The sequence below is a fragment of the Marmota marmota genome, unplaced genomic scaffold (assembly GCF_001458135.2).
Source record: "Marmota marmota marmota unplaced genomic scaffold, marMar, whole genome shotgun sequence".
Taxonomy (NCBI): domain Eukaryota; kingdom Metazoa; phylum Chordata; class Mammalia; order Rodentia; family Sciuridae; genus Marmota; species Marmota marmota.
Genome location: NW_025999927.1, coordinates 5739364 through 5811452, shown reverse-complemented (window position 1 = coordinate 5811452; position 72089 = coordinate 5739364). Strand labels below are relative to the sequence as shown.

The window sequence follows — 72089 nt, the reverse complement described above, 5'->3', positions numbered from 1 at the left end:
GGCAACCATTCTCAAAGTTATTAGCTTAACTCTCCAAAATTAAATTTCTAATGCTTAATCAACTAAATCTGCCACCGTGAGGACTCTCACGTATTTAGTTTGTACCCAGTGCTGAGTTTCAGTGAGACAAGCACACTTTGGATTCAACTTCACTGTCCTCATTCTTCTGCATCCTGGCTTTCACTCAAACAGCAACACAGCGCAAAAGCTAAAGAAATTTGGAAGAAGAATCCTATGGAATAGGAAATTATTCTGAGGAGACATTGCAAATATTCAGTTTTGCATTTTTATTATTTTCCTATTGTTTATTACCAGAAACATTTGCTAGAATACAGAAAAGTTGGCTCAGAAAAATCATTGCTGCTTCACTAATTGCTTCTCCGCATAGTGACATCATAATTGGGAGCTTGGGGAGGATTGATAATGTCACAAATGGGAGATTACTACTTCTGAAGAGTTAAAAAATGAAAAACAGAATGAATACACTTACTAATTTGACACTCAGATATGTGAATGCGCGCGCGCACACACACACACACACACACACACACACAGGTGCACACACATGCACATTTGGGAAAGAAGAAAACCAGACGACAGAAACTCAAAATTTCAGTAAAATAATTGTTCAAAGATGTACTGTTAGTAGTACTAGAGGAGCAAAGCATTATAGAATACTGTATTCTTAAGTATAATTGAAGATATTTAAATATTTATTGATTGATCATGATGTGCTATAATAATTCACTCCAATACTGTAACACAGAAACAGATTGTTTTTAAAAGATAACTTTGATGTCTCAAAGTAAAGGCTTTAAAGGAAAGGGATAATTTTGTTGGGGAAATACACATTTTTTTACTTTAGATATATTTATTCTTATACCCTCCCCCATCCTTTTTCCAGTACTCTTCTTATTTTTTATTTTAAGAAAGGGTCTTTTCTAGGTTGTCCAAATTGGGCTCAAACTTGTGATCCTTCTGCCTCGGCCTCAAAGTTGCTGGATTTACAGAGGCAATTACAACACCTGCCTTACATACATTCTTAATTGCATGATATTTTGGAAATCTAAAGAACTTATTTCTGTCAACACCTATAAAACAGGACTTCCTTGTTAGTCTAGCATTGTGTAGAAGCCCAAATGTGATCTGTGTCACTATCTTCTCTGCTTTATTTGGGGGCTAGCCTGTAGTAAGTAATCAACCAGCATTTCATGAATGAAAAATGAATATGTTGTAAGCTCTGAGTGTATGCATGGAGTACCTTAACTCATAATTCTTCCACCAAGAGTTTAACTTTAAATTATGCATATTTCATGGTTATTACATTCCAGAAGGGAATTTTAAAATCCAGTGAGTTTTATGTCAACACTATTAATCTATGTATTTGAGAAATGAGATTTATCTACATAAATAAACTGTAGAGAAAGAAAGAAAAAACAGAAAAAGAATGGTTAAATATACACTGTTTAAAGAATTCTGGTAAGATGACTGGCATGTGTGAGGAGCAGCCTGAAAGCTCCATGTCTATCTTGCCCATTTGTCTTTTCTTTCCCACTCTCTCCACAGGGAACCAGATTCCTAGATTTTGACTTAGTTATTCCCTTTATTCTCTTTATAGCCACTTATACTATATCCTTAAAAATATATTGTTATGCATGGCATGCCTGTATTCTTTATCAAAATGGAATCATCTTGGATTTTAGTAAGTTTTAGACATAAATAACAAGATTTATATATATTTCACTCATTATCATTGCTATAATCCCCTGGTATCATTTTAATAATAGTATATGTTCTACTTCAGCAAACCTTTACTTTGTTTACAGGAATTTTTCTATTATAAATTATACTTTATTTTTGCCAGTGCATATGGTGCTAGAACACAAGAGTTCACCAATGATAAATTGTGAGGAGTGGAACTGCTGGCACAATCATATGTGGATGCGCCACTTCACTAGAATCAGAACCGTTTTCTGTGGTACTATGTTTAGTTTACATGACTCCAATGCATGAGCATACCCCCTGCTTGGCATCAGGGTCAGTACATGATATAAAGAACGTCTACTTGTTTTAAAATTGATTTGTGTAGAATAGTACCTCACTGAGGTTTTAATTTTTCTTCCAGACATGTTTTTGGCTTTTTAAAATAAATTTATTTAATTTTTTTATGTGGTACTGAGGATGGAGCCCAGAGCCTCACACATGCTAGGCAGGTGCGATACCACTGAGCCACATGCCAGCCCTGGGTTTTGATTCTTACTGGAGTTTTTGAAGTTCCTGGGCACTAAACATGGGGAGTATTATATTATACAAATATCCCAGGGAGTATTTTGTCCTGCTGAGCTTCTTACATCCTTTTAATAGGCAGAAATTCTTAATGTAATGAAATCTACTGATTTTACATTTTGGTTTTATAATTTTGTGCTTATACTTTATACATTTAAACCATAAAACAACATGGAATTGACACAGGAATGCAGTGACTTTTTTCCATGTGAATAACCAAATGTCACACCACCATTGGCGACTCCTGTGTTACCCCACATGCATTGACTCCACATCTGCAACTACTGCTTCTGGATTTGTTCTCTTGTTACATCAGTAAATTATCTCTGTAAATTTATAACCATGATACTACAGTAACATAAAGGGGATTTTAAAGAAGATGATGTTAATGTAGCAAAACTTCTATTTGTACATAGAAGAAAATTTAAAATAAATTTACTATATAATGACATTATTTTTTATTTGTAACACGTGTACATGCAGACACACGTTTTCCAAGGTGAACATCTTAATATGTTGCTATGCAATTTGCTCTTATCAATTGAAAATCCATCTTGAAGAACTTTCTGTTTTAAGACCTACAAAGCGTTTGCCTTTCTCTGATGAGCTGTTGAGTTTTTCACACTATGTACTTTTTGTAATTCATTCAACTGCACATTTGCACATGCACTTTTGTTGGGAGATCTTTTATGATTAGGACACAGTGAGCATCTTTGTATGTAGCTCTCTGTGCACAAATTAATGTTCACAAAGGATTCCTAAAATCAGAATTGGCAAATCAAAAAGCACATGCATTTTTATTCTGATAATAAGTTCTAGTTGTGTTCTAAAAATATGTTAGCAATTCATAGTCACTCACAAATCATAACTCCTGACTAAAAAAATAAGAATTTTTGTCAGATTGGATCTTCCCATCTTGAGTTGGTGTCCATATTTACCTAGATGTATTGTAGGTAATCAGTTTTCTATTATATTCTGCAAATGGGTCTTTCTAAACTGTCATTTGTCTAATCTGTTGATATTCTGTGATGTGCTGTGCTGTCTCACATTAGACATCTGTGTCACCTGGATGGGACCGCTGGTCAGAAGGGAAGGAGAGAAGCCAAATAAAGTGACAGGTGTGATGGGTTCAAGCACAGAGAAACTGATGGTTTTACCTTTTCAGAGCAGTTAAAAGTACTCCCTAAGGAGTTAAATATTGTGGTTTATTATATGTTAACTGAATATTTGAACAAAAGCATAATAGGCATGGACACATGCACACCAAAAATGGAAAATATAAAGAGATCCAAATTCTCAAGATGAGATAGAACACATGACATATGGGATACTCCAAGAACTTCTAGAGACTGGCTGCTAGAGAGACTGCAAAGAAGAAGTGGTGAGGATGTTGGCAGGTCATCCGGGGTGAGATAATCCTGTGGTGAAGAGAAGTGGAGGCACAGATCATCAGCAGGTGAAGAGTAGGGAGAGAACTTTGCATTTTCTTTCCAAAGAAAACTCAGAGCCATCAGAGTGTTACAAGAAAGTGCTAAGATGAACAGATGTGCCAAGGTTACCTTGTCAGCACAGTGACCAGCTGAATGATGAGAGGAAAACTGAATGCAGAGGTCCACTGGCAGTGACAGTAGGGACAGAGAGAAGCAGATGTATTCTGGAGCTAGTTAGGACATATAATCAATAGACGCTGATGTGGGAAGTGTGAAGGCTGAGTATTTTATGAAACTCTGATTTTACTAATAGGGAAAATTCATATCATGTATTGAAATAGAGAACAATGGAAAAGCTGCAGCTTTCAGAGAAAAGAAGGTTCTGAAGAGAATAGTGTCAACTGCTGCCAAACAGTTCAGGAAAGTTAAGGGTAGAAGGGGGTCAGTAGCTGGATTTGATCAGCATGTGCTGTGGGCATATATTGAAATAGCAAACCAAACCTCATTCATATGGACAATCAATATATGCTAATACTTTTTTTAAAATGTTAAACAGAAAAGATTCAGTAGATCATGACAATGTTTTTTTTTTCTAGCAACAGTGGTGAGAACAATTAACTAGGGTTCTTCAGTTCCTGAAACTTTGCAATTCTTGAGTTTTATCACCAAAAGCCTCAAGGTCTTCATAACTGTTAATGCAGCTCTGATTTCCAGATCCTGTCAATGTCTGATCTGCTCAATCTGAAGTCTGTAGCTTGGGCCATGCTTGTTTCAGTCCCTCCTAATTTCAAAGTTATTTTTACTTTACTCCAAAATGTATGATTTTTTTGGAAATGGTCCAAAGCAGTTATATAGTTTAAAAAAAATGTGTTCTTCTCTATAGGGAGGAACATCTGCTTTCTCCACCAGGTGACCTCTAGCACAAATCAAAGACTCAACTTGCTTCAGGCTTTTGAAGAGAGAATGCAGAAGCCTGACCCCTTTCCATAGGGCCCAGTCATCAGGGAACACTTGCAAAACTGGGTGACCTACTGGGCATGGAGCCCGGGTCACAGTTTCTGGGGGAGTAAGAGGCAATGACCACCTGGCCCTAGGAATCATTTCAATGGTATATGAATTTCAAATATGTTAAATAATAAATAATAACTGGAAAAAATATGAAAAACAAAATTAGAAACTAGATTCACCTATTTAAGAATTATAGAAGAAGGGGGTTTACTTTCTTCTTTCTGGAGAAATAGTTCAATATCTAAGATAGTTGTGTAACTTTCACTATTTTATGGATTGTTCACCCAGGGTTCCAAGAGGAGAACAAACCTGGTGTTGAAATGCAATGGTGATTTCTGATGCCAAGTCCTAGCACATATATAGATTGTATCATGGGTATATTATAGATTATGTTTACATGCAAGTTTCCAAATTGCTCAGGCAAGATGTGCCTGAGAACTAACCTCCCTGAATTACAAAGGAATCCTTCTTACAGTTGAGCTACAGGCTTGGCTTTACGTCACTTTCTTTTTTTGTCAGAGTCTATGTCTGACAAATAATGCAAAAAAACCTAGACAATGGTTTCTTCATAATTTACATAATCACATCCATTACAACAGTGTGTCAGAATAGGTCTGTGTATTAGTACAGCTAACTGGATAAATCCGCAAATTTGAACAATTAGTTAGTTGCTATTTTTAAACAAAGGCCTGCTCCCCATATTAGGATATCTAGAAATGCATCTTTCATTCATCAACTCCTCATTTCCTAGGGTTTAATCTCTACCCCCAAAGTGCCTCAAATATTTCCAAGCATTTGGGTGGGGGGGAGAAGCACCCAATGTGATAGACCATCCTACATGAATTTATGGAACCTAATTGCTTCCTTGATCCACAAATCAATCTAATTTTTTACTATTTTGATGGTATTCTTTTATGTCAAAAAAAAACTATTCTAGTGTTCAAACATTATAGCATCACTAATACCATGAAAAATGTTAATATGTGCACAAAAATCTGGGTCTGACTCCAATATTCCATGAATAGTATAGAATCTAACTTTGGCTGTGGAAGTCTTGCCTTGCCCATTTTTGTTTTTTTTTCCTGTCAATTTTGGGGAGCTGTTATTAATGGAGCTATCATTCCATACAGTGGATAAGCAGCAATAGAGTTACAGGTCATGTCTTATTCTAAACTCCCATGAGCATCCCTGTTTGCTTTCATTCAACTGGATAGTTCCACTGATGCTGTCGCCACTCTCTGCTCTTGACCTCCATGGCAGGCTCTCTCCCGGTGCTCTCCATTCTTACTCTTACTGGCCTCCTTCCTGCGTTAGTTCCCTGGTACTGATCTTGCTCACAACATCAAGTTTCCCCTGGGAGCAGTCTGCCCTCTTTGTTTCTCTGCCTTCAGTCTTTAAATGATGTCATCATCCCTGTGAACTGCAACACCATCGACTTGCTAATGATTCCCATAGTTTTATCTCTACCATAAACCACTTAAGTGAGCTCCAGGATTGTAAATCCAACCACGGCCTCTGCATCTCCAGTTGATTATGTAAAGATACTTCACCCCTATAATGTCCAAAGGGAACTTTTTGATTTTCACTCCTAAACCCACACCTCCGTCCCTATTATCTCTGCCATTGGATTCACACCCAACTATTTCGGGCTAGTATGCTTGCATTCCTCCTTTCCCTTACTCTCTGACTAAAAACATTTCGGCAAAATCCATTCCTCTGATCTTCAGTAGATATTTTCAGAACTCTCCCTTTACACCATTCCCACTGCCAGGCAGTTGATAACAGAGGCTAATTCTTTCATGCCTAGATTAATGCAGCAGACTCCTCCTCTCTCAGCTCCCAGCTATTATCTGGGACCCCTCACCCCACTGCAGAAGTGAAACCCCCTGTATCAGATTTAGTTCAGTGAAAGGGAGCTACCAAGTAAGCTGAAGTGACTTTTTTCTATTCTTAAAATTGCACAGATCTTTTTATTCCATTTTTAAGTTGACAGCAAACAGTCTTAAAACGTGGGCACACCTTTGAGATATGTTCATTGATTTACTTCCACAAATACAATGCAAAATGCACAGCTCCAAGAAAAACTCTGTTTTTTCCTATTTAATCCTCAGTGCCAAATAGTTCTTGGTACTAAAATATCTGTGAAAGGTTATGAAAAGAAAGGAGGATGGTAAAGGGAGAAAGGAAGTAGGCTGTTTGCACATACTTGATCTCAGAACAACCAACAGAACACTCATTTATGATAAGGCTTTATCACATACAAATCAATAATACAGAACATGGGATATTACTAAAGATGTTTTTCTTATTAGCATTTACATGCTAAAAAGCAAGGACTAAATCACTACTAAAAACAAGGACTAAATTGCCACTAAAAACAAGGACTAAATCACCACTAAAAGCATATTAATTAGTTTCATAAAGCAGATTAGTAAACATGAATTAAAGGCACACAGGCAAAGAACATTTAATTCAGAAATATATGCTCATGTTATAAGTTTAAGTGAAAGAGTCAAATTCAGACTAGTAGAAATGTGATTTGAAGTGTTAAATACATTTTGCCTGCATTATACAGGTTATGGAAAATTTATCTTTAAATATTTACATGTGGAAGGATATTATAAAATAGTATTGGCAAGAGTTTTTCCTTCTTATACTTTATGTTTTTCTAAATTTTAACACTGTAATATGTTCTCTGGTAAGTATTATGCTAATGTTCAATATCTCTATAAAATCCATAAATATAACTAAAGATGAAAAGCCTAGAGTTCTGGACAGGGCACCTGTGAGATGACTTTAATGTTTTGCCATCTAATATTTCATCTGCTTAGTTAGCTGTTGTAATTCATGTTTTAACAAAATAAGTTTGATTGTACAGTAAAATTAATGCACAGACATTCATTCTAACAGATGTAATCTTCAATGTAGGAAGAGTAGTTAACATACCCATTTGGAGAAAACAATAAATAATGCAGATGGAGCCAGTCTCTAGGAGAGTCCAAATCTAGCTTAGCGCTTGGCCTTAGGCTACAATAGTCTCCTATAAAATGTGAGTCTCTGTGATGGGTAAATGCAGAGGACTGATGGGACAAATGCATGGGCAGCTGTCAAGTTTGTCTCTATAAAAACACTGGAGAAGTGGCCAAGCCTCCCCCTCAAACTTCTAGACTGACAGAATTCAGTGATATGGACTGAATACCATAGGCACTTAACGAGATGACTGACCACTGTCATGCCTGGCTGGTGTAAACATAAACCAGCATGCAATTATTGGGAAATAATCTGAAAGTGTACATTAATGTCTGTAAACTACTCATCCCACCAGTTTGAAATATTCCACAGAAAAATGGAATGTGTGTTCAGAGACATTTGTGTGTATTCATTGTAGCGACCTTAGTCGTGTCGTGTTAAAAAAAAATCAAAAGAACATGTAATAGATTATTAAATAAATAAGAGCATAACCATAGTCCTTGTTGCAGAAACTGGTAGATAATAATCAACTCTGCATTATCTTTCTCTTAATCACTTGCCTATATTTCTATTTCCCTGGTAGATTAGGGTTCCATATAACTGAGTTATAGCCAGTTGAAGGGGGATTAAAGTAGGGATGTACTTGAATTTCCCATGTTTTATCCTCCCTGTGACTTGTCCATAGGTCTCATGGAAGAGACCTTGTGATCAACTCTAAGAGTGACAAAGCCACACTATGGAGAGAACTCAGGTTTGAAATCAAGTCTTGAATAGATCATTTACAAGAGATTGGATTTTCTGTGACAAGAAATAAGCTTTTATTTATTTAAGCTACTAACATTTGGGGGTTAAAGCAGTTGATACTATTTTCCTACAGATATACTTAGGAAAGATAAACTGTCATTTTGGTGAATAAGGTCAATGTACATATATTGACAACGAAATACACTTATGCTATTCTACTGTAAAATGAAAATATTAAGTCTCAGAGAAGTATGTTCACTTTGCTTCCATGAAAGTATGTAGGTGTATGTACCTATATGCTGATATTTGTAAATAACAATGCATACGTGCAGATAAAAAACAAATATACACTAGGGTGTGTCAAAAGAGATTCCCCATTAGGTAATGATTAACTTTAATTTTCCAGTTCAAAGTGGAAGTTCATAAGCACATATTTGATAAAAAAAAAAACTTGAATCAGAGTTCAAATAATTTTGAACTAAGTTATTTTTGTGTTTACTTCATACTATTTAGGCTATTTTCATTCTATTTGTGCTATATGTTTAAGGGTAAAATGATGATTCAAATGTATCTGCATACATTCTAGAGAAAAGACAAGACTGTGTTGCAAACAAATCTATGAGGTTATGAATGATTGAGAACTAGGACAAAGGATCCTAACCCAAGGTAAGATCCTACTTAAAAAAAAAAATAGAGGCAGCTCAACTTAATATTCCTCATGACCACACTGTGTGACTACCTTTCTAAACATTCAGCAAAACATATATATATATATATATATATATATATATATATATATATATATATATATATATATATTGTAAAGCACACACATGGAGTTTTGAAGATTTTTGCCTCCTGCTTTGGTCAGTGAGATATTTTAGAAGTCAGTCTCTCATACCACATAGGAATTGGGTCATGAGCAGATTGCACTGCTTTAGTGGAAGATGCATCCGTCATCACTCAGTAACTGCTTCAAGTGAATGAGTAAATTCAAAATGATGACCTAATTTGGCAAAACAAACTTGTCATCCTTTCCCTCTTAATGTACAAATAAATTATCTATTTGTGGGAAAACACTTGAATAATGCATACATATGTATCCTTCATGTCCATTCATTATTCATTCACTCTGCAGATTTTTTTTTAAGCTCTGAATGAGCCAGGCAGAGATCTGACTTCTAGGACAGGGGCAGTGGCCAAGAGAGAGGATGTCTGAAGGGTGGAAATCACACTGTGAGGGCACAGCTGGCAGAGAGCACATATTTACACTTTTACAACCAGAAAAAAAATGTATTTAAGAGTGTGTTTAGTGGTATGATGTGGTAGAACAAAATAATTTTAAAAATCAGCAAATGGAAATGCTAAGCACTTCATGGGGCTTAGTTAGTTAGTGTGTTCCCCTGCTGCTCTATACCTGAGCCCCCAGGAACAGCTGGGAGAATAAGGAAAGGTTGTATTTTTATGTAATCTGTACTAAAAGCTTATGTTTGATGTTGTAGGAGTGCAGGGAAACACCTCTTTTGCCTTGTGAAGGTTCATTGAGTACTCTGGTGATAGAGGAAGTAGGGTGAAAGAACCTCATTATATGAAGGGGTGCAGTGAGCCTGACGAGATTCGGGGATGATGCTCCTCTTCTCCACCAGGGAGTGGGAGATGCAGGATAGAGTCAGTTTCTAGGGGGATAGCAAATCAATAGTAGGGAACTTAAGGGGCTTGAGAAACACATGCTGGCCTGGGACGAAGCCCATTGGGCCTACATAGCAGACAATGATTGTGAATGATTTGGAACACTGAATGGGACCAAAATGGAAGGCAGAGGTGGTGACAGAAGTCAGTGCAGGTGTGTTGGCCGACCACAGTCTTCCTGTGACAGGAGTATAGCTCATGAAAACTCAGGGTCGGAGCTAGCAGTAATGTTTTCTTCCTTGCTGGGCCCAGACTTTAAGCAGACAAAGAGATAGCAGAAGTCCCTTCTGGCACCTGCTGCTCTTTAAATTCTTTTGATTTAAAATAAACAACACACCAGGATGCGATATTTTGAGGAGACAGTTCCTGGATTTCAACGTATAATTAAAAAAAAAAAAGGAAAAAACAAACCAGTGTCTTCTGTCCTCCTTATATTCAACTGTAATTGAACTGAGGAAAAGAGAAGGTGTGTTAATATGCACCTGTGAATTAGCCATTAATACTCTGTTGTTGGCAAGATAAAAAAGGAAAAGAATTTTAATCATGGTAAACTAACAAGGTATTAAGTTTCAATATCATTTGTACTTCCAAAGGAAATTCACTGCAATTTATTTTTAATTAATATACCATTTTTAGCAAGTATTGCCCCTAAAGAATTAAGTGCAGCATTTCTCTCTTAAATTTAATTAAATAATTCTACTATTTTTGAAAGCCCCAGTTTTATGCTAGATTCTAAGACTCAGGCACAGTCTATAATTTTCTGGCTATGAAGTTATAAATGCCATTTTCTTAACCTATTGTTTCTTTAGTGCCTATTTTAATCAGTTTTTTGTTTATTTAGATCCAATTTTAAATTGTACACTGGACAGACTTCACATACAATGTAGAATAAAATAGGTAATAGGAATTATGACCTCTGAGATAGATGAAAATGTGTATGGGCATTTAAAAACACACACATATACAACACATTTTAACTCACAACTAATCCGTGTTCTCTTTCGAGTCCAGTGTGCATTGTGTAAAATGAACACTATATTGTTAAAAAAAATTCTTTTTCTCAAATCATCTTGTTTTTCCACATACAGATAATTAGATGGTTAAAATATCCTCAAAATAAATTTATAAATAATGCAGTTTAAGCATTTGTTTTTTAAATACATTCAGGACAATAGAACATCCATTGCAAAAAAAAAAAAAGATGAATTCTGCAAGTTTTGAAAGAGAACACATGTGCTCCTGTTTTGTTTTCTCCCCATCCAGTTGCACGTGTGATTTCAGGAAGGTGGCCTGGAGATGTCTCCAAGAAAGACATGCCTCATGTCTTGCAATGACGCCCACATTCCTGAGGGTAGAATTTCTCAGTAGACTCCTTAGGAGATGCTCTATGTCTGCTTTCCACCAAACTCCCTGACTGCTGATTTGCTAACACATTCTCTCATCCCATGAAGACAGAAGTAGACCCAAACACATCTCCCTGCAGAGCTCTCAAAGTTCAGCAAAATGAAGCTCTCCTGTAGGGCTCCACCCCCGGGTTGTGAGGCAGGAGGTCCGGGTGCTTTTGCGACTGAACTTTGAGAAATTATTCTTCTAAACAGAGGGCCACAAAAGGAGCTTCCATCTTCAGAGCAAGTTTCAACTGGCAGCACAAAGCTGCTTTTCCTTGACTACTTCATTGTCTCATTTCCTATATTTGAAGTGACCCAGATAGATGAATGTACTCATAGGGAGGAAGATTTTCCTAGTTCTTCCTTGTGTCAGTGAATAGTTAATTAATCAATGTAAATTGCATCAGACAAGTTTGATTTATGAATGGACTCTGATGCCTCTAATCCAGCAGAAAGCCCAACATAATTCAAACTTCAGATTGAAGGTTAATTATCGTAATTATCTTGGCCTTTTATAACTCCTGACAGAGTCAATATTTTAATTCTCATGTCAATCAATTATATAATTTTTCTGACATGATTTACATGATCTGGAGGTTTGGTAGACCTGATCGATTATTCTTTCCTTTTTTTATTATAATATTAGCACATATCTGATAATTTTATCAAAGAGGACAAAAGAATCATATCTAAGACATAAAAAGAAAAATTGAAATTTTGCTATCACCATGAATTTCAAAAAAATTAATAATTATTTAATAAGTGGTCAAAATATTTTTCCTTAAACACACACTGTTTAATAACTATGTTTAACATGTGAGTTAAAATTAACCTTGCTGTTCAATAATGAATCTTTTTCTGTAATCTTTGAGTTACTGTGTCTACTTGACATTTATTATGGGTTCTACAGATACTTTCAAATAAAGTCTCTGGATGACACTAAGAAACTTGAAAAATTTGGCAAAGAAAGATAAAGAAACATGAAATGTTTTTAATTTGAGAAAATATAGTCAAAACCAATAACTAAACAAAATAATAATTGATGCTTCATATAATATAAACTTTTAAAAATGAAGAAGGGCACATATCTTAATGCTTTTCATGTCACTTCTATGTTTATAATCCATTTTATATTCCTGTCATACTAGCAATCAATTCAATTCCCTGTTTATTTGTGACTCGTTGTCTATAGAAGCACTTTCCAACAGTAATAAAATGCAAAATATGTACTTGATGGAATATATTCTATTAACCATACAAAGGAAAGAAAGACATGAAATTGATTTTACTAATATAGTATTAACTCAATATATTCAAAATATATAATCAATAGAAAGTGTTATTGGGGTATTTTATCATCCTTATTTCCTCTATGACTTTTAAACCCATCATCTATTTGATATTTAGCTCAAATCTCAATTTGGACTCAAGTGCTCCACAGCAACATTTGGCTGGTAGCTACCATAATAGACAAGTCAGTTAAGTCCAGGAATTCATTATAAGAATATTTCACACACTACATATTATGTATTTCTCTTTATTCTCATATTCTACATGAGCTAGAAGCTTCCAACAATAACCAGAAATTTATCCTTGTCTAGCTCCTATTTTAAAAGTCAATGGTTTACCCCTACACATTGCTTTTCTTGAAAGTATTTTTTTAAAGTGTCCTTGAAATAAAATTTGTTTATTTAGAAGTATTTATGTAACAATTCCTATAAATTATTTTGGATTTTTGAGGAGTTTAGGAACTAGTGTGTTTCCAGTGGGTGTTTGCATATAAAAAATAAAAAAAATATCTGGCAATATAATAAAATGATAGGATAGTAATGCTGTTCATAAAAACTGATGGAATAGGACTTGAGGAGACATTTCAGATGGATCTAGAAGGCACAATTAAGCATATGTACACAAAAGAGCAAAAAATACGTTGTGGGTCACGCAGAGTAATAATTCTAGCAAGATCTGGTATGCACTCACCAGAGGCCATTCTGCATGATTCTATCCCTTTTAGTTCTCAAGATAACCTTTCCCAGGGCAAGTAGGATGGTGATCTACCTGTGAAGAGAAAGGTCTTCCAGTGAAGAGCTGAGGTCATATAAGTGACAGCCCAGAGCATATAGCTAGTAACCCAGCCAGGAGGTGTCCAGCCAGAATCACTCCAGAAATTAGTCCCCACACTCCTGAGGGATCATCACCATGGCTTCCAGAACCAGAAATGGCCACTACCGACTTGCTGTGTCTACTGTCACTGCATGCCTCTCAGTGAATCTGAAGCCAGCTGTGTCCTGCAGCAGTCCTTTGAGTCAATGGCCTGCTACAAAAAGACCTATGGAGGGACAGCTGCCATGGCAATCTGGAAGAGAGATGCATTTGCTGGCAATGTGCTGTAAGTGGCACAGCCACTGAAGTGAAGGAGGCTCGTGCACATAGTAGGTGGAGAGGGAAAGAGGGAGGTAAGGAGATGAGGGACACTCAGTGGGCACAGAACCAGTGTCAGAAATGCAGAAAGATAAATGAAAATGGGCAGAATCACACAGGGCAATCATTGGCAACACTGGGGAGGGCTTGTGGAAATGCCATCATGAAAATAGGGCTTGATTCCCATGTGAAGTTCTGGGTGAGGTCATCTCCTGAGTTGATGGCCGCGGTGGCAGGGTCACATATGGAAAAACAACCCAGGGTTGAAAACTCTCTTTATGATTACAGAAAACATGCTCACTATGTGTTATGGCTTAGATCTGGAATGGCCCCCAAACCTCCTGTGTTGAAACATGGTCCCCAATGCACCAATGTCCAGAGGTTGGGTTTTTAGGAAATGATTATGAGGACTGTAAACACTCAGTGGATTAATCCATTTGATGGATTAATAACTTGAATGGAGTGCTGGGAGACGTGCCTAGTAGAAGGTAGTAGGTCACCAGGGACATGCCCTATAAGGGTTTATCTGTCCCACCCCTCTACACCCCCTCTGCCATGAGCTGAGCAGCCTTCCTTCACCGTGCTCTTCCTCAGGCCTGAGTACTGAAGCCATTGACCATGAACTGAAACCTTTCTGCCTTCTTTAAGTTGTTTGTGTCAGTTTTTTTTTTGGTCACAGCAATGAAAAGGTAACTAACACACTAAAGAAGAAAAGAGAATTGCTGTCAAAGCTCAGATACAGACTGGAGTTGTCTGATTTTCTCCTCAGGTCTCTTTTACCAGGTGCCTGTGTCATTGAAACCATGAGGCAAGGAAGTTGATCATAGTATATGAGACCAGTTGGATCATGGAACATATCACTCAGAGGAGGAAGTAAAACTGGGAAGGCTTGTTTGATGGAAAATGCACGACTGGCTGATGAGGACAAAACTCTTTCAACCCTTTCGGTGAGCAAATCACCCCTTTGACCTTCCTTTGCCAGCAAAATCTGTGGCAGAGGTCTAGGGGGAAAGAGAACAGGGAGAGAAAAACATTGCTAAGTTCCCAACATGGAAAGACTCACAGAAAAAGAAAAAAAAAAATAAAAGCTTTTTACAAGTTAATGTAGAAAGTGATCTAAAATGAACTTTTCTCAACACTATTATGATGATGTTTTCTTTCAAAAGAAAATCATCTGTGTCTGGTTAGTGGAGAATGGTTTTGAATATGGGCACCTTAGAATTCCTTGCTGGATATTAATGTCAAAGTTTGTGATTTTTTGGAAGAAGTTGTCAGATTTCCTTAGCAAACCCCAACATATGCTCAAAAGATCAATTATTTTTGTTTATCCCTATTACTAATTCCATTTGCTTAGTAAGAGAGGATGTAAAATTAATAGCTCATAACTTTCTCAAAGGCAATGTATGAAATTTATCAGCTCTTCATTTCCAGTCCTTGATGACTCTACTTTGGTTGAGCTGATATGGCTTCATAAGTTTTAATGGACTGTGGCACTTCTATTTACAGTCCTGACATTAACTGCAATGGCAATTTTGCATAAATCCGCCAAAAGTCTGAGTTTCTCAAACATGTTCAGCATTTAATTAATACTGTATGAAGTCATTTGCTCGTTTTTCCTGGGGCAAATTTACATGAAAAGTATTTAATAGGAGAGCTACTCATAGATGACCACACTCTATGTTTCTTCCCCCCTAAAAAATTTTTTTTATGACATGAAAATATGATTAGGAAGAACAGACTATGAAAACTTAAACTCTTTGAATAAATTTTGCTGTATATTTTTTTTAGCTTCCAGGCAGGAATATATGCACCCAAGTTATCCATTTCCACATGCATGCATGAAATCTAATCACATTATCTAGTAATTGAAGGATAATGCAGTCGGGGAGCATGAGAACGTTCTGAGGCACTCGGTATGTTCTAAGGACCTTGTGAACCCAAACATTGAGGAAAGCTTACTAAATATTTATGATGTGAATTTTCTCATGCAGCAGATTTGATCCACTGTGCTGATTTTGTTAATTCTTACATTCTTACTTTTGATTTTTTAAATATTTATTATTTTGAAGTTAGAAAGTTGTGTGGGGAAACAAGGACAACCAGGATCTCAATGGGAAATCATGAAGTAGATAAATTATCTACATGTGAAATAAAGCCCTGTATGTAAAATTCAGAATGTGTGCACTCTGTGATTATAGGAATAGGTTGTTCCTAAGCGTGTGATCTGGGTTAGACTCTTCCAGAAGACTCTGTAAGACAGAAATGACAAGTGGTTTGGCTGAAAGGGAAGGACTGCCACAAAAGGAGTTTTAAGGAGCCATTTGCCACTTGGAGCCACTAGAGATCAGAGGCCCTGTTTCTGGGAAACAGGTTCTAAGGTTTGAATGTGTCTCTTTCAAAATCCAAGTGCTGAAACCTAACAGCCAATGGGATGATGTAAAGCAGTATGGCCTTAATAGGTAAGCAGGCCATGAAGCCTCCCCTCTTGCAATGAGATTAAGACCCTTATTTAAAAGGCTGATGCAGCATTTGGTTCTCTTAATCTTCCATCCTCGGCCCTTTGAGGATAAGTAGACAGTGACAGTCATGAGGAACTGGCCCTCCCAGAGGCTGAAACGTTTATCTTAGACTGCTCAGCTTTCATAACTATGAGAAATGATTCTCTATTCTTTAAAATTTCCCACTCTCAGGTACTTTGTTATAGCAGCACACATAGAGTAAGACCAGCTGCTTGGGTAGATCCGTAATGAAAGATAAGGAACCCAGGGTTTCCATTCTCTAGGTCACTTTCTTGTTTTAGTTGAAGACCACTACCAGAATTAAATCTCTTGCACTTATAGTTTACCCTGTGTATAGGACCAACATGCTGCCTTCAATCAGAAAAAGAAACAAAGGAGCCTTTACTCTGAGTCACAGGTGAATACTAAGGAGCCATCTGTTCGTGGCCCATGCTGAGTCCCCTCTGCTCTAACAGTCCTCCTATACAGGCTGGCCCCAGTTCCTTTAAATAGTGCCTTGCAAAAGGAGGGCTTGTGATTTCCAGGGATGTGATTGATGGTCCAGACGTCCCTGCTTCCCAGCCATGCAGAGTTCCTTCCCCACTGCCCACACCTTTGCATCGCTGTGGCCAATATACCTGACTGGAACAACCTAGAGGAATTGTTCTTTTGGCTCTTGGTTTCAGAGGCTCAGTCAATGGTTGGCCAACTCTGGAACTCTAGGCCCAAGGAGGCAGAACATCATGGCAGAAGGGCATGGTGAAGGAAAGCGGCTCCGTTCATGACAGCAGAGAGAGAGCTCCTCTCCCTGGGGACACATAGAAACCCCAAAGGCCTGCCCTGGTGACCTACTTCCTGCAGCCGCACCCTACCTTCCTACAGAGACCACTGCACACAGCAATCCTTTGAAATTATTAATCCATCAGTGGGTTGAACCACTAATTAGGTTGTAGCTCTCATGATCTCGACATACCCCCTCTGAACATCCCTGCCTTATCTCACTCATAAGCTTCTGGGGGACACCTCATATCCAAATCACAACAGTGTGCAAAGCCTGCTTCCCATCCATGGGTTCTAACCTTCCCAGAGTTGTCCCATTCATGGGCACAACACTCAAGCAAGCATTGGTTGAAGGCAGAGGCTGGCTGCCTCCCCCACCCAGGTCCTTCTGTCTGAAGGGTGCTCAGTTGCCCCACAGGGTGAATGTGCTCTAGGCACTGATAGGAAAACAAAAGTCCATCCATTTTTCGCCCACTTCTACACGTCCATCCATTCCCTCTTCCCCTGCTTTCTTTGTCTCCAGCCTCCCACACTTGATTGGGTAGCCCTGATTAACTAGCCAGAGCAGTTATCAGGGATCAAGAGGCTGTGTGTATCCCTGTCGCAAAGCTATCTCTCTTTTTCCATCTAGTGGATGACCACGAGCCCCACTCCAGTCTTTGTGCAATATGGGAGAATTTCCCTTTTTATTTTATCTCTGAGACACTTCTGAATGTGCTTTCACCCACCTACTGAACTTAACCATCTTGAAGTAGGCTTACTCCTCAGTTGTCACCCAGTTGTGGAAATTCTGTGAAAGGAATTGGATGTGAGCTAAGGAGGACATGTATGGGCAGTGGAGTAGGTGACACCTGTTGCACCACCTGCCTTTGTGTTCTCCTGAACCAGTCCCAATGTGCTGTTTCCATCCTGGGATGGACTGTTACTGAGCCTGCCCTGTGCTAGCCACCTGCAGATCTGACCCTGCCAGGGTCAAGACAGACAACTCTGTTTGTCACTTGCAGGCCTATGATCACATGCTGCTATGCTTTGCCACAAAGCCAGGAGCTATTATTGAAGGGTGAACAGTCCTGGGACCCTGAACCCACCCGTGGCTCTGTACCAGGGCTCCTCTGAGTCCACAGAGCATCCTTATTTACAAGGTACCTGGAGCAACACAATCTGCCAGTCCTCATGGTCCTAGCAGCTGGCCTGCTGCTCTCTAGCCTGAGCTGCTGACAAGCTCTCTTTGGACAAGGCTCACTTAAAGCAGCATTCATAAGCATTCCATGAGTACTTCCTCTCAAATCCAAAGATGTACTCCAATCTCCCCCACCTCCCAAGGAGCACTTGACTTCCATTCTTGTCTTGATTCCTAGTACAATAAACATACCCCTCTGCTTCTGAATGGTGGTGCTGCTTTCTTGGAATTGTAAAATATCCACTGACCCTTGGAAGCTCAATCCCACACATCCTTCCAATTCTCAGAACTGACTATGCTCCCCACCCTGGAGAATTCCTCAGTGCTTATGAAGTGGGCATCTCTGGGCCTCTGGGGAAAATTATTATCTAAAGGCTTCTCTGATATTAATTAATGCATCTATTCCAGTATGCCTCCATCTCTGGGCACCTTCGTCCCTCCCTTGGGGCTCTGAGGCACCACCAGCACTTAACACCACATCTTCCTGGAGTATCTCCTTCCTTAGTTTTAAGGGACCACCCTGGCTGTGTTGTACCAATGCCTCCAGATCTCCTTTCTGTAAAATAAAATTCTGTGTCATGAGAATGTATGCCCATTTCAACAAACCCACTTTCCAATTCCTGTGCTTTATCTCAACCCCTGGACCAACACTCTCCAGATCCATTCCCAGAACCATAGCTCCTGCAGGTACATATCAGCTAGACCCTGCAGTTATTTAGGTAATTTTTTTCTCCTACAGCAGGGATAGTATTTCTATTTTTAGATCATGCTGAGCCTTGAACTTGGTTTTTGGTCTAGATGAAATGGAGAGAAGTGGTGGTATTGGAGGAGAAAGGCATCTGACTCAGATGAAACTGCATGGTCTTCAGATAACTGGAGCTATTCTCCACTAAACAAAGAAGGAGAACACCCAGAAATTGTGAAATGATAAGGGCATAAAACATTGTCAAGCACATGTGTGCTGACAGGTCAGGTGCTGTGCTGTAAACCTTCTTAGTACAAAGACTTGCTCCAGATATTTTACAGGTATGTTTCTCATGCAGAAAATAGGTGGGATGGCATACTGGCAATCTTCAAAGCTCAAATACTAACGAAGAATCCAATGTACCTTATTTCTAACTGCCTATAATTGAATGATAATATGTTAGGCTCCTTTGAATCTATTACATGGTCATTACAATATATGAAAGTTAACTCTACAACTAGTAACTACATATTTTGTAACACCACCCAAAAAGGGTGTTTCAAGTTTGTAGAGAAACTACATCATTAATAAACACTTATTTCTTTCCATTAGATCCAGAAGCTATATTTTGGAGATACTAGAAATATGTTATTAATTGACTTGACAGAAAACAAAATCACAAAAGATGAAGTGATTCTTGAGTTATCTTCCAGAAGATGCTGCTTTTGATAAATCCCTGATTAATTTCTTTTATTATTTAACATTAAAATTTTGAGAACTTACAATTTTCAAATAGACTTCATCAGACAGAAATTAAGTGAAGAATCCTTACATAAATCTTAAGAATATTTTTTGTTTCTACATTTGTTTTTTCCTGATATAAATTACTCTGATGCTTATGTTTCTGTCAAAATTTTAACTCATCCTCAGGGAAGAAAAAGAGGTGCTTAATAAACTGTAAATTCAAGGATGATATATTTTACTGTGAACAAACCTGAGTTTAGAAACAGAGCTCCCAGCTTATTAAAATTACATGTGCAATAAAAACTACATCTCAAATGCTCTAGGGTATTATTCAAATGTTTTTATAAAAGCAACGTGTCTCATTTGGCCAGAACTTGTTGGCATGCATTTGATAGCCCGTGTGCTTCTGCTTGTTCAAAAGGATTTGACCCACCTATAGATCTCACTTGGAGTAAGCTGCTGCTGTCGACAGGTGAAAGAGAGGAGAATTCACACATTTATCATTCGCTGTGCTTCTCCTGACACCTGCAACATGCCTGACAATTCCAATACTCAAAAACAATTACAGTGAGAAACACTTCTGGGAAAGTCTCTTAGGTGTGAATCCTAGGAGACAGAGTGGCTTGAGAGGATGCATTGGAAGGAGATCAGAACATAGTAGTGCCAAGGGAGTGAGAGGGGCAACTGTCAGTGAGCTCTGTGCCAGGCCTAGGAAGATGTGCAACCAATCAGTTTAAGCAAGACACATAAGATCGATTAAGTTTGGAATAGTAAAATTTCTTATATCTGAAAATTTTGTATAGAAATCAACAAATTGAGAGAGTAACAAATGCCTCTTTGAAGTAGTTGGACTAGAATGGATCCATTAACACAAGCGACAGTTCTGCTTGATGGATGAGCTAACCTGCAACTCAACAAAACTGATCCTTCACATTGAGCCCTCCAGAACTCTGATCTCACCATCAGCCATGTGAGGCAATATTCTAATCATTTAGTGAAATATCAGAGTGGAAGAGTTTGCAAATCACAAATCTTTCAAGCAAAAAGCTTGTTTTTATATTCCTGAGTTTTGTGATACAAAAGGCCTTAAATGATGAAGTGGCTCTTTTATTTTGGAAGCAATTCTATAATGCATAACACACACACACACACAGTATTCATCAATTTCTAGATTTGTAGAAAGCTTTATACTTTTACTCATGGGTAACTATCAACATATTAAAAAGAAAATTCACGATTTTAAAACTTGAAAAAATATATTATCCTTCTGTCTGTTAGGATTTATGGAATATTTGTGATTCAAGGAATCAAAGTCATTGTTTATGGAATATTGTGAAATAATCCACGCATAATTCAAAAGCCTGAACAGGATGTTTTATATGTATATTTATTTTCCTAATACAAACACAATCAACTATACATACATGCTCAAAAATTATGTTTACTTTCTATCAACTTCTATGCTCCAATCAAATAAAATCTACTAAAATTTATTTAAAACAATTAGACAAAACTCTCAGAATTGATACTATTTACAGTCTATTATATATAAATACCCAAGACCTAACAGGTCTTGCTAAATTCCTTTGTTCTCTATAGGTGAAATAAAGTGACTAGGTAAGTAGCTAACATAAAAAAGAATTTGTTCTGGAGGGCTATAATTGTATAAATTAGCCACTCCTAGTCATTAGCTAATGCACCAGGAAAATAGAACATAATTATGGAGCCAGTATGTATTCTTAAGCAATAAGTATAAAAGGACCTTGTTATTATTAATTTATTAGTTATAACAATAAATCAAACCACAAAACATAATATAGAAGAAAATAAGATCAAAATCAAAACACAAATGTACTTCCTGTTCCCATGTGATTTATACTTGAATGTCTCTTTCATGGATGCATCTGGGTCCTCTCCCATCCTTCCCAAAGGGTCCATTAGCATTGGCTTCTTTTCTATGCCTTATTTTCATATTAACAGTTACATACTAGTAAAGCCTCCTTTGATCTTATTTTTCATACTCAGGGTATTTTGCCTGAACTTACATGTAAATATTTTTCTAATTAAAAATTTTTGACAATACTTCAGAAAATATAGAAAATGAAGCAAAATTCATTTGAATATTACATGGGCATGTTTACAGTTTTTGATTGGGCTGTATACTTGAATCCTATCATGACTTATTAATATAGGATAACTTCCATATCTGCCATTATATGTAATAGCAGATATGCAAAAACAAGCCATTTTTATGGATGCTACATAGTTTGTAACACATAGACACGGATGTGCCTGGATATTCAAGTTGTTTGGACATGTGGTCTGTGTCCATGCTTTCTTCTCCTGTGACAGAAAACACTGCCCTGGACACCTCTGTGCCACCAGTCCCCTTCATGTGCACTTGTCTGAGCCTCTGACAGGATCTCTGGGTCCAGGACTCTGCACATTTCCTACTTGAAGCAAGGTGCCTAATGTGGCTCTGATTTCAACATTGCCACCAGGAGTCCCTAAGCCCTGGGGACTGTGCTATGCAGAGTCCTTGCAGTGATTTGCAATTGCTAGTGCTTGAAATTGTTAGTTCACTTTTTGAGTTTTAAATCATGTTTTATTGTGTCTCAATTTACATTTTCTTGACTTTTAGTGCTGAAACGCTTGCTCATTTGTTCATCATTTTTTTTTCTCTTCTTTGAATGTCTGATCATAATTTTAATCTATTTTTCACTTACATTGTCATTTTTTGCACTGATTTTGCAAGTTTTGTTAACTGGTTACTAAACATTTGATAAATACTTATGTTGCAAATATTTTTATATTTTGCCCTTTGTATTAAGTTAACTGTGATAAATAATTTTCTCATTTTAATGGGATAGTAACTCATCCATTGTTTCCTGTCCTATTTGTGTTTTTTACATTTTATCTTTAAAATAAATTAGTACTTTTTACCATACAGAAATATTCCTATTCTTTTTGCAAGATTTTAAGAAAATTCCACTTACATGCTTAATATTTCTATCCACCTGCATTTGGTTTAGAATAAGGATAGTCACCCTTTGCCAAGTGGACAGGCTAACCTTTGTGACCCATTCATACCTTCCTTGCCCTTTAGCACACATTGCTACCTGAGCTAAACATCAAGTTGCTTCACGTGTAGGTCAGTATTTTTCCTAATTTTTGTGTCAAAATGGTAGTCCCTTGAAATTACATTGCATTTTAAAATTTTCTGATGGCATCACAGGCTTCCTTTAAATGCTTCTGATCATCTTTTGTGTTCTGTTATTTCACTAAGATATTTCTAGTGGTGGATTCTTTTCTATTTGTCCAGTTTTGGATTTTGTTATTTGTTTATTTTTGCTTCTAAATGGTAACACTTAAACCATTTTTCTGAAAAATGTTGCCATTTCTCTCCTGTCTGCAATCCCCTTCTGGTCTGATTATATACCTGTTTATTCAGTGAGTCTCTAACTTCAATTTATGTCTTTAAGAAAATAAGCTTAAATATTTATAACCCATATCTGAACATTTCAACTCTGGGAGTGCTTTAGCGTTGGTGTTGTTGGTCCTGGTCCTAAAGAAGATGCAGTGCTCAAGTTTGCAGCTGGGGTGTTCATGTGTAATAATCTTTGCCTCTGATACGCTTAGCTCCCTTGTACAATTATTTATGGAGTATTTTTAAGACCTAGAACAAATTCTCTGGACTCGTGTAGAGGATTTAATTTGTTTCTGACAGGTATCTAAGGCCACTGGACTTCAGGTGCACACATTTGGCTTAAGAAGTTCCTAGCATCTCATGGGTGAGATTTAATTCTGGGTGCATCTGGGTGCCAAGATACCTTTCCTTCCTGTTTCCTGTGAGGAGGGCTGAGCTGTGTTTCCTCCTGGTCCTAAAGAAGATGCAGTGCTCAAGTTTGCAGCTGGGGAGAGAAGGGTCTCCCAACATGCTCCCAGGTGGTACAAACCTGAGATTTGCCTTCAGCAGCCCTGGCCTTAAGTGCACCCAGAAAACTCCAGAGACCAGTCTGGAAAATTCTTAACCCCTACCCAGGGTTCTAAACCATGGCTGGGTTCCCCATGGGCTCTTCCATTGTCAATGGTCTGCAAGACAGCTGGTGGACACTTGGTCTACATGGCATTAGAGAGAGCCTTCCTGGAAGCCCATGACTTACTGAAGGAACAAAAGAGACAGCAGAACCTAGGTTGTGGCCCTCCCACTCCTGAGACCAACTTCCCAGTCCCCACAGCTTCCGACCTGGGAATGTGACATCCACAGTGCTCCCAGAGAAGAACTTGGCACACTGGAGATTATTTGTAAATTCATATTCAAAACCTAGAACAGGGACTCTTGCAAGTGTAGTACACATAGCTGTTTCCCATTTTAAAAGGCAGGAGAGAGGATTTGCCCCAGTGTTCCCATAGAGGCAGAGTGTATGTATCTAGAAAGCTTCATGATTTATATTCTCTCTGAAAAAATCATATATACAATTTAAAAGATTTATCTAAACTTGTATTTTATTATTATTTTTTAGTGATTTTATTGAGGTATAACTTGTAGGGGAAAATGTACAAATATGACATATATAATTTGATACATACCCTCCTGATGCCCTCAACACAGCCAAGATATGAGTTTCCTTGTGCCTCTTGACTGGTTGGCTTTATGGGTGTGTTTAGCATGAATACTTAACATGAGACCTATCCTCTTAACAAAATTTCAGGCTCACAACACAGAACAAGTACTGTGTTGTACAGTGATCCTTTTAAATTATACAATTTTGATCTGAAAATATAATTCTCATAGCATTTAGAATAAGACACCTCTAGAAATGTCACTGGCTAATATTCATGTTCATATTAGTGTCAATATACATATGATTCCAAAGGAAGGATAGCCTGAATTTATTGAGCAAACTAAAAAGAAAGTAAAATTTCCCAGAATATTTTTTAAATCACCTGGGAAATAAGCATGCCAACCACAAGGAAGCAGGATAAAGTAAAAATGCCTCTCTCAAGCAAGAGTACAAATGAGTTTTCATGCAGTTAGAAACATCAAAGTATGTGCTCTCAACCAAAAATATACTATAGAGCAATTTAATAATTAGATATATAATATCTTGAGCTGGACTAGGAAAGAAGTTATCTTGCAAATGAGCATGTGATTAGCTATTCAAAAACCATAGAGTATTTTCTATCATTTGCTTGACTCCTTGAGAGTGGAAATGGGGCTCTCCCAGGGAATGGCTTGTCTTGGAATCATTGCACAATGTGGTCTTAGTGCTAAATTGGAAGGTCATGAGCACTCTCAAAAAAATGCCTCAGAAAACATGCTGCAAAGTTTCTGCTTTTTTGAAAAATGATAGAGCTTTGGGGGAAATTTAGGTAGAGAAAATTTGATTTGAAAAAAAAGGCAATTTAAGGTTTTTGTTATTGTTAGGCAAAAGTACTCAGTGATTTTAGTTATTTCAGGATTTCAATTTCTGTTTTCCTCCTTATGTAAGAGCCTCTTTGTATTATAACTTCCAAATTCTGATTTATCAATTCCCTTAGCAGGTATAGTTAATAACTTTGAATCACTATTTAATTGTTTTATCTCTACCAGGATTTATGTATTAAGTCTAATCATGCCATACCTAACAGGGAACATATAATGTGGGCAAACCAACCATCTATTCAAAGGTACACATTTTATAATCAGAAATTTGCTAGGCCCTTGTGTTTAGCAATAATATTTGTTTTGTGGTGAATATAATTGAAGGTGATATTATTAGGGTTTTGAAACTTAGAAAGTTTTCAAAACTGTATGTGATGAAAAATATTGACAAACTGATATTAGTATTCATGATGTCAAATAGAAACATTAGTAAATTTTATACTATGATATTGATATTTGGCTTCTATAATATGTCTAAATTCATAATCATTGGATGTATAGTCAGTGCTAGACATTCTAGAGGATGATAACAAGGATGATAATAGGACTTGGAAAGCAGAACTTCATATTTAAGCAAGACAAATGTTTTTGCAGCTTTATTACATAGGCATTTAAAGGACCTGAGTTTAAAGGAATTTAAATTTGCACTGTGAATTTCCAGTGGAGGGGCATAACCTATCTTATTACCAAACTTCTTTTATACAGGAAAAACTTGTATCCCTTAAGCTTACATGGAACACATTTTGAAAAACAAAATACCTTACATTTCATTAAGTAGCTTCTTCCAAGACAGACTCTCTGTTTCTTAGTGACTAATCTCCAATTAAACTTATGCAATACTATTTTAATAATTGCTTCCCTAGAAACAAAGATTTCAGCTAATACCAGGCTCTTTTGTCTATTTGTGTCGATTTTGTAAGCTTCCAACATCTTGATTTCAAATCTTTCTGTTCACCACCCTTGATCCTTGCACATCCCACATCTCCGCCTGTCTTTTCTCACTGAGACCCTCACTGAATGAACCCGAGGACCATGTGCTCATCTGCACATCCCTCAGCCCTCTCTTCCTTCCCTACCCAAGGTAGACCCATCAGTGATCAGTCCAAGCCTCCATCTCTGTTGTATTTGCGTATGGACAGTCGGTCACCTGGGCTGAGCAGCTGCAACTCATGAACAGGCCAAATAAGGCACTGCTTTACCAATGGGTCTCACCCAGGCCAAGGACACAATTCTCAAGTGCATACATGAGATTATGCCACCATAGGCCATGCCACAGATTCCTCATCTCATTAATTATTACTAGGGCAATTTTTACACCATTTTTTCAATCCCTAAATAGGGATAATAAAAAACAGACTTTGGATCAGGCATGTAGTTAAGGGATAAGGAACTTACCTCGCATGTACGAGGCCCTGGATTTGATCCCCTCCACTACAGGGGGAAAATGGAATTTGCTACAAAGCTTTGTTTGAAGAGTTGAATTTCCTAATCAATGTAAATCATTAATAAGTATGCTATAGCTATTGTTAATCATAGATAAATTGATCTGAACAGACCAATAAGGATCAAGGAAATTGAATCCATAAGAAAAATCTTTCATAGGAAAAGCCAATGTCCAGAGAACTTCCCTGCTGAATTTTATCAGGTATTTATAGAATAATTAACACTAATTCATCTCAAACTTTCCAAAGAATATAAGAAAGGAAATGCTTCCAAACTTATTTTAAGAGACTATGATCAGCCTGATGCCCAAGCAGGACAAGGACATCACAAGAAAAGGTCACAGCACTTTGTCCCCACTGCCTCCCTATTCTTTGCTTCACTCTGTCTTGCAACAATCTCCCATACATTGTAATTTGTAGTTCAGGATCACAAACATGTGTACAAAAGGTGTCACAAGCTTAAGTACTTTAGCTTTTGCATTTTGCATGGCTTGCCTTCCTATTAATTTCATAGGGGATTTTCCTTTAATCTGAGAAGGGTTTTACTCTGGTTGGAAAGGATTTGATCACCGTCACTGAACTTAAGCCTGGCTTATTTTCTCTGAAATTAGTGGAGGGAATAATTAGAATTGTGGTGACTCCTGTGTATTCCAGTTCATAACCTGTCATTCTTTTTCCCCAGAGTTTTACCCTCTTCCCTGCAGGACTTAATTTCACATTGAGAACCATGTGCATTTCAGCTTAGTAGAGGAACAGAGGAGGAAGAGGAGCTTTTGATTTTCAGTAGATGGACTCCAGTCCAGCCATCAGACTAAATACTCAAAGGGTCAATATTATAATATCTTTTGACCAGAGCTACTCTTATTTTAGCACAAGACAAAAATCACTGTGCATCTTCATATTTGATATTGGTATTCTATTTATCTTCACAAATAGATTTATAAGAACAGATAATTCCTATAATATACTTTGACAGGGGAATAGACGGAATTTGAGCCTCTGCTCAGGAATTGATTATAGACATCCCAGAACATCCCCCAAACATTTCCTCTATGTCCCTAACTGACATGAAGTCGCATTTCTGTCCATAGTCTCATGCTTTCATAATCACATACCCAAAGTGAGCATAGCATTTGACTTTCAACAAACTGTGCTCTGACTGAATGCTTCCGATACTTTAAAGATCACACTCCGTCGTGATGGAGCATGCTGTACACCTCCCCCAGTGGATCTGAACTCTTCCACCTATCCATGGTTTCCTTGTTCCAGCTAAGAGCCATCCCTTTCTTGAGCATTTTTCTTTCTCTTAATAATAGTTTCAATGTCATTTCAGAACAGTGACAGTTCACAGGAGTGGGAAGGAAGTCAGGGACAACCTGGAGTGAGAGTGCTGCATTTCTCCAAGCTGTTGTGCAAAGGTCTCCGTCCTCTGCCTGTTGACTTTTGATTTAAATCTTTGTAGGAGGAAAAGTACCAGTTACTGTGGTTGTTGACCTTCTGGATTGTTCCCAAGTAAGGAAAACCAAAAGTTTTAAGTCCACATAAGCTTATATAGCATGTACGTATCAGGTCAAAACATGCCAAAAGTCACCACAGCAGGGCTGAGTGTGGCACCCTTATGATGCCATCTACAAGATCCCCACACATCCCTGTTCTCTTCATATCTCTTCTGCTGACTCCCAACACTGATGCTTCTGGCTGCTCAGAGTTTCCAAAGTATGGGCTGGCTCACCTGAGGGCACAAGTCATCCAGACTTTGGATGACTACAACAAACTACTGACATTTTTCTTACACTATTCTTTGCCATTCTGGAGTTGATATGAGCCAACTTATTTGCTAAACCACTCAGAGGACCTAGTGTGGTAGTGTGAGTCAATTCCTCTATTCTCAATTTTCTTAATGTAATTCAAAAATATTTTGCAGTTCTAAGGAATATTTTATATGGTTCATGGCCCTGTCAGTTAGAGAAAATGATTTGAATATTCTCTTCAAGAAAGCATATGTGTATATGAACTTGGTTTTCAAGTCTTCCAATCAGTTTAAATGTTTTCAAAAAAAGGTATCTTCAGTGTAACTAGAGTCTCATGATGTTAAGACTGGGCATCCTGGCACCTGTGGTGGCTTATGCCAGTAATCCTAGTAACTCAGAGGCTGAGGCAGGAGGATGGCAAGTTTGAAGCCAGCCTGGACAACTTAGTGAGACCTTCTCTCAAAATAAAGAATAAAAGGGCCATGGATGTAGCTCCATGGTAGAGTGCCCTGGATTCAATACCTAGTATTGATAAATGAATAAATAATAAATAATATTGAGAGATTTCTGAGAACTTGGTGCTGCCTGACCACATTGTGGTTGCCCCTCTTGATCACTTCCTCCAACTCAAGCCGGCCTTTGGGCCGTTCACTGTCCGAGGGGGACACACTAGGGTGCTTTCCACACAGCTGCAAGATGGGCATTCAGCTATGAGCAAGCAGTTGTGACAAGGGTCCTGGTGTCTGTTGCTCCTCTCAGGCATGTGGACCCACTCCTGATATATGAGCCAGGACGAACCTGGTGTGGCTCCAGACTGTTCTCTGGATTCTAGGTGTAGTTCAGAAATATCCTGGAGTTGTGAGGAATATTGTCCCTCATCAATTTTTCCAATGAACATTAATCAGAATTTAACATTGGGAAAAAGTTTATAGCCTTAGCTAAGTTGACACCATTTGAAAGAATATATACGGTCCTGAATTCTCAGTGTTGTGTGCATATGTGCACACTCATCTGTAAAGCGATATATGTTTGCACTAGCCAATGTCAAAGACCCATGTATGATTCTATGTGTGCCGTGTCTAGACTATGTCCACAATGTGAGATGTACATAGGCTAAAATTAGCATTCAGTTTCACTATGATTCTAACACTAGGCAACAAGAAAGTCTTTAATATTTGATTAGTTGGTGGGAAGGAAATATGAAGAAAAACAGTATGATGTGGTTTAGAGACAGATAATTTAGGCTAGTGTTCTAAGTTAATCCTTTTATTAACCATGTGACATGGATTTTTGTCATTTAAGCAATTTAACCCACAATCTACACACTGGGATAACATTATCTATCCCAAGGCTTCACAGGATTAAGCAAAATAAGAGGAAAATGCATGTTAAAATGTTTGCAAAATTATAGAGCTGCATGGATGCTCATTAAGTATTTATTCATTCGTTCAATCATATGAATGCTTTGTTTTCCTTTCTCCCTTGGAAGTTCAGGGGATGACGAGTTGGATAATAAATGAAAATGGCTACTGACAATTGGGAAAAGGAGTTTACTAGGGGAGAGGAAGAATTCTTATGAGGATTATGATTATTATAATTGTTATTGGGTGAAAGGATGCCAAGTTTGCTAAAAAAATAATTATATGGTAACTAAATAGACACAAATTTGGTAAATCAGTTTAAGGCCAAAATAAAGGTGCAGGACATTAACCATACTACATCACCATATCTCTATATGAGGGTTCCCTGTGACTGTCACCTTGACTGGATGAAGGATGCTCAGACAGCTGGTGAAGCTGCATTTCTGGGTATGTCTATGAGGTGTTTCTAGAAGAAATTGGCTTTTTAATCAGTGAACTGAGTGGGAAAATTCACTTTCAATGTGAGTGGGCACCACCCAACCTGCTGAAGACTCAGATAGAACAAAAAGGCAGATGAGAGTTGTATTGACCTGCTTTGTCTTCTGGAGCCAGAACGCCATGCTTCTCCTGCCTTTGGAAATCAGAACCCCCAGTACTCTAGGAGTTGCACCAGCCACCTGCTTGGTTCTGGGGCCTTCCAAGGTTAAATGGACCTGTATAAGGAACCTGAAAGGATATTAAAATATGCTTACTAGCTGCCCAGGCTCTCTAGTTTGTGAACAGCCATTTGTGATATGAGACTTCTCAAATTGCATAATCACATGAGTCAATTCCCCTAATAAACCTCCTCCTCTTCATTTTCATCCATCCATCCATCCATCCATCCATACAGTTCTATCTCTCTGGATGATCCTAAGGTACATATTAAAATTGAATATGAGATAACTGTTACATATCAGAAAATTGTCTGAACATATTAAGTAAAATTTTGTTGTAGAGAAAAAAAGATTTTGGACAAGATCAGGTTTTATATTAAAAATTAAATAAAGAGTGTTCTCATACATTTATGGCTATAGTTCTGTACATTTACAATCCTATTGCATTTCTCTGACACAAAAATGAAATAATGGAGACAGATAAAGTTCAGAGAATGAGACAGATGATTGAAATGATAAACTCAAATGAAGAAACGTCTACATAGAGTTACAATGAGACTCAGCATTCTTTATCCAGAAAGATTTTAAAATGGCAACATTTACAGACATTCTTCTTGTCATTATTCCTGGGACAGTACAGTATATTTACACAGCATGTACATTGAATTAGGTATTATAAGCAATATGGAAATTATTTTAACTATGTGGGAGGATGTGCCTAGGTTATATGCAAACATTTTCATTTTGTATAAGGAACCTGAGAACCCTTGGGTTTTGGTATGAAGCAGAATCCTAAAACTAATCCATCACAGATTCTGAAGGACAACTGTATATGGTTATTTTGATAACAAACATGAAATAAGGATATTAAAATATAGAAATTAAGTTCACAAAAGATTTAATAGTTTTGATGCATATCTTTAGTTTTTTAAGAATTTTACCTAAAAGTCAGCTACAAAGGCTTCTTTTGGTACCAATTATAAAAAAGATAATGGTGTTAATAAAACAAGAGACAATCCACAGAGCACATCTAGGGTCATTCCATCACGGGGTGAATAAAGCAGATGGTCTTGTCTTTTGTACAACCATAAAATTGCCTCATGCACCTCTAAAGAGATTTAGTTTTATAACAAGTTCAGCATTCATTATACTTCTATCTAGAGAAATCAGTCTTAATAGTTTATATTTCAAGTTGGACCTCTGAAAATAAAGGGCCTTTCTGGGGTAACCTGGACACAAATTTTAGTGCCAGAACTTGCAGTTTGAATGCTGGGTCATTGCTAGGGGCTACAACTAAGAGATAAAAGCAAGGGCAAGGAAGTTCTTGGAAAGATGGACTTTTGATTAGGAATATATGCAGTTATAGCTTAAATATGAGAGGTCTTCAGTAAAAATTTCTGCTGCAAAATTAGAAAACTTCATATTCAAGATCAACTTATTGATTAATTTATTTATTTATTCATTCACTCTATAAAATCTTTAAATTCCTCCTCTAAAATCCTGTTTTTCATCCATTATTGTAACTTGTTCAATGCAAGTAAAACCAAGGAAAAAGTGGGAAATTTAACCACCAAATGGAGAAAATAGGGTGAACAAACAGTACTTTATCAAATGAAAATGATAAAGACAAATGCAAACTAAGCAGAGAACAAAGATGATGTGACTTGACTGGCAGAGATTCCACAATAAGTTCTCTCCAACTTCAGGCAAAAATACAAATTTGCCCAAGAGGAAATGCATAATCCAGAAAAGCCTGCCTGTTGAAAGCCACAGCCGAAGGGGCCCCAGCAAACTTCCAGCTGCCAGCTGATGATTGGCTCACAGCGGCCCCAGCAAACTTCTAGCTGCCAACTGATTGGCTCCTCTGCAGTGATGCTCATTGGGCTGTTTTCCCACCCTTTCAGACCACGGAGCTGCTCATTGGGGGACTTTTTTTGGCTCCGCCCATGCGACCCAGCCAATCGGCCTCAAGAGCAGGAGGAGTGGGGGAGGTGGAGAGGCTTGTGGGAAGCCGGTGGTGGCAGTTGGGCTCTGAGGGTTTTCCTGAAGAGCTGTGTGGTGAGGTGTGTGTGTTCTAAAAATAAAGTTCGCAGGATGTAGGCTCCCTATTTACCTCTCTTATTGCTCCTCACACTTCAGATAGAGCCCTAATATCCAGAGTATACAAAGAACTCAAAAAATTAAACAATAAGAAAACGAATAACCCAATCAACAAATGGGCCAAGGATCTGAACAGACACTTCTCAGAGGAGGACATACAATCAATCAATAAGTACATGAAAAAATGCTCACCATCTCTAGCAGTCAGAGAAATGCAAATCAAAACCACCCTAAGATACCATCTCACTCCAGGAAGATTGGCAGCCATTATGAAATCAAANGAAGAGGGGAGGGGGGATAGTAGAGTATAGGAAAGACAGCCGAATACAACAGACACTAGTATGGCAATATGTAAATCAATGGATGTGTAACTGATGTGATTCTGAAATCTGTATCCGGGGTAAAAATGGGAGTTCATAACCCACTTGAATCAAAGTGTGAAATATGATATATCAAGAACTATGTAATGTTTTGAACAACCAACAATAAAAATTAAAAAAAATAAAAATAAAGTTTGTTTCCTTTGACAAGTGGCTTCTGAATTGGCCCAGCCAGACTGCAGCACCTGCCAGTGTCCCTCTGATTAGAGCAGTAAAGAGGAAGATAGGCAGATCCTGGAACCTGAGAGGGCCTGTCTGTGCAGACTGCTCAACACAGGAGCCACAAGCTTAGAATGGCAGCAGTCCGAGGAGAGACCTTAGTGGAAGGGTGGTGAGAGCAGTGGCCAGAGAAAGGACACCTGGGTGGGAGCCAGGCTGGCAGCTTAGGCCTGGAAGAAAGAGGGATGACAGGGGCACAGAACCAGAGTCAACCAGAGGGTCTTCAGTCCCCAAGGGGCAGGTCACTTCCAGCCTGACTCTCCATTGAGAACTAAGCAAAGACCTGGCATCATTCAAAGATAAGAGTTACTAAGAAAGGAATCACAGAATAAAGTGTGCAGACCTTCAATCCACAATGGAGGAAATGTTCCCAGCAAACAGTTCTCCAATCCACCCTGACCAAAACAGGGAAAAAAAATTATATATATATATATATGAGAAAGAGAGAGAGAGAGGGGGGAAGTCAGGAAATAATATTGAAAGGCAAAATGAAAGCAGTATAGAAAGGAAAATCCTATTTGAAGCAACAAAATAGAAGGAACATAGTGTAGACGGGCTCGAGAAAGCTAGCACAGACACAGAGAGGAAATGGGAAAATCAAAAAGGAATTAGAGAGAAAAAGATACGTATGACAAGGGAGCTCTGTCTCTCCTTCATATATAAGATACAGAGAGGGGAGCGAGAAACGCAGTGTGTAGGGCTTAACGCTCCAGCACTGAGGATGGAGGTGATGCCCTGGGCTCTGGAGTTGTCTCAGATACACAAGGAACAGCCTCCACAAATAGGTGGGTGTTCTGTGAGGGTGAAGGTGACACCAGTGAGGAGCTGGAATGACCCAAGAGCATGAGGGGTAGTGAGTAGTCATGTCATTCATGAAGGAAATAAGACTTGAAGAAAGAAAATTATTTTGTGGAATTATTAAAGTTGAGATAAAGTTATGCAAGCTGATGTTGGGTATTTTAAAATTAGGAACAACAACAACAATAACAAAAAATAGGGGTCAGAAGAAATCTAGGATACAGGGAGTAAAGAAGAAACCATCTGACCCCTTTGGCTCTGATCCACACAATGAAGATGGTTTGATTCATGAAAATTTCATTTTACTATGTCAGCTTTCTCTTGACTTGTTTTGGACATTATTAATAGAGACAACCCTGGGCTGGGGCTGGGGCTCGGTAGTAGAGCGCTTGCCTAGCATGTATGAGGCACTGGGTTCAATTCTCAGCACCACATATAAATAAATTAATAAATAAAGGTCCACCAAAATTTTAAAAAATATACTTAAAAAAATTTTTTAAGTATTAAAAAAAACTCCAACTGGTTCAGCTGACATCTAGCAGGGACCATGGTTAATAGCACAGGGCAATGCTATCTGTAATATAAGAGGCAAGCAGATTAAGAAATCTTGCAGATTCAGGTGGGAGGGCACTCCAGAATTTTTTAGAAAGTATTTATGATTCATAAAAACTAATATAACTACTCTCTTAATCTTTCTTTTTACAAAACCAAAATTTATATTTTTATTTGGAATACTCAGGTACTTGTCCCCAAATAGTTTGCTAACGGATTTTCACTTTATCTCAGTCTATCCTCAAAATTAAAATTGTGATGGAGTAGCAGTCTTTGGTTAACAAAAGCAGTTTGATGACTTTAAATGAAATCTGTCCTTCGTTTTGCTGTGCACCATTTCCACACTTTATGGGGAACCATCCTCAGTAAGTAGCTCTTGGTCTGGTTGGATCATGACCAGCAGATTGAGGCACAGCTCATCCATGGTGACAAAAGTATACCACAACTTGTTGACAAAAGTATTTACTATAAACCACGCTGAGATGGAGGACAATGGAGGCAGACAGTGCAGGGTCACGGTCAAGCAAGGTTTGGACACCCTCTCCCTGGGCTCTGCCTTCCCAAGTGCTAGTGTTTCACCAATGACTCACATTATCTGGACTGTCTCAGGACTCTGGACCTCACAGGCAGTGAAAGAGGTCATGACCAACCAGGAGAGATGCAGGGAGAAGCCAACTGCTGTGATACACTTGGCAAACTTTCCTCACATGCAAGTCACAAAATAACAAAAAAATGTGAATTTGTTTATGATTTTTAAAAAACTGATTTTTAGCAAGAGAAAAGGGATGGGTCAGAGGAAATACTGCATTTGCTACTTCCTGTCTTGCTACTTCCTGTCCCTTCATTTCTTCCTGAAAACGGTACCTGTACTTTATTTTGATGACAATCTTCTGCCCACCCTTTAATCTATGCAACACAGATTGATGGATTTATGATATTACAGAAAAAGGCACTTTATGGAAATTCTAATCCCTAACCAAATTAACTGGCTCAGAGGTGTGTGTTCTCCAAATTGATCTGATAAACTATCAGAAAAATATATTCAAATATTGATGAATGTTAACTCCTATTGAGTTTGACAATACCATTTTCAACTTTAAAAACTTCATAGAATGGAATTGTCTTTCACCAGGACAAAATTTGCTTTATATTAGGAAAATAGTATTATCTTCATATTAAACTTAAATCTGAGTTTGTGCTTTATTAAATGTAACAAATTTACTTATACAGAAATAAACTGTAGCCATGTTTCCAGAAACAGAAAAAAATGAGAAAAAGCCATATTTCAAATTTTCTTTAATTTCTTTTGTGATTACTGATTTAACTTGGAAACTTGGTTTTTTAAATTAAAAGTCTACTTATGAATATTGAAGGAAGACCAATAGAGGAGGGGGAAGGGAAGAGAAAGGGGAAATACTGGGGAACAATCTTGACTAAATTATATCGTTAGATCATGTGCATGTGTAACTATGTAACAACAAAGCTACCATTATGTATAATTATAATGCACCAATAAAAAATAAAACATTCAACACAAACAAAAACTCAAATTTCTATTTTTCATAAGATAATATTTTGCCCTTACATATTTCAAAGTATTTTTTTCTAAGCTGAAGAAAGTTTATATCACCATGCACAAGCAACTGTTTGAAATGCAAAGATAATTTCCAGAGAGATAATTTTAGACCTTCAAGGAGATGAACCTGTGTCCTTTATTCCTATGTAAACAAAGGCTACTGGAAGACGTTTTTGTTCTTTTTACCAAACCCTATATCTTCACACATTCACATTTACACATGTACCCACCCTGTGTGTACATACACACACACACACACACACATACACACACGCATATTGGCCCACAGAATTCACAGAAGTAATTCCCTTAGCAGTGAGTTAGTGGCAGAATGGTAAACTCACTGCTGGTTAAACAATCAGGTGGGTCACGACATAAAAATTCAAAACTAGATTATGTTTTCGACCTAAGTCAAATTGATGTTCCAGGAAACGTGAAATTTTCGTGCCAATATTTATGATCTTTCACCATGTGCTGAGAGCTTTTGGTATATATGATAGGTGCCATATTTAAACAAAGAGACCCTGTCTCCCAACTACCTGACATCTTAGCAGCTGAGCACTCATCAGCAGGACTTTAACAGGCAAAGGACAGACCAACACAAACCCAATCTGCAGGGGGCTTCTTGTCATGCCTCAGGCTTCACCTCAAAGAAGGCTGGTCCAACCCCAGGTAAAGTGCATTATTAAAGGCTGTGTCGTGAAGGAATTCCCCTGGTGCAGTCTGTAAGGATGACGGTGAAAAAGGAAATGGTCTGGGGCCACACGGGGAGCAACAGTACCACCAGGGCTGTGGATGGGCAGCATGGCACATGGGAAGCAGGTCCTTGGGTGAGTTGAGTGTAATGGAGTTGGATGGAAGGGAGGCACAAAGTGAAGTCATCATGAGACTGGTCACTTGAACACATGCCAGAGACTGGTGCCCAGAATGGGTAATGACTGGGTCCAAGTCCTGGCTCTTAGGTACATGGAGGAAGCCAAGAACCATATCACCAAGGCCTGGAGAGCTCCCCATGACGCTCTCCCAAGACCACAAGTGCTCCCCAGGACTCTCTCCCAATACCAGGAGAGTTCCCAGGACTGACACCCAAGGCCTTGAGTGCTCCCCAGGACTCTCTCCCCAAACCACAAATGCTCCCCAGGACTCTCTCCCAAGGCTAGGAGAGCTCCCAGGACTCTCTCCCAAGACCACAAGTGTTCCCCAGGACTCTCTCCCAAGGCCAGGAGAGCTCCCAGGACTGACACCCATAGCTGTGAGTGCTTCTAAGGACTCTCTCTTCCTCTCTCTCTCCCTGCTCTGTTTCCCATCTTTACCTGTGCACCAGCAGCCCCCTCACATTATTAATACTGGCCACCATGGTGGGGAGTCTAAGACTTCACAGGTCACACATGCTCTCTATCACATCAGAAAGGGAATTTCCAGAGGACCTGGCTGCCTGCTCATAAGTCCTTTCCAGGACACAAAATTGATGAGAGTCAAGGTTTCATGGGATTTTTCCTTTGCCTGTTTCCCTCCACAAAACTCCACCAACATCACTCGGGGCGTGTGAAGGGTGACAGATTAGCACTTAAATATGAATGAGACATTTAAGGAGAAAGTTTGCTCTCTTCCCTATCTTAGGTGAAATTAGACCCAAGTAAAGTTCTAATGGCATACTGATGCCCCAGAAAGTATCAGTTCACACTGTCAAAAATGGATATCTACTTGATCTAAAAGGAATAAAATACTCAGAAACATGCCTACTACTGAATGGGAGAAGCGTTTCCTAATGCTACCTTCAGCTGGAGAACCTTAACCTGCTTACTCATGCTTACTAAAGTCCTCACTCAACACAGGAATCACAGCTTTCTTAAATGACATTTAAGCAAGCACAGGATATGCACCAAAGTTGGAGACATATTTAAAGCTTTGGAAGTATTGAAAGCCATTTAAAGTTATGTTTTGATATCCCCTTCTATTTTTGTCAGTTTCAATGTTTGAGAGTATTTTCACCGATTAAATTAATTCTACAAAGGGTTTAAAGAGGAAAAAATTCATGCAAGGTCTACCTCACAAAAATTCAAACATTGGTTTTTGCAAAATGGGGAAGTCATGAAGTATTTGATGTGGAAATGGTTTTAAACAACTCAGCATGAAATTGACTTAGGAGGTCTTTTTGGTCTTGGTGACTGAGTTTGTTCACCAAGTTGTCATCCTAAAGTGCCCCATCTTTCTTCTATTCCCTGGACCCCCTGCCTGAGATGAAGAGAAATGAACACTCAACACCCAACCCCAGAGTCTAACAATGTTTTATCCAAGCAATTTTGTTTACCCAGTTATAATTGACTATTTCACACTTCAATATGCTTCCTCTGGAGCAGAGAGCATTCAACAATAAAGCACAGTGAACAGCCCTGTCAGAAATGTTTTTAGAACTAAATCTACTGACAGCTGCACAGTGCACGTGAGTTAATGCCGAGTCTCCCACTTGTACCAGGTACAGTCTGAAGCATTTCTGTCATGGGCAGATTAGTAATGATGGCACATTCCCACATGCTACAGTGCAGTATGAAGAAGACAAGTCCCATTGCCTCTTCTGCATTGCTTTTCCACTTGTACTCCAAAGTCTTGTGAGAGATGAAGAGAAAACTTAAAGTCTCCATGCCCAGGAAAGGAGCCTGGGTTTGTAGCTACTGACAGCATTTATACCAGGCCAAGTCTAGGGAAAGCATCCACAGCCTTGAGATTGAGGAGTGAGCATGGGCTTTTCCCAAGCCTGAGCTCAGAGTGGGAGAAGGTTGGGTTTGTTTGCTGAGGGCAACAAAGATGGCAGTGTTGGCTACAGAAGGAAATGTGGGGGCAAGAAAGGAGAAGGGAGTCAGGCCAGGTGGCGAACATTGGTCATCCTGTGAGGAGACAGACAGATGTGAATGGTGGGAACATGAGGTCAGGAAATTAATTCCATAAAATGGACCCACTGTGCTGACCCCACATGCTTTTTTTCTTCCAAGACAAAATTCACCTGCAGCCCTGCCTGGCCTAAGTGGACAGGATATGTCACATTCCTCAGCAAACAACCCGTTCACTGCAGGAGAAATGCAGGCCCCAAATAATGTTGGTAAGAGAAACCCAAGTGACCCTGGTACAGGAGACTTGTGACCAGATGCTGAAACTCAGAGATAAGGATAGTTCCTCCTAACCATAAATCTGTATGAATGTATGGTTAGGAATCCAGTTAGAACCAGTCAGCACAGGCCAAGGTGACCTAGAGTTGCCATGACAGTGGGGACTTGAAAGTCTGGTATCACCTTGCCATCAGTCAGTCAAAAGTCAAGAGGTGAACCTGGGCAGGACTCTCTGGAAACTTCTCTGGGATCTCCAAGAGGCACATTGTCTCTCTCATTTTTGAGAGGACCGACTCTCTTCCTTGAGAGTGTCCCCTTTCCCCTTTCCTAGCCCTTCAATAAATACATTCCTATTACTCTGAGCGACAAGTCTGAAATCTTCCTGACTTGACTACAAAAAATCAGGGTTTGAAGAGGAGGTCTTTGCATTGCCACAGTTTCTCAGAAGGCCCCAGCTTTGTCACAATACCAGTGACTTGGGAGGCTGAGGCAGGAGGATCACAAATTTGAGGCCTACCTCAGCCACTTAAACCCTGTCTCGAATTAAACAAAAATAGCAAGGGATATGGCTCAGTGGTAAAGTCCCCCTGCAATCAATCCCCAGTATGAAAAGAAGGAAAGAAGGAAGGAAGGACGGGAGGGAGGAGGGCGGGGGAAAGGGTAGGGAAAGAAAGAAGGAAATCAGTATCTACTTCTGTCTGAATACCTACCACCTCTCCTCCAAAAGAACTGCCTCCAAGGGCATAGTTAAGTGATTCTTTTCTTTAAAAATATATATTTGTTATGAAATAATTAAAGTGCAAAAAATGAATAAGTAGTTGTTTCAAGACAGGAAATGGGAAGGAAAGGAATATTTATTACCTACTAATAGGGAAGAGGGACTCTCAAGAATCTCTTGAAACAATTAGCAGGAAAGGGTTTGGGGGATGGGCCTCTCCAGGGACCAGCAGGGGAGGTCCTGGGGAGTGGGACCACAGTGCTCCAGGCAGATGGTCCTCCACTTGTCAGACAGCAGGAGAGGGATGGCAGGAGGAGGAGCAAAACCACCGGGCCTCTGCTGTTTTCTTGAGACACACAGCAGAGCTATTCCTCGGAGACTGCAATGGAGCCAAGAGGAATTTTCCTGCTGGTAGAATGAAGTCTGGGGACAATGTCAGGAGAACAGAGGGATTCCAGGAAGGATAGACAAACAGCTTATATAACAAGGTGTAGAGCTTAGGGGGAAAACAAGGCCAGCATGATAAATGTTCCTCACACATTCACCATCTACTCCCTGACTGACAGGTGACACTTGGATCATATCAGTTTCTATGTAGCCAAACTGTGTGCTTACACACACACACACACACACACACACACACACACACACACACAAGAACATGTATCACCACACTTATATGGTTTTCCCCACTTTAAACCTTGCAGAAGTAGGGTAATAGCATATGTAATCTGAAGTAAACGTTACTTTCTTTTGAAAAGCGTCCACACTTATGAAAGGTATGGCTCTGTTTTATTCATTTCCCTGGTTCGATCTTCCTATGGTAAATATAATGCAGTTTATTTATGGATTTTTCACAGATGAAAACTAGACTGCTATATAATTCCTTTAACACTGGCAGGGCTGTTATAGACATGGTGGGTGCCTCTCCTGGCAGACCCGTGTGGTTTCTATTTTGTGACATTAGGGAATGATTACAGCACCACTTGGGGAAAACAAGGTTACTCTTTCTGGCAGGATATACAATGATTTCTAGGTCGACACAATCTATCAATACTGATCACACATTTCACTGAAAACCAATATGTAAAAATTACTAACTTATTTGGTCTTAATTTCCAATTTTTTTGATCATTAATGAAGTTGAACAGGTTTTCATATGTTTTACTGGATATTCTTGGTAAGTTTCTCATAGATTGCATGTATGTATTTTTGCCCATTTATTAGTTTGTGTTAGTTTTAAAACATATTCTGGAGACCAATATTTTGTCTGCATTACAAATATCTGCACTTTCTATAGCATCTTAATATTATTTTTTAAAAAGTCAACAGTAAAACTAACTTTGTTTTATAGTTCTACTTTTTGGGACTTTTAAAGTAAATTTTTCCTTAATTAAAATTTTAAAATGCAATGTCCTTAATTTTCTTCTAAAATTTACAGAATGTGTCTCACTCATCCTTGCTTGGCTCTGTACCTGAGAAAGGTATTTTTGATGCACTGGTATGAAAAAATGTCATACCCCCCTCATTGGGTGGAGCCTGTCACTTCCTGGCTGGGAGCTACCTCCTTTGCCCTGGGAGGCACATACTATCAGCCTGGTGATCTCTTCTGAGGCTCTGTCTCATTCACTCCCCCCTCCACACTGAAGAGGAGGAGTTTCAGCCTAGAATGAAGACCTCCATCCCAGGTATCACTGGTCACTCCCTTGTCCCCTACTGTGCAAGAGAGTTGGGAGAAGCATCCTTGGCTGGCATTGGGAAACATGATTTCAAATTCAGTGTTCAGTTTTCTAGGCGAGCACTCTACCGCTGAGCCACAACCCCAGCCCCTGAGTGCTCAGTTTTCTACCCAGCTCTCCCCATATGTAAGACAGCAGCTTCACCTTCAAGATGAAATCAGAATCCAGGCAGGGTAGACAAATACTCTGCAATTTTTCATTTCAAATTGATTGACAAATTTCCTGGGAGTTCTAACAGAATCTTGATAGTGGTATGAATGGAGAAAGATGTCCCAGAACTTTTAAATTTCTACAGTTAAAAGTAACTAAGATATTCTGCTACCTTTCCTATCCTCTACCATCCCCCCTCCCTCCCCTCCCATCTTCTCTCTCTATCCCATCCATTGTAATTCATATTTCTCCTTGTAGCAGAATACAACAGTTACTAATAGGGCATTATGTAAAAATGTGGATGTGTAACCGATGTGATTCTGCAATCTGTATTTGGGGTAAAATTGGGAGTTCATAACCAACTTGAATCTAATGTATGAAATATGATATGTCAAGAGCTTTATAATGTTTTGAACAACCAATAAAAAAAATTAAAAAAAAAAGTAACTAAGATAATTTTGGAAATAAAAGTAATAATAAACTTTTAATTCCAGATACTGAATACTTATTAATCAGCAATTATCAGTATGTATAATTATAGATAGGTAAATAGAATAGAAAGAAAACCTCAGGAAAAATCAAAAGTGCATAATAAGATTCTGTTATTATTAAAGTACAAAATTACATTATGTAAAAATTTGAAATTATATATACAAAAAGTTCCAATTAACCAACTGTTGAAGAAATAGAAAAATATTTGCAAAATCAATTTCAATGAAGCATATTCCATCATTTTACATAAAATTTATACTGCTCTATGAAATAGGAAATATCTAATAAAGAAATATAAAACAATATAATAATTACCTCATATATACCATTGCAAATTCTGAATATTGGATACATACTTCCTATTATATGAATTTATTATGTATAATTATATAAAATTGATTATGTATAGGCATTTACTTTTATTATAAAATATATTATAGTTTATTTAAGGTTATAAATGTTATTTATTAAATCTTTAATGTTAGCTTTAAAACTAGATATTCTTTCAAACAAAAGTGTTTCCCTGGGTTCTGCGAACCTCAAGGGAGGGGGCCATGGGAAGCTGGCTGTGAAGCCAGTTTGTCAGAATTTTTAGAGACCCTCACTTGGGACTGGCATCTGAGTGGGGACAGAGCCCTTGAGCTGTGAGGTCTGATGCCATCTCTAAGTCAAGGTATCAGAACTGGACTGCCCTGGAGGACACCCCACTGGTGTCCACTGCAGAACTAAGTGCTTCCTATGTGAGGAAGCCACACCGCATACCTGGTGTCAAAAACATTGAATGATAGTGTGAGTAGGCAAAGCATTTTTTATATATCTCTCTAAAAGCACACAATGTGATTGGGAAAGAGATGGCTTGGTTTAAAAGTAATCTAAAAATGCTAATGACGGCACACTGGTGACACATGGTAGCAGGCGGGTCTTTCTCTATGGAATGCTTTCAGCAGGATGTACCTGGTCCATCTAGGTTAACAGGATATTAAAAGGAGATGATCCTTATCCAAAGAGTTTTCCTTGTACAAATGAAGCCCCTATGCATCTATTAGACCCTTTCATATTAATTTTGAAATAATACGATTGCCAATGAAAGAAGAAAGTGGACCTATGCTGTTTGTCTTGGACTTCCTCATGCTTTTGCTTTGTCTTACAAATGCCAGTATTTCTGGTTTTCTTAGTAAAATTTGGTCCTGGTCATATCTATGATTCCTGTCATTCTGACTTTTAAAGCAGACAAAGATAGAGCATAAAAAGGAGCTGCTCTGTTCAGCAATGATTTAGAAATTCAAGACAGCTAGATATCTTTTACATAGGTAGAGTCGAAACACATTAATGATAATTTGCCATGATGCTCACAGAAATTCTACGTTGTTCCTCACTGAATCCCTTTCTATTTTTATTCTCTCTACAATAATTAAGTCTATCTTATATAAAATTAGTGTAGAGAGAAGAGAAGTATCTCATCTAGTCCCAAAAGCAGTGTGGAGAAAGATTTTCTTTCACTCACATGGTTAATATGAGACAAACTGTGAAGGGGACATTTCTTCTAACCCCACTTCCATATACATTTTGGTAAAGAGAAACAAGGAAGAGTAGCACTGGCAGTGTGTGGGCATGCTGTGCAACCCTGGAAAAGCTATCCAGGTTTAAGAGCTTTTAGAGAATGACATATTCCTGAGGCAATATACGCTATCTATTCAGAGAGATTTGGCCCAGGTAAAAAGTTCTTCTAAGTCCTAGAGAAGGAAGCAATCTTAAGCTTTCAACCAAAGAATCATCTTATTTTTATTCTTCTGAAAAGTTGGGTAATGAATTTTAACAAGACTGAGCAAGTGAGCACTCAAAATAAGAATTTTTAAAAAATCAGTTCTCAATAGACATCTTTGGGAAACTGTACCTATTATTTAGGATGATATATCTATACAAATTTTAAATTATTTTTACCAGTATACATACTGACTCTTTCACACACACACATTTAACAAAGAAAGTGATGTCTGCTTGCTAAACATCACTATAGAGTTTCTCATATGAGTTGTACTGCTTTCTTTTATGTGACTTTAAGGTTCACTTTTTCTCTCCGCAACTGGAAAAGGTAGTTTCCTTTTTTCTTTGGATTTAGACAGTCCACTAAAGTACTTGGCCACTGGACATATTAATCAATGTGCCTGCAAATCTGTACATCTCTGTACATTGTATCATCTAGCCTTTGTACCTAGAAGACAGTTTCATTTGTAATAAACACCTATTGAACACCGAACACAAGTCTCAGACTGGGAAAACCATGTAGAATGAGCATATTTATTTAGATATTGTATTTATTCATGTTGAATTTATGACAATAGTTAAATTTTAAGATGTTTTTAAGAAAATGAGGGGTTTTTTCTTTACCTTGACATCTTTAAATGCTTTACAAATGAAAGGAATTGGGAATGTGGCCCAGGGATTAGGGAACCCTGGATTCAATCCCTGATATCAAAAAATTAAAATTAAAAAATTAAATGCTTCACAAATATAGCTAAAATAGACATTTAGGGTTCCACTCTTTGCATATAGTTTGAAACATGAACTCTTGAACACTGTAGGATTGATAATGTTTATTGCTCAGCATATAATTCATGTGTTGAAATGCATTAATGACTTCAGCAATGTATTATTGCAAGTAAATTTTGCGTTGAAATTATCTTTTTTAAAAACCAAAATAATCAAACTTTAAAAATAGCTTCTTCACACAAAAATGAATTGTGCATTTAGTATTTAATAATAAAAATTAATACATTTCAATCTGAGATTGAAAGAACCTTGCCACGGATGCTAATCTTAAAATTGTTATCCTATCCTTCTGAACCTGCGTGAACAGAGAGACAGGGGAGAGATCCTTCAATTTATATAGCAGAGGGTGATTTGAAAAGATATGTTAAAACATATATTTTGAGCATTTAGTTTCTCTTAAAACCAATGATGCAAAAGTATTTTTATATATTCCTAACACAAGCAAATTTTAATCTCATCGTTGGGTGTTTTGAGCATTTAGCATATTGAATTTACATCTGATTTCTTTATTGGTTGTATGCCTATCTATTTGCCAGATTCTGAATCTTGCCTCCATCTCTGTGGACCTGAAATTAATCTGATTCCTTTATCTGGGCACACAGTGCTGTGGCTGAGTGGTTTAATCTCTGTCCCTGGGAACACAACCAAATTCATCTCCACTGAAATCTTGACTCCTCTGTGACTTAGACTTGCATCTGGGTTTCCATCTGTCAGACATTTCACTGGGTTGTCTTTATTCTTTTCTAGGATTCCATTTGAAAAGAGTAAAATATAAATTCAAAAGGAGAATTGACGTGGCAGCTCCTGCCCATCCACTGCAATCACAATATGGAACCTCAAGATGGCAGCCATCCCCACTGCTGAATGAACAGAGTGAGGTGAGAAGTATTGTCCTTCAATCAGGGGACTGGCTTGCATTGAGTGTTAGGGAGGTTTTTTTCCCATTTTTCCTCCATTCTGTAGACAGAGCCTGACTTTCAAGCTTAATGCATTTCTGTAATTCTCATATGTCTGAAACTGTCTCATGAAGGGTCTAATAAGAAATCTCTCCTTTGTTCTCCTAAAAGTGTGATGCTAAAGTACCATAGGCTGTAAGTTCATCTCAATCAATTTGAGGACCCTTTATATCACTCAGGAGAGCAATGTGAGGATATGCTCCAGCTACTGTGAATGTGCACAACTTTAATTTTTAAATAATAATAAAGCAGGAATTATAATAGCACTGATGCTATCTTTATGATTTGAAGCCCATGAGGGAAATACTGCATTTGGTGTTATGTTCACAGCAATGCCCAATGTTACGTTTGATTTAATATGCAGTTTGTGTGCTGCCCAAATCATCTGTTAATTATGCAAAAATAAATCAATGTGTTGTTTGTGCCTTAAACTTTAAAACCAAAAAGCTAGGGAGGTCATCACATATTTTTCATCTGGAAAATAACCTCAGTGAATGCTTTCATTTATTTATTCACAGAAAAAGCAAACATCCCTATAAGTTCATCTATGTACTTATGATTCTTTAGCTATCAACACTTCTTATTTGTAGTTTGGGGCTTCCATTCTTGTATTAATTTCCACATGTATCAGAAAATTTAAAAAACAAATGAAAAAGGTAAAGGGACAGTTTATCATGAGAAAAATAAGAAATGGGAAGCATTTGTGTCTCCCAAGCTCTCTGAAAGAGTGTAGAAAGTAACTTAAAATTTTGTAGCAAAATTTTGTTCCTCATCCTCTTCCTCTTCATCCTTTTCCCCTTCCTTCTCATCCACTTCCTACTATTTTATAGGACTTGCAGTGGAGAAAAGATGAAAATTATGGTAAGATCCACTCTTGGGGAACCCAAGCCAGGTTATTGAAAGATAACTTTTTAAAGAACATAAGCAGGGAGATCTTTTAGACTAGAAGACAAAAAATCATCTTCTGAGATTTGCAACTTGGTTAGTAGGCTCTGGGATTTGGTGCAGGTTGATGTCGAAGGAAGTTGTATCTTGTCAAAGAAGAACACTGCGCCTAATTCCTCTGGCATTGCACAAGCTATGGGAAGGTAAAAGACCCTTTGGGAACAGTGGGTCAGGTATGCTAAAGAGAAGCTGAGGCAGCCATGAATAGCCACTCTAAAGCTGAACCAACTCTTCCCTCCAGGACTCTAAAGCCAGTGTGGAGGGGCTCCCAGGTGCCTGAATCAAGGAAGCAGACAACTCGAGATGGCAAGTTGTTAGAATGGACTTTTAAATGATGTGAGACTATCTCCTGGAACAAGAAAAAGGCAAAACACCTCTAGTTTGGCAGCCTGAATACTTAATCCCAGCTCCAACATTCTCACAATGTGGGGCCTTGGAGAGTCTACAAGAACCCACAGATTTCAATTCTGCATTCAGTAAAAATGACACAAAATCATCTCCAGTAATTTTTCAGCTATAACTTTGCAAGATAAGATGGTTCAGAATTATCTCGTAAGACAAGGAGCACTTTTGAAAGTGCTCCAGTTGCTGGGGATGGACTTTTTTAATAGCCCCAGGCACGGGAGGCTCTTACCTCCTTCTGGGCCTCTAGTGACATCCTCTCTGTAGCCACTTTCTGAACTTCATTTTCAAAGTTATGAATTCAGGGGCACATGATAGATCTCTTCCCATTAGACTGCAGGTTTTTCATGTTCTTAGAAATTTATTGGGAGACCTCAGCAGTGTGACAGAAGGACAGTGCACAAGGGGTACTTTTAAGTCTTCTGGAAACTCTGACTCTTTCATCTCCTCTTCCCACTTTCAGTAGAGAGACTCAAACTTGGTGTTATTTAATTTGCTATTAAATGTGAAGAAGCAATCCAGAAGATTTATGTCAAATGTCAAGACTTTAAAAAGTGCTTAATTTTAAAATTGCCCTGCAGTTGCTCAGACCTGACTTGTCAGTTAACAGAAAAGGAAAAGAAGCAGGAGCACAGTCCTCAGGAGGGTATATGTACTTGTTTTCGAAATACTGCTGTTTTCTTGGATAATAAAATTGGTTGACTTTATAGCTTTTTGTCTAAAGGTTTGATCTCCATGAAAACACTAGCAAATTGGCAGGCATACAATTATCAGAGCTCCAACCAGAGCTAGAACCTTTGGGCAGGTCCCAGTGAGAGCTCCCTTCTGTGGCTCACCTTGGTACCTGGAAAACATACCTGTCACCTATGTGGTAATCTGATTGCATGCAGGCACCTTTGAAAGGAACACAGTTGACAGTGCAGTCTCCCCTGTAATGGTGAGTTATGTGCAGTGCATGTTGCTGTAGACTTTGAGCTCCAGGCTGCCACGGGCATAGCACAGGCTCTAGAACTTCAGTGCGAATCCTCTGCATTCTGTACTTAGAATTCTGTTTGGGGAAATCAGCTCAAGGGTTTTGCTTATAACTTTTTCATTAGAAATGACATGAGATGTTTTCTGGCAGCCCATGCTTATCATCTGATGTGTAATGCATTTTCCAACATTTCCTTGCAAAATCAAATCCCCCTTTACCAGTTAACTACAAAGTGTTGGAATGTTAAATGGATTTGTTTGCCAATACCACACTGCATTCTAGAATAAAGAGTTCCAAGAGTTACAGAAGACATGTTATCAAGTTTCTAGAAACTTTAAAGCATAAAAATTGGTGACACATGAAAGAGTGATTCTCTCCTTAAGTGACACAAAGCAAGCTTTCCAACTTAGCAACAAGTAGGCCATTATAAATGAATAAGCTATGAGATATAGCTCTACCTTCAGCCTGAAGTAAGGTTCACAAGACAATGCCCCATTCTGATGAATCAGCATAGAACAGAGAATAGAAAAGCATAGCCCATGCTCTCCCTGAAGCTGGCTAGCTGGCACTATTCCTCTGCTTAGAAAAACTAGTTAATCAGTTGAATACAAAGCAATATGGTTAAATTATGCTGCTGTAGTCATCTAAATTAACTCCATCCAGAAAGACATGATTTGAACTAATCTATAGCTTCAGAAAACAGTACCTATAAGCAGGGAGTATTGTGTAGTTTGAAAATGGATCAGAAAGGAAATGGAATTTGAAGACAGAAAATAAAAGTCACTTCTTTTTTTAGATAGAGTATCTAAAACCCCTGACTTAGCTTAATTTCCTGTTGGGCTTGAGTTATATTAATCCAACAGTCCATCACTCAGGGATCATGTAGAATGATTATTATGTGATGTGCTCTCTGCTCAGTAATGAGAAGACTTAGGGCGGTGTCTAGAGTTGAAAGCTTCTGCCATGTAATTGGAATATGGAGTACAGAGCCAAGCAAAAAGTGAGAAAATACATTCAACGTGGGCAGAGAGTACCTAGGTAAGGGAAGAGAGGGAGGGGAGCAGATAATCAGAGAGATAAGATAACAAAGTATGGAAATGAAAACAATTAGTGGGGAAGAGAAAATTCAGTTCAATTTCATCCAGATGTCTGAGGTACATTATATATGGAAGATGATGAACTAGGATCTGGTGATGCCAAAATTAATTCCAGTTTATCCCTAGAAAAACAGATACAAAGGAAAGGGAGAATTGGTCATATTTAGGATTCTGTGAGCATTTTTGCTTCCATGATGAATCAATATTGGGTGGTAAGAAGAACAAGATGGGAAACTCAAACTCGTGCAGGTACGTGACGTTTTAAATGCCCATTGTGATCACAGACAGGTAAAATCGATTGGCCCAGGAATACATTACTGTTGGGCCCTAGAAGGACACTAAATTGGCAATGGCAAGATGGGTTCTCTCGTCAAGGCCCCATCAATATTCAACGCTTACTCGGTCTCTCACACTGACCATATGGCAATTCAAATGAGGCTGTAAGGACGCCAGGGCAGCACACGCTCCTTGTCATGTGTCCTCTTCCAGCACTTGGTGCCAGGTCAGATTCTATGGAGCAGAAACCAAAGTCAAGAGTCCAAAATTATATCCAAAATATTTATTCTTCATGCTACCACTACAAAGCTCTTGGATGGTTGGCATACGGTGAAGTTACGTGATTCCACAGCAGGGTAGCGGAAAATGAATGCACAAGCCACAATGCAGTCAGAAATCACTTCTCACAGATGGCTGAGCCCTGGAGGGGTGAAGACTGTCACGGGGCAGAGCTAACACTTCCCCTGTGTGTAGGAGGGATGCTCTTCAGCTCTGTCCCTCAGTGCTTCCCCTGTGGCAACCCTGGATGACACAATCTGGAGTTGTAGCATTTATAACCAGGTGCTACAGCAGCATACCACCAAGACTCAGCATCTGGAAAGTCAAGCTCTGAGAGAGCCACTCTGGGAGATGGAAGGCCAATTGGTACCCAGAAGGAGCAAACACAGGGACCCTGATCTGGGACATGACATGTCTGGAGAACAACATTTAGACTCCATGAAGTGGTTAAACACACACATGTGCTTAAATAATAAAAAATAACACAGCAAATGTCATCATGCTGAACATCATCATGCTGAAACCATGGGTTACTGGGTGAAGGGAGTCTAAACGGTATTTAGTGTTAAGTGGACCGAGAATAATGTTAAAGCACAGTTTTCCAACGAAATTGTTTGTGCCTGTCAACACTTTTTTTTTAACTCATTAATGAAATAACCAGAGGGTAGATTAAGGACTATATTTAAAAGCATTTGAAGAACAGAAACCTGTAGAGTCCTTTGTGAAAGGGATGTCTAAATAAGATTGCCAAAGTAGTGAGAAGACTGGTTGACATGCAGGAAATCACAGTTATCTTATCAGTTTTGCAGATTTAATTCTAATCTCAGAGGGTAAATTGGCTGAAGGTGGTGGCCACATTAGCCATGGTAGCACATTTCAGACAAGACTGAAGTGGAGGTGGCGGATGAGTAAACCTTGGTGGGACACACACCCTGCCACTGTCATCTCATCTTGTTCCTTGTCTTGGATAAGTTTTTTTTTTTTTTTCCCATGGAGAAAACCCTCTTGGTGTATTTATATTTTTCTTCCATCCTACCTGCTCTTGACTATGCATACGTGGTATCTTCTGTCTCAGTTTAATGTACACAACTGGACCCTAAGAGTGATGACAATCTTTGAGGAAATCTTGCCTCCCCCTTTATTACACTCATGAAAGTTATGGCAAGAGAAGCCTAGCATCTCACCCTGGCCACACAGTCTTTCCGAAGCAGAGGTAGAACTAGACCCAAGGGTTCTGACTTCTCTTGAAGGATCTTCCCAACACACTTTGCTGTTCCTCTATATAAACATTTTACAACACTTTTCATGAGCTTTAGTCATTTTGTATAGGATGGAGGGGAAAGACCCTTTCTAATGGAGTACCCAGTGGCTCCTGCATTTGGCTTTTTTTATGTCCTTCTTAGGCTAAATCTTAGCTGAGTTTTAAATACCAAGGGCAAGGGTGAGGCAGGTAAATCTGCCATTTTCATCTCACCAGTATGTGGCTAGTGATGAAATCATATGCAGCCTTATCAAGGATGATTTACTCCACAGGATTCACTTTCTGGATCCTAAAAATCCTGTGTTCCAAGCACAGCACAGCTAGAAACAATGAGTGAAGGCAGACATCATAAAACTCCTAGGACCATGGGATCCTGAGAAGGAAAATCAAGAACCAATGACTATGCCAGTGAGTTTATCAGTGGTGAGCATTCCCAGGATCTGACCCTGAGCCTTTAAGGAAGAAAAGTTAAGACCCTCATTTTCTAATATGAATTTTCAAATCTGAAATGTTTCTAGCTCTGCATTTTAACATGTTTTCTCAGTTGAGATTATTAAATGGATTATTTTCCCTAAGTTTTACCCTGCGGTAGAGCTTCAAAACCTTATATTAAATCAGTTCTAAGCTAAACTATTTTTCTCATGCAGAATGGAAGTTCATACATACTGACCAAGTAGTAATGAGATCAGGCAATAATTATCAAAGCATCTTCTAAAGTTAAAAATGAAATTTGCATATAGCATCTCTATACTTTATGTTCTGCTTTGTTTTGGTGTGAAGTAGACTTGTATAACACTTTAACTCATCTTACTCTGTTGAATAAGCCATGTGAATATAAATGATTACTAAAAATTGTTCTTTTTAATAACAATGTAATTGAAGGAAAATGGAAAATTCTAGAGTACTGAAACTTGAGAAAATAATTGGGTAGAGTACAGAAAGTAGCTATAAGTGAAAGTCTAAATCTCACTTCCCTCTTCTGAATTGTTAGTAATCATTTATGCATAGAAATTCAATTTTCCTTCTCTATTTCCTTCTTATCAGCTAATAAAAGATATGTGAAGTGAATGGACAGATATCATTAACTTTCTATACATGATACAGTGTAAAAGTCTCAAACTAATTATTTGAGTTAAAGTCACTTGTACTATTTTAAACAACCAGCCTGAATACTAAGTGAACATAAACACATGCTTTTTAGAATTTATGAGAATCACAGGGCAATCATGCAGTTACTGCTCATGGGCAAACCAGGGAAGTATATCTGAAGCAATGGAACATTCCCGTCTTGGTTTTATGATTCTAGTGAGAAATATAACATCCAGCAGTCATCAGCTATAATGGCTGTTTCCATTCCAGTACTTTTATTTAAAACCACACTTTATACATTGCTTTGAGTCCAAAGAATGGGCATATCCATATTTAGAGTGAAACTCACGTGCAATCTAAAAATAATAAAACTTAGAAGCATAAATTGGTATTGGGAATTGCTATAAACATTGTTATCCATTTATCACTATAGGATGCTGATTTCCATTCTTTAGGGTAAATACGAAGGAGTGAGATAGCTGGCTCATATGGTGGTTTCATGCTAGTCTTTTGAGGAATTTCCATACAGCTTTCCAGAGTGATTGTACTCATTAGCAGTCCCACCAACAATTTATGAGTACACCTTTTCCCCCATATGTTTGCCAGCACTTATTATTACCTGTATTCTTAATGATTGTTATAGCTGAAGAGATAAAATCAGTTTGATTTTCATTTCCCTGATTGTTAAGGATGTTGAATATTTTTTTTCATATATTTGTTAGCCATTTGTATTTCTTTTGATAAATGTCTGTTAAGATCATTTGCCTGTGTATCATTTGGGTTATTTTAGGCTTCTTGGTTGCTGTTGTTTGTGTTCTTTATGTAGTCTGCATATTAATCCCCTGCTACAAGAGGAGTTGACAAAGATCTTCTCCTATTCTGTAGGCTCTCTTCATGTTCTAATTGTTTCCTTTGCTGTGCAGAAGCTTTTTAATTTGACACCATCCTACTTCTTGATTCTTGGTTTTATTTTTCAAGTTAAAAAGTCCAGCTCTCTCTAAACTGACATTCTAGTAGGAATATAACTTATGGCAGTGATAAGTGCTAACAAAATTAAAATAAGAAGTTACCCATCAGGAGAGAGGAAATTTGTTTTATGTGGTTTCCTCATTGGTAGACTATAATTGTGAAGAAATAATATGTAAACAGAAACTCGATTTTGTGAAAGGATGAGCTAAAAGATGCTCTAGGGGAGAGTGTTCAGGCAGTGAGAACAGCACACTCAAGGGCCCTGAAGCAGGAAAGAGTGATGGGAACCAATGGGAAGCCACTGGGGGAAAGGGCAGGAGCTGCCAGGGTGGTGCAGGTAGACTAAGATGACTGGGATTTAAGAAGGAACAATTTCAGGTAGGACTTTGAAGCTATGAAAACTATTTTTTTTCCAAATATGCTAGTAAGCCATTGGAGAATTTTGAAAAGAGCAAATGATGTGGTCTGATTTGCATTTTTTAAATTCCATTCATGCTGCTGTGTGTAAAATTAAGTGTGCTAGGAAAGAAAAGAAGAATGAACACAAGCCAGGATTAGTACTAGGTGAGAATGATGGTAGATTCATCTAGAGTTTTGCCACTGGAGATAATGCAATGCAGCTGGATGATGAACTCAGTTTGAAGGCATAGTTGATGGGAATTGCTGATGGATTTAAAATTGGGTGGTCAAGAAAGGTAAAGGAAAAGCAACACCTAAAATTTTGGTTTGGCTACCCAGATTGGTGCTGGTGCCATTTAATGAGATGGGGATGACTATGGGGTCAGGATGAAGTGGATAAGCAGAGTTCGGAGCTTAATATATGAAGTGTGTGATACTTACTAGACTGCAAATGGAGATACTGAGCAGGCAATGTTCTGGGCCATACAATAGAACTTGGAGTGATGGTGAAGCAACCACTGAGAACAGATATTGTGCCAACTCCCTTGTTCACCTCACCTGCCCCTGTCTTAGACAATACTCAGATGAACTAGGTCTTGTTTCATTACTGTGAGTTTGGTGATCAGCAAGAGGGCCTCAGGAAAGCTATCCTCTCTAACCATTCATTGTGTTATGTGTCAGGAACTGCACATGGGCAAATTAATCAGTGACAGGAAGAGCCCAAGGCAATTATGGCCATTTTTCTTGAGATTTACAAATTTCAAAAGCATCTCATGAATAGGAAATTAGGATCAGATGGGCATCATCTGGTCTACCTGCTGTGCAAAGGTGCCTAGCAGTCTGGAACACACATTAGCCACCTAAATAAACCACTCCTAAATTAGTTTCCCAGCAAGTTGGATTTTTTTGTCAAGAGTCCTCCATTTTCTTGGCCAGGTGGGTTTTCAAATAAAGTCACCTTCATTGAGTCAACATCTTTCCCTTATCTTAACCAGCCTGTGCGGAAGCAAAGAAGACTTTGATTTGGCAACAGCAATGACTCAAAGAGCAACCATTGGCCCCTTGTGGTTTTTAAGTACTTCAAACATGGATCCTGTGTGAGTGGGGAACTTAATCTTAGTTACTGTTTAATTGTAACTAATATAAATCAAATTAGATGTTGTAGCTTGTGGTTACCACATTGCATTTAGAACTTAGAGGAAAGACAGAGTGGGGACAGCAAAACAAAGCTAGGTGACTTGGGAAAATAGGAAGAAAATCAGGCCTATGTGACAGACACTGGTATTTTTCCAAAAGGAAGTAGAGAAATGTTGAAGAAACTAAGAAACTATTAGTGTAGATAGTTAGCTAGAGACGAGCAGAAATAGAAGGAAGAGGTATGTGATGGGGGTGAGATGGGAGAAGGGAGCCACTGTGAAAATGGCCCCTAAGTGGGAACTGACCATAGGTGCCGTCTCTCCACATTACAAAAGGAGGCCTAATGTTACATGTCATAATCCAAATTCCCAAGGTCACACATACACCCACAAGTTGCTTTAAGTTTTAGTTGACAGTTACATGACCTTCTGACAGTGGTGCTAGGCTAAAAAAAGAAAAACAAAATGAAGAATGAAGGCACATACTGCAGTACAGGTGGGTGACTTCTCCCAAATGGGCAGCAAATATATAAAACACAGAGTCCCGGAGGTGTGGTGACCTGCACTCCAGGAATTCCTGCCACAGCAGCCCTGCCTCCATCCTAACAAAAGGAAAAAGCCAATGTTCATCATTTTAGGGCATTTTGGTCTCTTGTGAGCTGCCCACCCTTCTCCAAGGTGAATCTCACCCTCTCTTGCCTTTCCCTTCCCTTGTAACCAGCCTGTCCTCACTGCCCTCTGTCTCTGCCTCATTGTATAATTCTGTATCTGCACCCTGCACTGGGGGTAACTGTCAGTTCTTGGACAATTTTCCCCAAGAACCAAAAACAAGATCACAATGCTCCACAGTCAACTTTCAACCAGCATTAAGGCCACCAGAAGTGTGGGGAGAGCGAGAGCAAAAGAAAAATGGTGGGGAGATAATATCTCCCCTCCTCTCCTCTGCAGTTCCCTTTCTATGGTTCCAGTGGCCTTCAGACAGTCAGATAAACAACTCACACACTTGAAATTATGCAACTGGCTTCTTCACAATGGATTCAGCACCAGAACACAGGTGTTGTGAAAATCACTGCTAAATCAAAGCCAGAGTAAAAGAAAAGACATATCATCATAGTCCTTGAACATGGAGACTTAGGCAAGTCTACTACCACTGGCTATCAACCTACAAATAGGATGGGATGGACACAAGAATCACTGCAAAGTTGAGAAGGAGGGTGCTGAGATGGGGAAGGTTCTCCACATAAACTGCAAGCTAAAAGTGAGCATGGTGTCACCATCGACAGCTCCCCATGGAGATTTCAGATCAGCAAATATTATGTGACTGTCAAGGATACACCAGAGCACACAGGCTTCATCAAAAGCATGAATACAGGTACATCTCAGGCTGCCGGTGCTATTCTGACTCACACAGCTGGTGTTGGTGAATTGAAGTTTGGTATCTCCAGGAATAGGCAGACCTCTGAGCATGCCCTCTGGATCCACACTAGTTATGGAACAACTGATGGTAGACGTTAATGAAACACACTTTACTGAGCTCCCTACAGCCAGGAAAGATACTAGGAAATAGTTAAGGAAGTCAGTACCCACATTAAGAAAATTGGCTACAACCCCTACATAGTAGCATACATGCCAATTTCTGGTTGGAATGGTGACAACCTGATGAAGCCAAGAGCTAATGAGCCTTAATTCAAGGAATAGAAAGTCATCTATAAAGGTGGCAATGCCAGTGGAAATGTTAAGCTCTGGGTTGCATCCTATGACCAACTTGTCCAAATGAGAAGCCCTTGGATGTACTCCCCAGGATGTCTACCAAGTGGGTGCTATTGGCACTGTCCCCGTGGGCCAAGTGGAAACTGCTGTTCTCGATCCCAGCAGGCTGATCACCTTTGATCCAGTCAATGTCACAACTGAAGTAAAGCCTGTTGAAATGTACAGTGGAGCTTTGAGTGAAGTTCTTCCCGAGGACAGTGTGGTCTTCAATGTCAAGAATATACTGTCAAAGATGTCTGTCATGGTGACATTGCTGGTGACAGCAAAAATGGCACACCAGTTGGAGCAGCTGGCTTCGCAGTTAGGTGATTATCTGGAACCATGCGGGCCAAATCAGAGCTGGCTGTGCTTCAGTACTGGATTGTCACACAGCTTATATTGCTGGCAGGTTTACTGAGCTGAAGGGAAAGACTGATCACCTTTCTAGTAAGATGCTGAAAGATGGCTGGTAAGTTTGAAATCTAGTGATGCTGCCATCTTGGATATGGTTCCTGCCAAGCCCATATGCATTGAGAGCTTTTCTCTTCTCCTCTGTGTTGACTGCTGTTTGTGACATGAGATAAACGGTTGCTGTGTCATCAAAGCTGTGGACAAGAAGGCTGCAGAATTGACATGGTCACCAAGTCTGTCCAGAAAGCTCAGAAGGCTAAATGAATATTACTTCTAATACCTACCACCCTAATATTAAGCCATTTTGTCACATCATCCCAGGTGTGGAACACCTACAAAAATTTAAATATAGTATATAATATATAACATAAAACATAATATATAATGTAGTATTTTAGATATTTATATTATTTATTATATAAATATGTAATAAGAATGTAATTGTATAACAAAATATAACTTCAGATTATTATTTCCAACCTACTTTAATGCACCTTATCAATTTGGTTGAAATGTTCACAGAACTGAAAACTTGTGACTTAACCAGGTAACAGGCGGTGGAAGATTGGTCTCATAGCTATTTGCCTCAATTGACCATTTAAGTGTAGCAGTAAAATACTGGTTAATGAGAATAGGGTGTTGTAAAATCTTGAGGAAAAAACAAGGTTGCTATTTTGTGGGCTGTTTGTTTTTGTATATGGCAGTATTAAGTTATTAGTTCTTAAAATCAGCACTTTTTAATGGATGTAACCTGACTAGAACAATCTTTCACAGCATTCTGAAACCTATGACCTTTTGTGAGAACACTTTTAACATGCAGGCTGTCCTGAACAAGACAAGGAAATCTTGCACCCTCTGGTCTGTCCCGCCCAGGATGTAAGCCAGCCTCTGTCCAGCATGGCCACGCTCTGCCCATTTTGGCCAGGCTATGCCCATTGCCTATGGGTAGTCCCTCAGTGTCCCTCTGGGTAATCGGATCAGAGGTCAGGACATCACAGTACCATGACACTGAGACCTGCTGCTAGCAGTTCAGATCAGTGGAAAAGAAGCTGTAAAGAGCTTCTTCCAAGTGAAAGATGAAGGCTCCCAACTTAAGGAAGCAAAGATAAACTCACACATTTAGGTGTCTGAGATCTGTGGTAGGAATCAACCTTCTATCCTAGGCCACAGCAAGTGGCCAGGTGGGATCACATGCTGAGCCACTGGTGGGAGGACCCCAGCCCATGGGGACAACAGTCCCACACCTTCAACTCTTTCAAAGCCAATATTCACATGATAGTGCCTTTCTGGTGGGGATGTTTGTCTTCATGTCATGTGACCTCAGCACGTTACCAGGGACCATGCCATCCCCAGAATATTCTTGATTTTTTACCCCCTCATCTTCTCCCTGCTCTTTCTGGTTCTCCTGCCAACTCTGCTCTCATGCTACTCTTCCAGGACTTATCCCAGGCCCTTCTTTCAGTGAGTGTCCTACTTTCATGAATGTGTTAGGCCATTTTCCCTCAGAAGCAAAACTAAGGTGTAAAAACCATGCATAAGACCACGATGCTTCCCAGATTAAAGCTTCCCTGGAATGGAGATGCATTTCCAGCCCAGAAGGCTGGTGCAACCTCATGACCCCTCTCACTAAGCCCTCGCAGGGTGCCACTCATTACCACTCTAGGTTTCTTTCTGCTCCTTGAATTTTGCCAGGCTATTGTCGATTATTAACAGTGCTAATGTTTTCCTTCCCCGCAAAATGACACCCCATCTCAACTTTTAGTTGTTGCTACAGTTTGGATCTCAAACATCCTCCAAAAGCCCAGGTATTGAGGGCTTAATCCCCAGCGAGGTGCTCTCTGGGAGGTAGTAGAAACTCTAAGAGGCGGTGATTTGTGGGGGGTTTGAGGTAAGGGCTTGCCCTTGGAGGGGACTAGGGGACTGACCCCAGAGCAAGTAAAACACTACCTTTAGAGAAGGGTCAGGGAAGTAACTGTAAATTAAGACCAAGATATATTTGCATTGAGGAGAAGCCTAAAGAAATGGGTGATGGCTTGTTCTTATCTCCCATACTCCCTATTTCTATGCCCCACTCTCCGAAATGACTTTTCTAGATACACAGTGTCACTAAGCAGCACCCTCTCTACATGCTGACACACCCACACGCCTGCCAGCAATACAACTACCCAGGTCATTAAATAACTTCCTGCCACTCGGTCCCCTGGTCATTGGCACTATCAGGCATTTTCTAGTAATGTCAGCCCTGTTATCTAGAGAAAAAAAAGTGATCTCTGATCAACTAATGCGAAACTAATGCTAGATGTTCAACTAACCATACAGCAAGTAGGCAATGGAATGCTTGTTTCTTTGCAAGAGCAAAACTGATTTTTTGCTTGAATTTAATAAAGATAAGTTGCTTCCCTTGACCAATAAATATTTCTGCGCAGCTTTGTCACAGTGCTTTTCCCTACAGCTCTGTAATGAGGCTTACTCCCTGGGCAATCTTTGCCGTCACCCAGGGAACACCCCATGCAGCCTGATTAGGACTGAGCTGAACTGATTCCAGCTGAATTTATTTCCATTGTACCACTTACAATACTTTCAAATTATCTCTTTCCTCCACACTTCTTCCCCCATAGGATTCTGTAGAGGAAATGAGCAGGCAGTGTGGCAAGTATGGAAATGTTGGAAACCCAGAAGAGCCTTCTTGCTAAAACTTCTCTGCAGTCACATGTATGGAGACAAGCTGCTAATGAAAACAGTTCAGCAGCCTCAGGACCTATGAAATTATCATCTGGAAAATATCTGTATTTCTAGTCAAGAATGAAAAATTCCATTTTGCCGCGACCCCTCGCCGGCAAGGGAAAACATGACACAGGATTCTTCTTTCAGCAGTTTATTCAGGCCTTGATTCATGTATCATCTTCTAGCGCCCCGCCTGCTGCCACACCCAAGCACAGCTTAATAAAGCCCCTCGCATCCCAATCCTAAGCCGCCACGTGGATCTCTCTCATAGGGTGGTAAGGGATTGCACGCCAACTCTCCATAAAAGGAGTTGTTTATCACAGGCCACAGTGGAAGCCGGCGCCATCTTCTAATGGCGGCCACGGTCTATAAGAATGGCTTACCACACCATTTCATCATTTTTAGTGGTTTTGCTGAGAATAGTTTCAATGATTATTTTCTGGAAAGGATATAAAAGGTGATTCCTTCAAGTAATATGAAGATTTAGCATCTGGTTCCTTTCCCTGAGCTAATTCTAACATACGTGCTATAAAAGTAAAATTCTCAAGGTTTGAAATGATTTTAGTACATTCACTATGGAAGTTTTTTTTATTTTTTGCAAATAATCAATAACTCAATTAATTTAATTATGTTTTGATCAGTCACTCCCATTCAAATCAATTTTAGTGTAATGTTCAAACTCTCTTACCTTCCTAGTTCTGAACATGGCCAGAACTCACATTCAGCATGAAATCGTGCTTGGTTAGGTTTTTGCCAAATAGATGAAAATGCTAAAGTATATTTAAGAAAGAATGCTTCTCTCAATGAGGCTCTTAAGCCTAAGTGAATAACAGAGGCACTCTCAAGCAAGAGGAGGTGGACAGATTGTCAACAGCAGTTAGGCCTCTAACTCCAGGTGATGCTAATGCCCTTCCTGAGCACATCCTGGACAGATCTTTGGATTTGTGTGTCCATCACAGTTAATTTCAGGAATGGCTAATTTAACTCTTGACAACTTCTAATAACGCCTTCCAAACTTTTCGCCATGTCTTTAAAATAGTTAATGTTTTATTCTTGTAAGAAATGTCTTGAGTTATCTTTAATCTTTCTTTTTCATTGTGTCTAGGTTTTATCTAACTCTCTTGAGAAAATAATGCATTTGCTAATTTATTTTTTTCTTGGTGCTTAGGTCAGGGGTTCACTCACATGTGAAAATCTGTGCCAATAAGTCTGGAGAGGGGGAACATCATGTCTATCTAGTGCATTGTATGACTCATACAACAAGAGGGAACAGAGCCGAGCACAAGCAGGTCTTTGGGTAATATGTGCTAAATTCTTAATCATATGCTCCTCCTTAAGAGAACAGTGGGGTTTTCCTTTGACTTTATGGTATAATATCTACATGTTTGTGTGTAGGTAAACCATCTTGAACTAAGCCTACCTTTTCTCTTGATTATTAAAAACATGTGTGCTTTGCCGAGCATGGTGGTGCATGTCTGTAATCCCAGCAGATTAGGAGGTTGAGGCAGGAGGATCATGAGTTCAAAGCCAGCCTCAGCAAAACCAAGGTGCTAAGTAAGTGGCTGGGCCCCTGTCTCTAATTAAGATACAAAAAAATGGGGCTGAGGATGTGGCTCAGTGGTCAAGTGCCCCTGAGTTTGATCCCTGGTACCCTCCCCCGCAAAAAAGTATGCTAAGTTTAAAATTAAAATATTGAACTATGTATCTAATAGGCTTTCCTTTATATCACAATAAAACAAATTCCTCTCCAGCACTTGGAAATGATGTGTTCCATTATATGATAATGCTCTTAATCTATGGTTTATATATATTGTTACATCCCCTCTCTTTTGAAAGCATGCAAGTAGATCTATTAGACTAGTTTGAGGGATTATGGGTTCTTAATTGATAAAACCCCAATTTATGGGATTAACAATTTCAGCATATTTGGTAAACTTACATATCTGAGCTCAGATGGGAAAGGAAACTACCTTCCTAAAATATCTGCATACAAAACTATGAATTTCAGTTTTTGAAATTAACATATGCAAGGTGTTGCTTTTGCTTGTCTTGGTTACTATTGTGCACAAATCAAAGCTCGGGATTTGGAAAGAAGCTGGTTTCCTATGCACAATAAGCTTCTTAAATACTTGGTTACTCCATTTAGAAAATGTAAAAACGGGGACTTAGAATTACATTTTTTAAATGAAATCTTATACATGTACGTAATGCTCAGTAATTGTAAAAGAACAGTTGTTATGCTGGGTAGTTGAAATTGGACATATTTTCTACTTCTATAAACACAATTTGAGTACAACTGTTTCTTGGTATTTTTTTCTTTTTGTTATTTCTTATGGATTTTACCTAGCCTTTGACTTCATTTTGTCTTAAGACAAAGTGTTTTATTAAGAAAAAAAGAATGTTTTATATTTTAAAAAATTCTCTTAAACATTTTCAGATTTTATTCTTATAATAAGAATGGGATGAGATGAATCCAAAACTTTAAATAATGGAAGTAATTTCAACCAATGCTCTCATTTTTGCACCAGTATTGAAGATCTATGTCTTAGATCACATAGTTTCTATGTCACTATGAAAATCAAAGTTGTGGAAGTTTTGAACTGATAAGGCTCATTTCTAATCTGTTTTTCTGAGGTGTCTTTCCCAAATCCTTGGACCAAAGTTCACCTCAGAGTACATCCAATTTAACAAATTGAATAAGTAGTGTTCCTCAGGTTTATCTAATACTAATATTTTGATATTTTAGCATGATTTTAAAAATTTGATGAGTTCTGATTGTTTACAAATAAATCTTAGAATAAAAATATAAACAGATGCCAAGAGGATGAGATTACTTGTAAATGAGCTAAAAAGAACAAACACCAAGCCCACTCAAGGAAGTATTGTGGAATATTTAAATATTTGTACAAATGATGGTGTTCGGAAAATGTTTGCAAATCTGCCTTAAAGTCAGAAGACCACAATAAACAACCTGAATTTCAATAACAGTAAATATGCAGCCAGACCTAAATGTAATAAAAAAGTTTAATTTTTTTCTAGTGTTAAATTTTATTTCTTATTCCCCCTGGAGAATGGTAGAATGCATTTCCCTCTCCCATATATCAAGAGTTGCTATCTAATATCAGAGAGAAAATAGAAAGCAAACCTTGAAGGCCTAATTTGTTCCCTGGACACAGCAACAGATAGCAGCATCCTGACCATAGCTTTTGGATGAATTATTAGTTGACTCCATTGGGATCCCAGAGAGTGACTGATATGGCATTTGCCGCCGTGTCTGTAACATGCAGACATCCAGACCATGAATCTCCCGGCTCTTCTGTGTAAGATACATGTATCCATCTTTACATAGCCATCATTTGGAAAATTAGTTTTAAGATGAGATGTATCAGAAAAAATTTATTCATTTGACAAAACAACTGTTCACTACACTGAAGGTTGTGTCACACTCTTTACTACCTGATTTCTTTGAGCATCATATGATTTTCTATAAATAATTAATATTCATTTTTAGAAATTCATCAAGAATTTTTAAGTACACCAATACCATCCTTGACCTTGAATATATTTGTCTCTATAGAAGGTCGTGGACTTATACAGGGACCTTTGTTTTTAAAAAATGGATGACTTACAATTTTTCAATTTAACGATGGTGTGAAAATTATTTCAGTAGAAATTGTACTTTGAATTTTGATCCTGTCCTGAGCTAATGAAATGCAGCATGATGTTCTTGTGATACAGAGTGGCATCCCCAGTTTCCAGGCAACCAGGAGATCCTGAGAATGACAATCAAACCTCTGCAGAATGCTACCTTGTTAAGCTAGGATCATCAGCAGGTGAGATGCACAATATGCAGATTCCTTCCACAATACTTTCAATTTAGGAGGGTTTGTTGGAAAATATGCCCCTGTAAGTGGAGCATCTCTACTTGGAGTGGTCTCAGTTTATATTTTTCCTGGCTCAGGGCTGTACTTCATGGGGGTTGAAGCCTGAGCATGCTCATGGTACTCAGCACTTTGGAAATCCATAGTTAAGAAATTAAAGGCATATTTGCTTATTTTGAAATTATTTGATCAAATCATGAAATGAATTTTCAAAACTCAGTAGAGCATTATGTGGTATCTTTAAATCATTTTTATGATAAATATTTAAATTTGAAAGAATCTTCATGTTTACACATGATAAAAACAACTTGACACTGAATTGGAGCTTTAACATTAGAGAACTAGAAATGCTTCGAAATGAGCTCATGAACAGCAACTGCACAAAAAGTCACCCATGAATACGAATACCCAGGGATTCTTCCTGAAACAGTCTGCCTCTGAACTCTTCTCAAGTGAACGAATATTAACTTTTAAAAGCTTCTGCTGAGGCAGTGTTAGACATAGGATGAGAGCTGTGATCTCTTGGAATGTTCCTGTTTTGCACATCATTGGATGACTAATATTTACACTGAAAATTCAAGTTATCAGCAATTTAAGATAAAAGAGCTTCTTAGAACATTTTTCTTTCTAGTTGAAGTTTTATAAGCGATTAGAAGTTGCAATACAAATAGAAATACAGATAAGTTGTTTAGTCATATGTATTATTATATAGTTCTTTGCCATGATGAATTCATTAATGTAAACAAGGATGAATCAAAACTAACTTTGCAAGGAGTAATAATTAGTCCATTCTAATCTTGCATTTTGTTGCAGAATAATATTTCCTTCTGAATATATTTAGCTTGTTTTGTATTAACTAATAGTGATGAAATATACACAATTTGGATATAGTGTTTTTGCTCTAGTCTATGTTTAAGTATATAAACGCAAGCTGTAAAAATCTAGGTAGCTAGGACATGTAGTTTGATACTAGCAATGTATTATGTCAAAGCTATAGTTCACCTGGACACTTTTGGGGGGGAGGTGGGGTACCAGGCATTGAACCCAGTGGTGCTTAACCATTGAGCCACATCTCCAGCCCTCTTTAAATATTTTTATCTAGAGACAGGATTTTGCTGAGTTCCTTGGGGCCTCACTAAATTGTTGAGGCTGGCTTTGAACTTGAGATCCTCCTGTCTCAGCCTTCTGAGCCACTGGGATTATATACATGCACCAGGCCGTTCACATAAACTTCTGTAGTTGTAACATTGTCTCCAGGTTCTAAGGACTTCTTAATGTGTCATAATAAATTTCATGTATTATTGGCCCAATTTGAATATAATTTTATATGAAAATTTTGTTTCCTTTTAGTTTCATTTTATGTTTCCAAGGCTGTTAACAAACAAGGGGGCATTCTTATAAAATCTAAATTTTTTATTCTCACTATAAAATAAAAATGGATGAATTTTACATGATAATAGCAGGGCATTTGAATTATCAACAAGCACACTAAATCATTCATTCAACAAACATAATGAGACTCCCCTAATACTATTTACTGACTACCACTGGGAAAAAGCCATTGTCCTCAAAAAGGTTTGATTTATCTTCAGAAATATTGATTTCTTTCAGGAAATCAGAAAACCATCTGCATTATTTACAACTTTATTTAAATACTTAATAAAACATATTAATAATAGATTTCAAAAAACGTTTAAGTCTTCCTCCTGAGAGAAAGTGGCTTCCCAGCTGGAAGTGGGGTGTGCTAACTCACTTATTGACATTGTCACTACTTACCATTGACATATGCTCTGTGTGTATTAATGGGGACATTAGAGTCACTCCATGAGACTATAAGCACATAATAGGTCCTTAGTATGTGTTTCTAGAATGAAGAACTAAAGCTATCAATCATCCCATAACTTATTAGCCAAAGCCTGAGTTTATGATCTTAGAAACACATTTAGCTAAAAACACACCATAACCCAACCTTCTATTATTGCTTTGGGGTTTTATTTTGTTGTATTGGGGATTGAACCCAGGGCCTTAGGCATGTCAGGTAAGTGCTCTACCACTGAGCCAAACCCCCAGCACCTGTGTTGTTTCTTATGATTCCTTTATGCCCTCGATTGCCTGCTACTGATTTCAAATATTGTTGTTTTCCAACTCCAAACTTTTTTCTTTTACTTTTTTTTGTCATTTTAAAGAGAACATTTTAAAACCCTAGTAGTGCACAGACAGAATGTTGAACCAAACAATGTTTTAAAGATGGTGTATTTAATTTTTGGCAGTTTGATTACAGACGTGTGCTGACTCAAAGCCAAAATAGAACGTGGATACTATCTATTTTATCTATTGATCTATCTACACAGGCACATATGCATATTTTAATAGTGGTATTGACAATCTAATGGATTAAAACATAGCTATTGGCAGTGTTTGCTATGGAATAATTTTGATCAAAATGTTGATGTATTGTTATAATCTGCAGGCCTCAAAGGTTAGTTCAAATAAAAAGTAGTCAAATATTACATTACTCTCATCATAAGTATATAGATACGTCAGATTACTACTGTAATACCTCTGTTCATCATCTCAGATGATGTTCATCATCATCACTGAAATGGTTTTTCAGATTAAAAATGTGGAAAGTGTAAACAATTTGTTAAACAAAACACTTAAAGGCCATAATTCTACAAGAGTTATGTATTTTATCCCTACATATCCCTCTATGCCCAGTTCAAATGCTTATTTAGACCCCTGTATTTACAAACATTCAACTCTCAGTTATAGCTCATTACTTTAGATTTCCAAAGAACCTATTTTATCAGTAATCAATAAATCCCTAGTATAAGATATATTTTGTTTATATGAATAACTTTATTAAACTAGTAAGCTTACATGTGTAGCCCTGTGATTTTCACTGTCAGAACTCAAAAATGTTCTTTGTATTCTTGGGGCTTAAATGCCTTTTGTAACCTACTCCAATCCTTCAAAAGAAAAAAAATCAAAGTAAGAAACTACAGCACAACAAAACAAAATTAAATGACATAACCAGTTTATCCCACCAGCAAATCCACACATTGCAGTCTGACCCTGTGCAGCCCGTTTCCAGTGGAGACGAAGAGATGCCTTTCTTAAGAAGAGGGCTGGGAAGGCTGTGCTTTAATGAATTAATGTTACATGAAATTCCTATAAAACAAACAATTATAGATGGCTACTTTAAAAATTAAGCACCAATTAAAATAATTTGCAGGGGGACATTTAGTGATGAATAATGAAATTTCCAGTCTTCTATTAGCATTTACCATGTTTACTCAGCAGAGTTTTGCCCAGAAAAATGTATGTGGCTATTTGCCTTGTTCCAGAATTATTCAGATCACTCAACATAGAGCTTATTAAAAACTGTGGGAAGCTTTGGGAGCCATTGACACATAAGAACCTGTGGCAAATAACTGCTGCTTAATTTCTTCTTACCAGGTAAACATAGCTGATGATTATGCTAAATGTGAATTTAATTTTTCTGGCAGCCTACAGTGGTAACCACAAGCCTGATTTATGGCCAAGGTGAAGTAGCCCTTCAGCTCCTATCCTCCTCCACATTTGTATGTCTTTCAACTTATTGAGGACCAGCTACCTTAGGACTTCTCTATGGACACCAGGGCAGGGCTATGGTTTCAAGTCCAGGTCATGCTTATGTACTTTATACTTTTCAAAAATACACATTCACTAGCTCCAAAACAGAACAGAGCACCAGAGCATCAGGTCATTTCTTGCAATCCAATGAAATGTTATCTGCTGGGTAGAAAGTAAGTTCTTCAAAGTTGTTTTTAGATAAATAATTTTGAGATACTTCCCTGACTCTCTCCTTTTATAAAAACTCAACCCCACAGTTTCTTTGCTTATAAATAATATTAATAATTCTGAAGACTGATCCTCTTTGCCAATGGGACACCACCAAACAAACAAACAAAAAATGAATCCTAATTAGAAAATAAATGACTTCTCATTTCATCAATTCAGATGGTGAAGGAAAAGGGAGCAACTTATAACTGCAATAATGAATAATTCATATGTTAGCAGATCATAAATTTTACATTTATTCCTGTGCATCATGGTGACTCAACCCCTCAGGACAGCTGATGTGGGAGAGCTAATGCCACCAGGCATTACGTGGGTGACATGTTCTGTCAGTCTAGATGCATATTTTACAACTTGCATTTTATGCTTTTACTGGTGTATCCAGGTGAAAATTGAGATATGGTCCATTGTAAACAATAAATTATCCAGTTGCTTACAGTGTAGAGACAAAACCACATACAAACTATAAGAGCAGACCAAAGTGGCTACAACATCTACCACTCATATGTCATGAATTGTGGGGTTTTATTAGATCAGCTGTCATTTTCTAAAACTAAATGAATTTAAGGAACTTAGTTATTAATAGAACCAAGCAATGTTTTTTTAAAATTTTATTCAAGTAAAATAAAAAATAAACAAATGATTTTAAATGATTTCATGAAACTTATTGATATTGGTTATAGTAGAACTCCAATTCATCAACTTCTTGGGGATTTATAAGTACCTAAACTGGAGCCGAGAGTTGGAGATCACATCATTTGTTGAAATTCATTAACTTTCTACACTCATGTTGGTAATTGCTCCATCAATAATATTCAGATCCACTCCCTCATCATACAAAAATAACTTACTTAAAATTAATCTATTTTCCTTCCTTCTAAGCAACCAACAGTAGACATAATTAGAAATAAAGATATTATAACAAATTCTGAACCACAACCTAAACTGCCTTTTTGGTTGTGAGATTCCAAATTGCCATGACTTATACCTTGCCAAGCCCAGCAATTAGAAGTATAGATTTTGCCTCTTATTTAACATATCCACCTGTCTTTTCATTTGATGTGATTGGCAGGAACATTTCATATCTGAGATTCAAGTTAAGGGCTTGAGATTTATAATATTTTTAAATATTTAAATAGGTTAACTTGATTTAGACAAGCAAACACAGGCAATTAAAAGAAGATGCATGCATTTTTTAATATTGAAAAAAATTAAAAATTTAAAAAGATTAAGTCCTAAAGTAGGGATGGTAACAATCTTATTATGACTTCTTTGTTTTGGACTGTGAATATACAAACCTGAACATCTGTACATATCCTAACTACTGTCAACGTGCAAAACGAAGCACTATTCTTACCAAATAAATGTTTATAGTATAAGTTGCTTTTTCCTAAAATAAGAACTTCTGTTTGATATCCCTAAGGGAAAATGACCATATGTGCATGAAATCTATAAAGGCATACATACATATTCTGTATGCAAAACAATACCTTTCAACAGAAGAGAAACATATGCTGAATCATGAGCTGAAACTTGTCCCCAAATTTCAACTTAGAAGTTCAGTTTGCTTAGCTATGTGTCAAATGACCTCTTCCTCAAATATTCCTCAATGTCCATCCTGGCTGTTAGCAATGCATTGGGAGGAAAGAGATCCTCAAGCAATACTACCAGTTCCAAAAGATGAGGGAGGAGACCAAGTATACAAGCTAGGATGAGATGTGTAGCATCAAGAATTTAGAAAAGTAAGGCTTACATTAGTAAATCATTGAAAATAAGACAACATGAGCTACTGAAATGACAAAATAATGTTTTGGGGAACTGGAGATCATAATCAAGATTTAGTATAACTGATATTTCACCTTACTCCAGTCAGAATAGCAATTATCAAGAATACAAGTAGGGCTGGGGATGTGGCTCAAGCGGTAGTGCACTCGCCTGCCATGCGTGCGGCCTGGGTTCGATCCTCAGCACCACATACAAACAAAGATGTTGTGTCTGCCGAAAACTAAAAAATAAATATTAAAAAATTAAAAAAAAGAATACAAGTAACATTGACAAGGATGTGGGGGAAAAGGTACACTCGCATTGCTGATGGGACTGCAAATCAGTGCAACCATTATGGAAAGCATTATGGAGATTCCTCAGAACACTTGGAATGGAACCACCATTGGAGTCAGCTAACCCACTCCTTGGTTTATACCCAAAGGACTTAAAATTAGCATACTACAATGACGCAGCCACATTAGTATTTATAGCAACTCAATTCACAATAGCTAAACTATGGAACCAGCCTAGGTGCCCTTCAACAGATGGATAAAGAAAATATGGTACATATATACAATGGAATATTACTCATCCATAAAGAAGAATATAATTATGATATTTGCAGATAAATGGATGGAACTGGAGACTGTTGTCCTAAGTGAAATAAGCCAGTTCAAAGGCTGAGTATTCTCTCTGATATGTGGATACTGACTCACAATAGGTGGGGTTAGGGAGGTAGGAGTGGAGGTTCACCAGATTGGATGGGGTGGGAATACAGGGAAGGGAGGGTGAATAGAAATGGGAAAGACAGTAGAATGAATTGGACATAACTTTCCTATGTTCATATATGAACACATGACCACTGTAACTCCACCTCATGTACAACCACAAGAATGGGGAGTTATATTCCATATATGTAAGACATGTCAAAATATATTCTACTATCCTATATAACTAAAAAGAATATAGAAAAAATCAGTGTGAAAAGAATGCCACATTTTGAGTCCTTATTAATTTTATTAAATAAAATCATAAATGACTTTTGTTTTTGTTAGCTATATAGTTATCAGAATCACACATAATTAAGAATTATCTTATGACATTTTGCATTCATCCACCTCCTCCTACTCATGCTGTGACTTTGGTGTGCAATGTGTTTCATTTTGCCATTCCTTACAAAACTATTCCCAACTTTAGAACACATTTCATTTAAATGGTAATCTACACTCCCCTTGATTAAAATGGATATATGTCTGTGTGTATGTATGTGTGTGTGTGCTATGGTTTAGATATGAGGTGTCCCCTAAAAACTCATGTGTGAGACAATGCAAGAATCATTGTTGAGGTGAAATGGTTAGATGATGAGAGTTGTAACCCAATCACTGGATTAATCCACTGTTAGGGATGAACTGGATGCTGAGGGCAGGAAGGGTGTGACTGGAGGAGATAGGTCACGAAGGGCAAGACTTTAGGGTTTGTATTTGGCCTGTTATAAGCGGAGTTCTCTCTTTGCTTCCTGATTGCTATATCCTGAGCTGCTTACTTCTGCCATGCCCTTCCGCCATGATACTCTACCTCACCTTGCATCCTGAGCTATGGAGATGGCAATCTGTTCTGAGTTGTCTGAAACCATGAGACAAAATAAAACTTTTCTTTCTCTACATTGGTCTTGTCAGGTCTTTTGGTCACAGTGAGAAAAAGCTGTCCCAAACAGTGTACGTGTGTGTGTGTTTGTGTATATACTCATTTATTTTCAAAATTCCTCAAAGTGTTTGGTTATCATTTTGAAGATATATTACCATATTATGCATTTTGGAAAAATGCAAACATCTGGCAGAAAAAGCCATAGATTAGCAAGGAGAGAAGGCATTGAATTTTGAAATGAAAATAAATAACAAATAGCTGACTGTTAATGGCTCTGGATCTCATTTCAATTAATAAAACCAAAAGAAAATTGGGTTAAGAAATGGAAAAAATATATTCCAAACTCTTTATTCTGTACAATCTTCTTCAGTCTCCCGAAGAGAATTTTGTCTCACTGCACATTGGCTGCCCACCAGTCTCTACATACATCGTCTCTGAGTATAGAACATTTATTTGAAATATGTAGCATTAACAGTTCCCATACACAAAGAGGGCCAAAAATAATTAAAATTCTTTCTAGTCACAGTGAAGAAAATATGTTGAACACAAGGGACCTACAGTAGAGTCACCAGAATGGGCCATGCCTTACAAATAGCACTGACTTAGCCTTAGGTTAGTGTTATTCTAGATCTACCATAAAACAGCTTAAAATCAAGGCTCAAAAGTATGAAAACAATCCACCAGGAACTTAACTGTTAGCCAGAGAAAGATAAATACTCTAAAGGAACACAACAAAAATGTACTCAGCGAGATGGAATTTTCAGTGTTTCTTATTTCAATAAAAATATTAAACATACAAACAAAGAGAATAAGATCCATAATCAGGAAAATTAGTCCGCAAAAACAGACACATGACAGAGAAGTTGAAGTTACCACACAAGGATATGCAGGAAGCTCTTGTGATTATGTCTGACCTGACAAAGAATGCAAAAGATAGCCTTTAAATAATGGGGAGGAAAGTGGGCACCATCAAGAGAACTGGTGGGATATCTAAATATAGTGTTTACCCAATGGCTGGAATAGGAATTTCACTGAGCACGCTTTATGTGAGATTATAGGAGAAAAAAATAAATCCGTAAAGTATCCTGGGAAACTAAGCAAGGATTCCAGTTCTCATTATTGTTATTCGTTATCAACTCAAGTTCTTTGCCAAAGTACTAAGAGAAAAAAAATGCATAAATAAATGGACTAGTATGAAATAGAATCAAACATGCTAAATTAATTGTTGACATGTGAACAGAGGCAACTTACTGGATAACGGAATAGTCTTTTCAACAGTGTATAATTGATTGGATATCCATGACCAAGAGAGAGAGAACAATCTAGACACAGTTTGTATCATTTTCACAAAAATTTAGCAAAGCTAATCATAGACCTAAGGGTAAAATGCACAACTATAAAATGTTTAGAAGAGAAAACCCATTGACCATGGGTTTTGTGATATGTTTTTAGATACGA

General features: G+C 38.1%; 1 pseudogene; it reads left to right on the top strand.

Moving 5' to 3' along the window:
• The first annotated feature begins 36814 nt into the window (after window positions 1-36814).
• On the top strand, window positions 36815-57042 carry LOC107157960 (annotated as a pseudogene).
• Window positions 57043-72089: the final 15047 nt, after the last annotated feature.